Source organism: Catharus ustulatus, chromosome 3 (assembly GCF_009819885.2).
Source record: "Catharus ustulatus isolate bCatUst1 chromosome 3, bCatUst1.pri.v2, whole genome shotgun sequence".
Classification (NCBI taxonomy): domain Eukaryota; kingdom Metazoa; phylum Chordata; class Aves; order Passeriformes; family Turdidae; genus Catharus; species Catharus ustulatus.
This window is the reverse complement of record NC_046223.1, coordinates 104,020,185-104,081,375: the sequence shown is the minus strand read 5'-3', so window position 1 is coordinate 104,081,375 and position 61,191 is coordinate 104,020,185. Positions and strand designations below refer to the sequence as shown.

Genomic DNA, 61,191 nt, shown 5'->3' with positions numbered 1-61,191 from the left:
ACAAGAAACACTTCTTAATTCCTGAACATATTTATAGCAGTAATGCCATTTTTCTTTTTTTTCCTTCATATGGCTTCTTTTACTATCATTAAAGTGAAATATTTTATGCTATTTATTTATTATTTTAAAAGAAAATTAACAAGAAAAGATGATGTTAATTTCTATGCAATGTCCTGTTTAATGTTTTCCATTATCATCTTTTCTCGGTTTACAGTGACTTTTTAAACTTTTTTCTTTTTACCCCATTACATATTGTTAGGATGAGGCAGCAGTGGAGGGGAAGGAGCGGGCAGCACACGCTGTGGGTCAAGATCATGCTGCAGTCTGATGGTAACACAGCTCTGCCAGCTCATTTCCCTGGCCAGCCCTGCATGTGGTGCCATGTGATCTCAGAGCTGTCTAATTCCCTCATGATCATCACATGTCTTTCTGCTCCCTTTGATCCACCACAGTAATGAACTTTTCTGTGACTTCGCCTCTCTCAGTATTTGTGAGTACTTCTTCAGGTGCCACACTGAGGGAGCAAAACTCTGCCTCCAAACAATCATTAAGAATATTGAAATACCCTACCTGAAGTATCTCCCAAGACAACTTTCTTAAGCAGATAACCAGAAGTAATTACCTAGACTATTATGACATTGACACTAGAAGGAAAACTGCTATCTCCAGTGTTCTATACATCCAGGAATTCTTTGTAGGTTCAGACATCTGATGCTGCTGAATGCCTTTTGAAGTGCCCTGGAATATCCTGTCAGGCCTTCAAGCTGCTTTTCTAGGATAACACAGGTCTCCTGCACATCCCAAATCACATCAACCAAACCTCAATGAATGTCTGGGATTCCTTACAATATCCAGAATTGTGGACAAGTGAATTCACCAATTCAGCTTTAAATGTCTATTAATAGCACATGGTGCTCTAATTAGACTGTGGAACCTGATCAAACTCACCCCACAGAAGACACCCAGTGGCTGCTGCACCACACTCCTCACCCTTGACTGCAATTACCAGCAATGAGATTCAGCTGCCTGAGCTTCCAGTGCCACCAGAGATATCCCTGCACATCCTGCCTGTCTCCAGATTACACTGCAGAAGGGTTTGGATTTTCCATAGATCCTGTGCCAGCCCCATGCAGGTGCCTTGGATACCATATGGCATCTCAAGTATTTGTCACTAGACAACCTACATATAAGCAAGTAAAGCCTTAGCTCTCTGAAATGGGAGCTTAAACACCTAGCTTAAACCTACTGGTACCTTTATTTAGGTGTGCTCATCTCCCAGGAATCTCGGCTCTAACACCCTCTAATACAACCCAGAATGGAGCTCTTTTTAGTCATGATATTGGTATTGTCACTGTTGTGATACGTCATTCAGAGAACACCATGCATAAGACTTATTTGAAACTTCAGTTTCAAGGTGCTTCAGTTTGCACCTTGTGCCAGAGTTATGCATCGTTAAAAATTTATTTGTGATTTTGTTTCTTCAACACACATATGACTGATTGGATTTTTTTCAGTCCTTGTTTTTGGTCCTGTAAATTGGAATGAGAATGGTTGGAATTCTGGATGTTGCTTTTTTTTTTTCCAACAGCGATGCTACAAAACAGTAAGAACGTGCCTTTCTATGGTTGCTGGCAAGGTTCTGATCAGCAAATCCTGGACTCACTGTTTTCCATGGCTAACAGACACGGTTTGCCACAGGGTGAGAGAATTAACCTCCTCCACCAAGGCTCCAGGAACAACTCCTGCCTTCCTGAGCTCACATGAAGACCACCGCGAGTGACAGCACAGCCTGCCCGATGGACAGCCCTGACGGACAGCCAGGGCTCTGTGTGCGGACACGGGCCGGGCGCTGCGCAGAGGGCACACGGCAGCCGGGCTCCTCTGCCCGCGGCCCGGCTCCTGCCTCTGCCCGCGGCCCGGCTCTTGGCAGCGCCCACATCCCGGCTCCTGCCTCTGCCCGCATCCCGGCTCCTGCTTCTGCCCACATCCCGGCTCCTGCCTCTGCCCGCGGCCCGGCTCCTGCCTCTGCCCGCATCCCGGCTCCTGCCTCTGCCCACATCCCGGCTCCTGCCTCTGCCCGCGGCCCGGCTCCTGCCTCTGCCCGCATCCCGGCTCCTGCCTCTGCCCGCGGCCCGGCTCCTGCCTCTGCCCGCATCCCGGCTCCTGCCTCTGCCCGCGGCCCGGCTCCTGCCTCTGCCCGCGGCCCGGCTCCTGCCTCTGCCCGCATCCCGGCTCCTGCCTCTGCCCACATCCCGGCTCCTGCCTCTGCCCGCATCCCGGCTCCTGGCAGCGCCCAGGGAGCAGGCAGCAGCGGAGCTGATTCGCTGTGAGCAGCGGGGCCAGCGGAGTTGCTGTCCCGCGGTTTGCTGCGCTTCCCCCGTGCGAGGCAGGCCCAGGAGCGCTCCGGGCCCCGCCCGGGTGAGGCAGAGCTGGCGGAAGCGCTCCCTTTTCCGCTTCCCCTCTGCCCGGGAAGAGGCGGGCGCTGCTGCAGCCATGCAGGTCTCCAGCCTCAACGAGGTGAAGATCTACAGCCTGAGCGCCGGCAGGAGCCTCCCGGAGGTGAGAGTGGCGGGGGGAACGCGCCCGGCCCGGTCCGGTCCGGTCCCGCGGCGGGAGCTGGAGCTGGGCCCGGACCCGCGGGGCTGAGCCCGGCCCGGCCCGGCCCGGCTGAGCTGCCCCTGTCCATGTGCGCTTGTGTTGGGATCATTGCCGAGAAACAGCTCGGAGGTTTCTTACGCTAGAAGTGCAGTTTGAATGTGCGAACCTCTGACTGTAGCGGTGCTGGTCCGCAGACCCGTAAGCGGCACGACCTTGTAAGTTTTCTTGGTATGGAATGGCTAAACTTACCAGTGGAATGGAAATCGGAAGATAATAAAGAAAAAAAAATAATTAGCTGTCTAAATGTCTTATATTTCAAATGGTTGGACAAACGTTAAGTGATTCTTTGATTCCTGTATGAAAAATGAGCTCAGAACTGATGTAAACCTTTTCTTGCAGTGGCTCTCTGACAGGAAGAAAAGAGCTTTACAGAAGAAAGATGTGGGTGAGTTTTCCCCTCTCAGGGTGCTCGGCAGTACTCGACTGCTCCACACACATAGCGTGCAGGTCCAGAGAAGACTTCTCACTGACTGATGAACAGAAGTTATCATTAAGTCACAATATAAAAATTGCAGAATCAAATTACAGATAGTTATTTCAACTTCTTGTATAGCTTCACGTGAACATTGTGTAACCAGTGGTGTTTTAAATTTTAGACATTAAATATTTGAGTTGTGGATTGTAACAGAAATATGATGGATGAATTCCATGTTGTCCTTTACCTTAAAATCAGACCATAAACTCCTCTGTGATGCTGTGCTAATCTTAGAGAGCAGGACCACATCATTTTAGCCTAAACTTCTCACACAAAATAAAAAAGGCTATTTGGAATCACAGGAAGTGTTATACAAGAAACTTACCCAAGAAAAAAATGCATAGAGGTACAAGGCCTTAATTGTGTAAGTGTGCAATAAGTATTTGCTACTACATTATATAATAATTTGTTATACAGTTACTTGGAATACTAATTTATTTTGCACAGAGGTAGTCTGCTTCTCAGGGTTAGCAGACTGTGTTAATCTGCTTATAATGTGTTAGTTATAATATCTCTAAAGGATATTCCCTATACTCAATTAGCTCAACGTGCTTCCTTAGGAAACCATTACAGTTTTTTGCACTGATAGAATTGTGCTAATTCTACAATTTTTTTTCTTTACAGATATCCGTAGAAGAATTGAACTTATTCAAGACTTTGAAATGCCCACGGTTAGCACAAAGATTAAGGTATCAAGAGATGGACAGTATATTATGGCAGTTGGTGAGTTAACAAGCTGTCTCTAACAGAGGCCAAAAGTCTAGGTAATCTTGGGTGCAGAGTGACTTAGTGTTTCAGGTAGAATTGGTAAGAGTTCACTTTAAAGTGTGGAACTAAACATTATGCTAGAAGCTTACTCTTAAAATGGGCTAGAACTATCTTGGGAGTGGTGCTGTGACACATTTCTGTTTAGAATACATGCATTCTTAGAATCATAGAATTGTTTGGGTTGGAAGGCACTTTTGAAGATCATCTAATCCAACCCCCTTGCCACCAGGGTTTATAATACAAATAAAAAACTAATAAAACAAATATGTCTATAATACAGTTAAATACTAAGTTCTGAATGCCTTTTATTGAATGTATGTTAAGTAACTTCTGAATGTCATTGTTTGAGTGTTGTTTTATAGGAGGAGGATAATGCTGCATTTTGTAACTGTCAAAAAGGGATCCAAACATGAATACTTTAGTAGGTGTTAATAACATGAGGAGCCTTGATCTTTCAGATTTACTGGAAGGTGTTACTAGATGCTATATGACGTATCTGGTAGTTAGGAGAACCTGCATACGAGTAGGGTGCTTACAGAAACCAGGCTGTAAGGTTGTGTTACTAAGAGGCATGGTTTTCCAGTCACAAAGGCTTTGGGAAGATCAGAAGACTTTTAATAGAAACACAGTAAAGCCTGTATATGTAAGATACTATACTATTTTTAAAAGTGCTTTTGTGTTATCTTTTTGTTTAAGCTTTTTATTTAAACATCCAATTATTCTTTCAGGAACTTACAAGCCCAGGGTCCGATGTTTTGATACCTATCAGTTATCCCAGAAATTTGAAAGGTGCTTAGATTCTGAAGGTAAGTGTAAGCCATAGCTCTTAGTACAGGATGTCTCTCATACATGATTCAGGTTGGACTCGAGCAGAAGTTCTGCTCCCTGTGCTGAGAGGACAGAATGTACTTCAGGGGAACACAAGAACGCAGAGTAAAACCATCTAGTCTCCATCTCTGAATTTGCCCCTTTTTTTTTTTCGATTTCAAAGTTCTCTCCTTGCTTGGAAAAGTGGGTGGGAGGGATGTAAGATTTACCTTGGGTCAGAAAGTGTGGGGCTAAGAGGGTGAATGTGGCTGAAATCTGTGTTCTGTTTGGTGAATGTGGCAAAGGTACAATGGCTGGGTGGTGGCAAGATCTCCCTTCTTACCTGTTCTGTGAAGCAGTAAGGTAGGAGAATGCACTGTGGGTTACTCTGTTTTCTCTCTGGAGCCCAAGCTCAGTAGGTGAATTACAGAGCAAAGAGAATTTTCTCGGGGTGTGTTAGTTTGTTTGTTGGTTTGGTTTTCTGTTTGTTTTATGGAAACAAGGTACTTAGGGGTAGATGGTAGCATAGCCAAGGCCCTAATTACTCCTTGCTTGCTATTAATTTGGTGGGAGAACAACTGTAGTGAGGAAAATAAGGAGCTATCTCGACAATGGGAAAGGGAGAATCAGCTGGCAGAGCAGAGTGGGAGCTGCTACAGCTCTGAGCTTCTAGGGTGCTTAAATTTGAGGAATTATGGAGTTATTTTGTTTAGGGCTTTTTGAGGGGGACTGGGTAGAAGATTTTATTTCAGTGGGTTTTTTTTGTTTGAAGACTGGGATATTAGGAGACTGATGACTGAAAGCTGGGATATAGGGGTGACCAAAACAATGAGAAGATGAGCACATCCATTACAGAAGAATTGAACTGGTTGAACTTTGATGTGTGTGAAAGTGATGTGAGAAAGAAGAATTTTAATAACAGCATGGGGATGTTTCTTTGCTCTCTGCCTCAGGACTACAGGGAGTCATGTAGGGTGAAGGAGCACTGTTAGGCAGGATTTCAGAGAGGCTGGGGAGGGGAAGATATGGCAAGAGTGAAACTATCTTTAGAAGAATAGAAATCATTGTAATCATAAATGCTTGCTGCTAATTAAAGTAAATTTTTTTGAACTGGCATCTTAGGAGACTGCAGAAGTATGTTTAATTTCAAGTCTAGCATAGAGTCACTTCAGGTAACTTTAAATGAGTTATCTCATTTAAATAGAACCAATTTAGCTGGAGCAGCTACTCCCTAATGTTCCCAACTCAGCTTACAGTAGTTTCACGAATACAAGCCGCACGGATTATAAGCCGCACCCCCGGTGCCTCGACAATGTTGCTGTCTTTGTCAATAGATAAGCCGCACCCCGAATATTAGCCGCACTTTCGTTCGTCGCGAGAATCCGTGCGCAGTTTTCACAAATTGGCCAATTAGTAACAGGATCGCGGCATAGCGGGCTTTACTGGCTCGGGGCGGGGCCAGGCAGGCTCGGCCCGCTCATGGTTGCCGACGGGGCCGGGTGGCCCAGCTCAGCGCCACGGCTCGGCGGGGCTGGCCGGGTGGTGCTGCCGCTGCCGCCGCCGCCGGGCTCGCTGGCCCCCCTCTCCCGTCAGCACCGCCCCGCTGCCGCGTTCGCTCGCCCGGCTGGCAGGGCTGCCGCCGCCGGGCTCGCCGCCCGCCCCGCTGCCGCTTTCGCTCGCCCCGCGCCGCGCCTCGCGAGCGCCGCGCCCGCCCCGCGCCGCGCCCGCCCCGCGGCGCTTTCGCGGCTCGCGGTTCGCGGCTCACGGCGGCGCTTTCGCGGCTCGCGGTTCGCGGCTCGCGGCTCGCGGCTCGCGGCTCGCGGCTCGCGGTTCGCGGCTCGCGGTTCGCGGCTCGCGGCTCGCGGCTCGCGGTTCGCGGCTCGCGGTTCGCGGCTCGCGGCTCGCGGCTCGCGGTTCGCGGCTCGCGGTTCGCGGTTCGCGGCTCACGGCGGCGCTTTCGCGGCTCGCGGCTCGCGGCTCGCGGCTCGCGGCTCGCGGCTCGCGGCTCGCGGTTCGCGGCTCGCGGTTCGCGGCTCACGGCGGCGCTTTCGCGGCTCGCGGCTCGCGGCTCGCGGCTCGCGGTTCGCGGCTCGCGGTTCGCGGCTCGCGGTTCGCGGTTCGCGGCTCACGGCGGCGCTTTCGCGGCTCGCGGTTCGCGGCGAGCGGCGAGCGGCGGCGCTTTCGCGAGCGCCGCGTTCGCTCGCGCCGCCGGCAGGGCTGCCGCCGCCGCCACCACGCTCGCCGGCCGCCCCCTCCCGTCTGCACCGCCGCCGCGTTTCCTCGCCCTGGCCGGCACTGCAGGCCCCCGCACCGCCGGGCTCCCCCACGCTGCTGGCCCCGATTATGCTGGGCTTCCCCCGCTGCCAGGCAGCCCCACCCGCCGGCCTTCCTGCTTCTGCCATGCTCCCCTGCACTGCTAGCCCCAGTTCTCCCGGGCTCCCCCGCCCTGCTGGCTCAGGCTCCGCCGCCCGCCCCCGACACTGCTGGCCCCGCCTCTGCCAGGCTTTCCCACCTCTGCCGGGGCCGGCCGGGCTCCAGCTTGGCTTGGGGCTGCCGCGGGCTCTCACTTCCGTGTTGGCAGCTTTTAGAATTTTGTTAATAGATTAGCCGCCCCGGAATATTAGCCGCACTTCCGGGTTTCCACCAAAATTTTGGTCAAATTGGTGCGGCTTGTATTCGTGAAATTACTGTAATTAAAATTAGGCAAAGTTCAATATGAGGGTATTGAGCATGAGTATTAACTTTCACATTTGTGACTTTTTTGAAGTTTACAACTTCTTTTGTGGAAGTGCTGACCCCTTGGAAGGACTGACTGCATGTGCAAGTTTATGCATATATGTCCAAAGTAATGTAATTTTTTATTATCTTTGATGGATTACCAAAGCTCCATGGACCACACATGCACTGAAAACCATTTGATTAGACATTCCCACACCCATAAAATGCATGGTTGAGCATTGCTTGAGCACGTGTTGAGGGACGTGTCAAATATACAAGAACAATAAAAAGATTACAGGATACTTCATGTGTTCTTAAAGTTTTAGAAAACTGCTTATGGTTTTGCAAACCAAGTTACATAATTAGAGATCTTGTTAAAGATTAATGCCTGCATTATGCATTGACACCTATGGGGAATACTTACATGACTAAAGATTAGCGTGAGTGTAAATGTTTTCAGGATTATGCCAATGTTTGCAAGTAAGTTTGCTTGCATAGTTGACTCAAAATTCTCTTGCTCTCTCTTCTAGTGGTTACGTTTGAGATTTTATCAGATGATTACTCAAAGGTATGTTTAATAGTTTCCAGTGTATAAATTAAAAAATTGTTCAGTATGTATATTAAAATGCATTTTCATATATAGTAAAGGCAGTCAATCAACACAGCTTTTTGGAACAAAAACGTTTTTTTAGAAACAACAAACAGGAAAAACATTTTTTGTGCCTTTGCAATTTTGTTTTCTTTGTGTCTTTGTACTATAATTTACTTTACCACTTTTGACGTATTTTGTCTGTTGGAGAGAAAAACTTTGAACAGTCATCTATCCTGCAAGGAAAATAATGAGAAAAATGGAATTAGCTATTCTTTCTAGGCTAACATTTAATCACAATCCCTTGTGACAAATGATGCACGCATACATGGTTTTTGAAAGGTAGGATAGCTATGGGTAGGTTAACAACCTGATTTGTTGGTGTTTTTATAGACATGATGATTATGAGCATATGAACGAGAAGTAATGTCTTTTGTTTTAGTCTTATTTTTTGATTTTACTTATTTTTAAATTAAGGCTGTACCTGAAGGAATCACCTGAGTGTTTATTTTACGCTTTTTCTTTTCTGTGAAAAGACTTTACATTTCAGGTATAGGTTTGTTTTAATACATACTGCTATTTGATCAGAGATATGATCATCTAGCCTTGTAGCTTTTTTACATTTTCCCTGTGAGATTTCCAAGGAAGTGCATGAATTCAAGTAGCAGAAGGTAGTGGCTGATACTTCACAGTAGCTTCCCACTTGTATGTCTGGTGGAAAATGTTTCTGGCTGTACATACCAAAGAGTCATTTGGGAGACTGAGGAATATGCTGTGCTCCCAGATGTTTCTGGCTGGTTATGAACAGAAAGTTGTGTGTCTTTTCAGCTGAAATGGGTGCTATACTGGAGGCTGAAGCCCTGCTTCTTCAACTTCATACAATGTTTATATTTTCAGTTTTATTTTACTAAAACTTAAATCACCAGAAAGAAAAACAAGCTTCAAGTAGCTGTCATAGTATTGTGGACATGTTAGAAGGAGGGAATGATATTTGAGAAATTACACTTGAAATTTTTAGAATCATAGAAGTATCGATTGGGATGGGACCTTAAAATAGAATTTTAATGCTTGAACAGTTCTGTCAAAATCTGCAGGCATAGTGGTTCAACAGATTTACTGAATAAATTGGTGCAATTCTGCTCTACCTTGTCATAAAGAATTTTTAGTTCCTGTCAAACCTGCTCAGGAAAATCTGAAGTTTTTACTGTTGCTACTGCAAAGAGAGGGTTTTTTTGGTAATGTTTGTATTCTGTCCCTTGTCAATGTTGGTAGCCCTCTTGGTGCTCTCAGCATCCTTTCATAGCCAGGGAAAATAATGTGTCTCCAGATTTGTTCCTGCTATGTGGAAGGTTGGTTGCTTTGAGGCTTATTTGCGTTTTCACAGTGAGAGCACCTGTTTTCTTTCATACAGATTAATGCATAAGGCCAGTTACATTTCTGCGCTTTTCTAATTTTTAGGCTTAAAAGTCTTAGACTTGGACTTAATTTTAAATGGAGAGAGTGATATCTTTTTTCCCACAGTATTTTTGCCACACACCAGTGCCCATGCTTTTGCTACCCTCAGGTTGTAGTTTTCTGGTGGTGGCCAAAACTAATTTAGTAAGAAAAAAAGACAAACACGATTTACAGTGAGCTGTATCCACTACTAATGAAAGAGAACACAAATATATTCAAGTCCAATATTGTAGAAATTTATATAAATAGAAAATTTTTAGCGGTAAGACAATTATTGGGAGAATATTTGGATTCCTTTGGCAGCTATAAAAAAATTCCTAAAATCTCTTTGGAGGCAGAGTAGGTGAGAAGAAAATTCACTTTTGTTATTTAAAGTAAACCGCATCTTCTCTCTTCCTTGAAACAGGTTTTTGATGACTTACTGGTAGTGAACTAAGAACATGTGATACTGATATTTTTAAATTAAATATAGTTTGTTTTGTGTTCTCATAGTTTATGTAGCTTTTGTACTGCATGAAGAGGCAGACATTCGTTTTTCTGCAATGATAACAGAAAAGATTTGGTCTGAGTATTGTTTCACACAGATAAGTAAAGAGTGTTGTTTGTTTGAAGCCTCCAGGAAAAAACATAAAGGTTTAGACACACAAAGAATAAAGTGCAATATATATGAGCAACATCATTGTGTAGCATTAGCTGAGCAACTGTATCTGTAACTTTATATTAAATTTTAGTTAAAATTCTGAAATATAATGCTATACTTTGTCTTAGACAAGATAAGTAAGTCCATGAATAAAAGTTGAAACACTAGAGTTTCTGATATCAGAAAAAGCACACAAATAATGAGGGACTTAATAATAAATAAGCATGATGTGCCAGCCCGGGTCTGTATTTTCTCCATGTCTCTTAAGGGAAGAATATACAGATATATACATAAAGATGACAGATTTAAAGTAATTTATACACCTCACTTGCCCTGAGTTTCTCATCCTTATTTGCATTGCTAACAGTGTAATTCAGCAGTAGAAAATTTTAGATGTTCACTATGTACTGCGTGTACTACACAGGCTAAACTAAAGTATCGCTTTTCTAATCCAAACTAAATAGGGATGAGGCTCAGAGACAAAGATTTGACTGTGATTATCAGTCATGGCATGAGTTTGGGCCAGGCCAGCTGTTCTTCCATTCCACAGTGCCTGGCTAGGGTTTGAGGAACAGCATGAGTGCAACAAGTGATGTGGGTGATCCTGGAGTGGGAAGAATCCCTTCCTGTGGGTGTGTGCCATGTTAACCTGTTATCAGGATTGTAACAGCAGGACCTGGCCTATGTTATTTACTGAGGTAGATTGAGCTCTCTGGTAATGCCTCCCTGTAGGTTATTCCAGGACTGAGATGTTTGTCTAAGTGTCAGAAAGAAACAATGTTCTTACTCAGCTGGCAAGAAGCAGAAATGCAGAAAGATCATTTGTGTCATTTATTGGAACACTGCCATACATCAGGATGTGTAGCTCATGTGCTTAGTACATGTGAAAATACTGGTGTCTTCACAGCTTTGTACCTGGAAGAAATCACTAACTGTAGTGTCTTGAAGGAAGTAAAAATGTTAATTTTGGTGCAGTAGAACATGAGATAACTGTGCTGCTTCTGACTGCAGAGTCACTTTCAGCATGTCTCATTTACTCTTGTGAATATTCATATAATATATATTAACAAAACTCTTTGCTGTAGCTGGTGAGACTATGAAGCACTAGTTGATTCTATCACTTTAGCAGAAATTGTTTGAGTAAGTTGTTATAAGCCTGTATGAGTTTGAAATAAAAAATCACTGAAGTTTGTGATGTAAGATGGGTTGAGGAGTTCCTTGCTGTTTCTATATGTTTCAGTGCTTTCTATTTTATTTTCAGATTGTCTTCTTGCAGTGTGGCAGATTTGTGGAGTTTCATTCACAACACGGCCATTACTACAAGACAAGAATACCAAAATTTGGTAGAGATTTCTCTTACCACTACCCATCGTGTGACCTGTATTTCGTAGGAGCAAGGTATTAAGTGGAATATTTTGTTTCAGTTTTGTTAGTAGTTTTTTCCAATAATAAAATGAACATTAAAATATTAGAAAAGTTAAAAAGTGGAAGAAGTGGCAATTTCTTCCAAATTAGTAAGGGAGACAGTGAGGAGTGGAAAATATGGGAAGAATAAAATTAATTCAGTTTCCCATGCTATTTTTAAGGTGTTTTTTTCTTTGATTCTTAAACCATGTATATGACGTATTTTCAAATTGTATTAAAAACTGCAGGTCAGTGTATTGTTTTTAAAAGTATTTAGCATTTAAGTAAGGAAAATTAAATAACTTTTCCTATTCTAGTTGGTGTTTTATTGCTGTGAAGTGTTTTTCTTTCTGAAAAGACTTAGTAGAAATCAAATTAGATCCTTAGGGTTCCAAACAAAGTAAGTAGAAATTCAAGATGTAACTTAAAAATAGTAATTGGTAGGATATTGAAGTATAACAAATAAATAGTGAACGTGCACATTTTACTCTGTATTTTGAACACTGAAGTATATGTTTGTCTTATTGTAAATTGTGAATTCTGAAAATTGTATATTTGGCAAAATTAGGCTGTGAATAAGAACCTTTACAATGCCTCCAAATGTAAAGCAGTGTTTTTCAGTATTCATAAGACACAAGAGTAATTTGGGGTTTTTCTTTTGTAGTTCTGAAGTGTACAGGCTAAATCTGGAACAAGGAAGATTTCTGAACTCCCTGCAAACTGAAGCTTCGTAAGTTGTGTGTAATGCATGACCTCTGTTCTTTCCACCAGGTGGAAGCAGACTTCCAGCATGCTCACCACCAGTGCTGTCTCTGAACACTGCCCAAATGCTTTGCAGAGTTGAAAGCAAACATGCTGAGTCTGAATCTCATTTCATTTTATGTTCTGTAATATTTTTTTGTTCTAGTTTTTATATTTAATTTAATTTTCTTTTGTGGATGTTTTAAAATTGCTCAATATGGACTAAATAGGTATTATATAACTTGGTCTTACGAGCATTTCATTAAAACTTTGCCATTATTACTCAATTTAGCCATCATATAGAGATCTACCCACAGGGTATGTACTTTCCCAGACATGTCTTTGTCCTTCTGCTCTTGAAGTAGCCCAAAGAGAATTTTTATATCTCCAGCATGTGTCTGATTCTTTTGAAAACCCTACCAGAGTAGGAGCTGAGCTTTTTTCATATGGAGAGAGGCTGATGGAAAGAACAGACTAGACTAGATAGAGTGGCTTGGTGGGCAACAGCTGGTGTTCAGTGGGCAGAATAGCTTAATGGATAAAGAAGTATTTGGGAAGGCACAATAAAAAACTGAGTAACAGGAGAAAAAATAGGGGGAGATCCTGGAATGGGAGAGGTAACGGTGTAGAATAAAATTTGGATTAGAAAGATGAGACTTAAGTTGTGAGAGGGTTTTGAGGTGAGGGAGTTGGATGAGTTACGGAATTAGATGTAGAGAGCTTTGAATAGAGGAAGTTGGAAAGCACTGGGATAAGTGGTGCAGAGAGAAATATTTGTACTTTGGAAAAATTGTTGTTGAAATAAAGGGCTCTTGGGAGAGGATACTTAGGTGAGAAAAGGAGATCATTGGTCAGACAGAAGGTGTTGGAGATGTAAGCTTTACAACATAAATAATCACAATGATCTTTTTACATAATTAGAATCAGAGATTTATTTAGGTTGGAAAAGACCTCCAAGATCAAGCCCAATCATTAACCCAACACTACCAAGTCCACTGCTAAACTATGTCCCCAAATGCCTCATCTACACATCCTTTAAATACCTCCAGGGATGTGACTGAACCACTTCCCTGGGCAGCCTGTTCCAATGCTTGGCAACCCCTTCAGCTTGGAAAGTTTTCCTGGTATCCAGTCTGAACCTCCCTTGGCACACCTTGAGGCTATTTCTTCATGTCCTGTTGAGCTGTTTAAGAATATAGTGGATCAGAGTGATGTGGCAGGGCTTGGTGGTGGGTGGTGGATATGGGCAGAGGAAGGCAGGGAACCTCAGAGCCCAGGCCTCTGCTCAGGGCAGAGTCACATGAATTCAGATGAATTTTCTCAGGGGGGTCTTGAAAACTCCAAAGATGGATATTTCTCAGTCTCTGTGATTAACACATCCCAGTGCTTAATTATCCTTATAGCATCAAAATATTACCCTTACATCCAGTTGGAACCTTACCTGTTTGAAGTAATCAGCACTGTCTCTGGCTCCACATTGTTAGTAAGCTCCCCTTAAGTATAGGAAGCTGTTGGTATGTGGCCATCTGTCCTCCCTCCAACTTTTACTTTTCCAGGTTGAACAATAGTGTACATGATAACAAAAATCTTACTAGTTATTCATGTATTAAATTGTTCTGAGGTCAGTAAACTTGCTCCTTTTTCTGTTGTAGAGAGAGTAATGTCTGTGACATAAATCCTGTGCACTTCTTGTTTGCTATGGGGACAGCTGAGGTAAATGTTTGCATTCCTTTTATGAAAAGGGCAGTAGCATTTGTTTCATTTTTATATTAACTTGCAGGAGGATAAGAAGAAATCATAAATCTAATTAATTAAATTGATCTTGTTTGCTATGTTAGATATGGATGTGTTAAAAATGACTTTTCAGAGCATAGTGCAGATAAAATATCGGAGTTACTTGGTTGCTGAGTGCTTGAGATTTTGCAGACAGGAGCAAAAATAATGTTCTCTCATTTTGCAGCGTAGCCATCTGTAGAAATTAGCTGGCATGTGTACCCTATTAATCTTAAGAAAATTAGTGTTAGTGATTTTGATTTAGATTGCATTGAAAAAACTAGAAATTAAATGTGTGCAGCCTGTATGTCATTATTAGAACAACTCATGTCAGCCAAGGAAATTTTGTTAATTATTCATTAGATTAGATAATTCCACGTTTTATTTAAACATTTTCAGACTACCAGGTATCTGCTGCATAAGCTTGAACCATGTTTTTTAAATTATTTAGGGTAAAGTGGAATGCTGGGATCCTAGAACTAGAAATCGAGTTGGGCTGTTGGACTGTGCTTTAAGCAGTGTGACAGCAGACACAGAGTGAGTAAAGGCTACTTTTTCAAATTGTATTGTTCTGGATTTTTCAGAAGTTTTGGCTTTAGAAATAAATCCCACTCTGCTTTAAAATGACCTGCCTGTTCTCTTGTCATTGCTAATGTGAATAAGGGATTTTCTTAGTCATAAAGGAGTTCTCTTAGACACTGATCTAAGTAGTAGTGGCTATTTTTGTGTACAAATACACATTGTAAATGTAAACAGTGCAGCTTTTTGAAATAATATTTCTGAGGTGATACCTGTGAATTATTTTACTATTAGCTAAGAATTAACTTAGCTATTTTTTTATCATTAAAAAAAATTATTTGCAGTCTTTATTGAAAGAATGCCTAACTGTAAGCATTGTGCTTTGCAGGATAGAAGGTTTGCCATCCATTTCAGCACTGAAATTTGATGGGGCTTTGAATATGGCTGTTGGAACATCTACTGGGCAGGTAGATTTGACTTCATCTACCACAGTTCTTATGAGATCCTGCTCTTGCAATTCCCAATCCAATTCTGTCATACACTGAGTGCAGTATATATCTATTACTGCAAGTATTTATTAGACCATAAATTACTTGTATAGAGTGTAATAGTCAAACTGCAATTTAATTTTATAAAATGCTCGTGCTCTTCAGAATTTTGTAGGTAACACTTTAAATCATCATAACCTACATACTATATAACTTCAGATTTGCATTTTTCTTATGAGTTGAGTCTTATGAGTGTGTGGGGAAGTTGCTGCTTTTTGGAACTATGAGTACCATCTCAGTGCAACATACGTGCTCTTCCTTGTCTTGAGGGTGGCTAAAAAACAGAAATTATTGTCTTTCCACTGTTATTTTTAGTGGCTTATATTGATATGAAGAATCATTTGAGTTCATTTATTGTTGCCACCATATTTGTAAAGGGAAGTGTGAGGATTGTTTCCTGCCTTCATGGATTTAGAAAGCTGTAGCATCTTCAAGAACAGATAGGTGTGTGTGGGTGTGAGAATTGTATTTACTATGTTAGTGTACACATCAGACAAATGTTATTGTAGATTGTGTGTCTGATTAAATAAACTGATAATATTATTTTTCCCCAAAATTATTGTTATTCACACTTTACATATGAAAGATTTAACTTTCTCAAGTTCCATAGGAAATTTTGGAGCTAAAATACAGGTTTCTGGAAGACAGTGCCTGTATTCTCTGCTTTCCTTAACATAAAAAAATTACATTCTGTGGTGTTTCACTGAGGGAAAGTTATATTCACTGAATCTGGAAGGGAGTCTGAGAATTTAAGTCATGCAGCATCAACACAAGAATCTGAAAGTGAAATATTACTAATTATGAAGTACTTAGAGTATTGAAACAAAAAAAAGAGATTTGTTTATTTGTTTTTTAATAGAAATTTAAAAGTCTTTAGAAGGATGGTGATGTCTTAAATTCATTAATTTTTCTAAATGGAAATATGCTGATGTTAAAATACCTGGTTAGAATAAACTGGGCTCACTTAAAAGTTATTTTCAGAATTTAAAATTATTTCTTTTATGTAAATCCTGCCTTATGTATTTAAGTAAAATCTCAGGTTTAGTTAAACATTTCATGAATATCTGATGGGCATGACTTCGTCATGATCTTACAATGTTATAAATTTAATTTTCTCTTATTCTTCAAGGTCCTATTATATGATCTCCGGTCTAGTAATCCATTAATAGTCAAAGATCACCACTATGGCCTGCCTATTAAATCAATTCAATTTCAGCATCAGTTGGATTTAATTATCTCTGCAGATTCTCGAATCATAAAAATGTGGAACAGAGATACAGTAAGTAGTTGTATGTTGCTGCATTCAGATTTTTCAATTTTCACTTGATTTGGGTTGGAATTTTTTTGTTTGTTTACTTGTTGTTTTGGAGTGTTTTTTGTGCAGCTTGATTAATTAGGTTGAAATTCAGTGTAAGAAGTTGAGCTTTTAATTTCTCTTAATTTACATAGCATTTTGTCCTGTCTGGCTGAATCAGTATCTGAGAAGTTATTCAGTAGCCTGTAGTAGGTATAACGATACAGTCTTAGGGGGTTTTTAGCTGTTTGTACCTGTCTGGCCAAGAGGCTTCTTTCAGAAGGATTTAAACATAAAAAGTAGTATCTTAGCCATTGCTTTGGTTTGTATGTTTCTCACAGTGTTCTTGAATACATCCGGTTATGTATTTTCACCAGAGAAAAAATATGTTCATTCCAATTCTCTGCTCAAAGTAGGGTTAATTTCAAAGGTAGGTCAGTTAGTTAAGGACCTATTAAACTTAGGTACTGCTTATTTTCCCAGGATTCTATTTGGATACTGAAGCAGATAGTATGCATGGAGCCAAATAACAGTGTGTTTTACACTGTGTTAGGGGATTATGTTGCAATGGGCAATGTCTTTATCCCTGCCCTTTGCATCTCTAAGTGAAATTGAAATCTCTCATTTTCATAGCACTTTTTTATGACTATATGGGGCAACATATTTTGTTACTCCATGGATTCATAGTAACACTCTTGTAACTTGTTTTGGTTTGAGGGGATGTCTGTTGTCTTTGTGTTCCTTCTAACGAACATGCTCCATCTATGCTTTTCTAACTTTATAGTGAAACATAAAGAGGGTTATGGTAGAGGCTTTTTTCTAATTATTTCAGGCAGTCACTTCAGTATTGTTGTGCTGCTTCATGAACTTTCAACAGTCTCTTTTTTTCTGTGATCACAAGTAGTTTTTTGTAAGCTCCTCTGCAGTTAATTTTTATTGTTTGAAAGAGCAAATAAATTATTGGCTATTATTTAAAACATCTGCAGTGGCCTCTCTCCATTTTTCCTAGATATGTATATTTCCCTCCCTGAGAATGAAACACTGTAAGGTTTGTCAGGTGGCCTCTGGTGGGAAAAGGGAGGGTTTCTCACCGCTGGAAGGCAAAGATAGCTTTGGACTCTTTCCTATAGTATGTTCCAGCTGGCTCCACCTCTCCCAGATGCTGGTTCCTGACTATCTCTGGCTGGGAACCAAGTGCAGAGGCAGACTGCGGGTGGAGAGCATATGGCTTTGATACCAGAGTAGCCCCATGCTGAGACGTGCCTTGGGGTGGGGAGCACCCGGCTTTTGTCTGCTGAGGCCGGGGTGGAGGAGGACTCTTCTTAATCATCAGGGAGAGACCAGAGGTGGGTGGGGTAAGAGCATGTAACTGGGAGGGAAAGGAAGGGCCCAGAAAGGTAGGTGGGATTGCTGCAGGGAAAGAAAAAAAAGAGGAACAGGATCAAAATTTGTCTTGTTCCTGTCCCTCATTTAGAATTATGTAGGCATGTAGTCTCATGCTTCAGATTATGTCGTCCAGTTGTTAGAATCTTCCTTTACTGGCTGTTTTGTGTGTTGGCTTGTAAGAGCACCTGTATTTTGTCTGGCTTTTTCAGACTGTGTTCCAGTTCTTATTTTGAGAAGGTTTCCTGCTTTTACCTCTTTCTAAAGTAACCTTTATAACTTCAATTCTGATCTAAACTAGATACCACTGCATGCTCTTACTACTTTTATTTTATATCAAGACCTCTTTAGTACTGAGTTTATAAATCAAAGGTGAAGTGCTGAGCTATATTTAATTTCATGTAGACATTAATACAGTGATTGAACCAAGCTCCAGATTCAAATTCCACTTCTAATCCATTTATTTCAGCTGGTCATACTTAGCATAGTAAAGTTATTTAAACTACCACATTCAGAGTTGAATAAAGTGAGGGTTAGACTTACAATGTTCCAGGAACTTGTGGACCTCAACCCCACTTTTGCATAAAATAAAGTGAATCTGACATATATTTTCAACACAGAATTGTAAGCTGAGAAATCAGAGGTGCCACTGTACATTGCTGTCTTCAATTACCAGTAAGCTGTAGTTCCATGTAAGAGATCGAACCAGAGATAAAATACAATACTGAGTTCCTTGTGTTACATTCAGATATTAATAACATTTTATTGTTCTGCAGAATCTGTTCTATCTTTATTCCATCATGTTTCTTAGCTTCTATAGTAATGTTTAAATTTACTGAATTTAATTATATTGCTTGAAGTTCTTTATGATTTATTTTCTTCCTACAATTTCAGGGAAAGATATTTACTTCAATGGAGCCAGAACATGATATAAATGATGTCTGCCTTTATCCAAATTCAGGTATGTTAAGTATATTAATGTCTTGCTAAATTCAAAAGGAAGAGTTTGTTAACCCAAGGTGTGGTCTTTATTTCTGTTTAGGTGTTACAATTTAGGTCTACTTTGCTCCTTATGGCAGAGCTTGGAATAAAGGGTTATTTGTCAGTTAGTGTCCCTATTTCCTCTGCATCTGTGTTACATTGGAGCCTCTTTGCAGTTAGAAGCTGCTGTGCTGTTAATTGAGTGATTGACCTCTTTTATTCTTTGAAATATCTGAAGTGACTCATTTCATAAGAATAGGAATTTTGGCCTATTGTCTTGACTGAGTCCCAGATGAGTTAGAGCTTGCTTCCTAGAGGTAGGAAAAATCTCTTTATAACAACTTTACAGATTTTTTTTTTCCAAGTATTTCAAGGATTTGATCTTTCCTTGATTTAAATACAGCACTTAAATTGTGCCACCCCTTAGGTTTAATACTTTGGTTTGGAGTGTAGATTCCTAAGTGCACAAATTTGCATGTTTTTTGTAATTGTTATGTTTAGAGATGAAAACTGAGGATCACTTTTAACCAAGGTTTCCAGGGTTTCATATTTGAGTAAGAATATTTTATGAAATGGTGGCTGTATTTGATTTATACTTCTGATTTGGTTATACTTCGGATTGCAACTGGACTTAATTTTCTTGCTTATTGTGAGTTGCTTTAGTTCTTAAGTACGGTTTGACACCTACTTCCTTTTTAGAAAGCAGTACTGTAAAAGATTAAATAAGTCAGAGCCACTAGGATGGCACAGAGCAAAAGTCTTGAAATAGACAATGGCTATGTTGCAAACTGCTATTATCCTAACTTTAGAGAGAAGTGGCAGTAAAGACAGAGCGGCTCTGACTTTGTTTCATACTAGCAGCTCAAATTTAAGATTTGAGATAAGTGATTTGAGATTTCTAGCAAGTTAAATTACCTGTCTTTTCTGCCAACTTCAGTTAAGAATGTGTTGAAGTTTTTTTTCTGTTTTTTTTTTTTGGTTGGTTGGTTTTTTGTTATTTTTTTTTTTCTTTTTTGATAAGATGAGCAATTAAATATGCTTCCCTCATAAGATAGTGGGCATTTTTGACATTTTTGACCTTGTGAGCAGAGTACATGCCATGTGCCTTGGTTGAATATAGGAGTTCATGTGAGTGTATTTGAGAATTACTGCATGGTAACAGGGTGGACTCTGCACCCTGGAGATGGATAAACCCTCATCCATGATGGCTACAGAGAGGGAGATCATTGGAGTGAATTATTTTCAGCATTTCACACAGTTTCACCTGTGAGCTTATTGGTTCCATCTAAAAGAGAACTCGGCAGCAAATTAACATCTACACAGCATCAATGAGCAGCTGACCACAGGGAGTGGAACAGAAAAAAGTTATTTGTCAGTGTAGAATCACAGTGTAATTTAGGTTGGAAGGTACTCCTGGGAGTTATGTATTTCCTGCTGAAAGCATGGCCAGCTTGAAGTTAGATCCAGCTTTGAGTCTGATCAGGTTTCTCAGGTCAAGTCAGGTTTGATTATGTCAAGGATGGGCATTACTCAGCCGTGGATGCTCTGTAGCCTCTGTGGTATGTGGACATGCCTTGTGTGCTTTTGCAGAAATTATTTTCTCTGCAGGACGAATCTTGTAGCACAAAGAACTGAATGCACACATCTCCCTAATGTTGTATTGGGCATTGATTTTCACGTCTGTGATTGAGATCAAGATTGTGCTGTCCAGTTCTGTGTCACACATCTCCTGCTTAAATCAGTCCTGCTTTTCTTATTGTCTGTAGGGGACTTGTTGATTGTTTTTGTAAGAACTGTTGTGGGAAGAAAGCTGGGTTGTATTTTACAGTCTCATGGATACAGTGGGGCAAAAACTAGAGCATGTTGCATTGGAAATTGAGAGATCTAGGGTAAGAGGTGGTACCTCACATTTTTATCATAAATACTGTTGGACCAGCATTTAAGATGCCTAGAACCACCTCATGCTTATTTAAGGAATAATCATGACTGAAGATCTAAAAATAAGGAAATGCTTTCAGTAAGATGGGCTTGCAGTTGTGGAAAGTTGGAAATATAACATTTCAATATGGGTTTGGCTCTTACTGGTGCCCCAGCATTCTCAAAGCCCTGTAGATGCATGGCACTGGAAACCCAGGAGATCTTCGCCAGCTTGTGTTGTAACGCTCTGTGTGTCACTGCTGCTCAGAAAGGCAAAACCTCATTTTCACCCTTCTTGGAGAGAGGATTTCACAGGTGGACTGTTTAGAGGATGAGGAATTGATTGGACAGTCTCATCCAGAAGGTGTAGTAGTCAATCGTTCAGTGTCCAAATCGAAGTCAGTGACAGGTGATGTCCCTTAGGGCTCTGTATTGGGACAAGTTTTAAATAATACCTTCATTAATTATGAAGATAATTATTAAAATTATTAATTATAACTATTAATTATAATTATTCACTGTAGACAGTGAATCCCCCCCTTGAGTGTACCCTCAGCAGACTGGCAGATGACACCAAGTTGTAGGATGTGATGGAATCCAGGGGTAATTGGACAAGCTTGAGAACTGAGCCCATGGGAATCTCATCCAAACCAAACTGTTCTATGATTCTGTAATTCTATCAGTTATGGTAAACTCAAGATCAGTATACTGTGAACTTACTTTTTTGGTGATAGTTTTGTCATAGTTGGGCATTTTAAATTAATTATTTTACCAACCAGCTTCAGTATTAGTACCTTTCCTGGGATGCAAACCCTCATGTATCTTTGACCAAACTATATGATGACAAACTTTAATGGATCTCTTAATAGTCTTAATACTTCTTCTGATCACACATGAGCAGAATGGGGCTAGGGGAAAAAAGATTTACCACTTACCGAGTAGCCCTTAGTCAATTTAAGTTGTAGAATATGAATGAAACTTGACAATATCTTCAGTGTATGGAAATCTGTGACTCATTTGTTTCAATTGCTGTACGAAAAATTAAAGGGTAGAAATCTGCATTTTCTAAAACTGCTGCTCCCACATACTATCACTTCATACTCCCATTTTCATTCTTTTACATTCGTGATACTGTATTGCACACCATTTTCCAAAGAAGGTCTTGTTAAAACTTTTCTGAAAAAAGGATCTCCTTTATTTCCCTGCTAGAGTAAGCAAAGTAGACTCTTAAGTAGTTTGTTAGGGTGTGGTCTCTCTCCCATAAAAATGGATTAAAACTAACAAGCTGAAGCAATAAAAATGTGTGGAATAGACTTCTCCTTCAGAGTTGTTAACTTTCTTTCATTCTACTATTTCCCTTCTTGTATACACTCATATACTGTTCTGAAGTCTGGTTTTGTTCTCCTTTAATTATTGGTGGCAGACTCTCAAAGAGGAAGTTTTACTTTACTGTCATCTTTGAAGCACCTGCAAAATTTATTTCTCTCTTTATTTCTGATTCCTATTCAGTCAATGGAAAGATTTGTCTTTTGAAATAGTTTTGAGCATGCCGAGAGGGGAGCATGTAACTTGTATACTATACTGGAGTACTCTGTATGTGTTCAAGTATCTGCTATAAATTCTTGCTTTTCCCTTAAATTGTCTGCAAACCTTTCCAGGCAGTTTTCAGCCTGTTTGCTGGCTAAGCTTTCACAATATCTTGCTTTATTGGGAAAGGGAGCCCCCTGTTTTCTGACACTCTAAGTCCAGCTGCATTGTGTATTTATAATAAAAGGATTAGGTAGGAAGGATTACTCCACCCATGTTAATTGCATTCCTCTAGTTGGGTGTAAATTATATTTCTACCCTCTGGGTTTGTAGTAATTGACCCAATTATTCATAGTCTCAGTGGCATATGTTACAGTTCTTTCAGATCAGAATGTTATCTAATTTGATGGTACTTTTCTTCTTCATAATCAATCTCTTGTACTACCTGTTGCTCAGCCACATTGGAAAGGCAAAGTTGACATAAACATAAAAGTACGTGGCAAATGTTCTTATTACTTGTTTTTGTAGAAAGAAATTGAGAATGTTCTTCATTTTGAACTTATGTGAAGTCTTATGGCAGTAGGAGATTTTCCACAGATTTTAGTATTCCTACAGTATTTTTTTAATATTCAGAGTACATAAACCCCTTATTCATGGTGTTTCTCGGGTATAGTCATAGATACTTCAAATTCTATGTTTGCCCTGCTTGGTTATAGCGCTAGTATTACTCCTTTTGAAGCCACAGTGTCCTGTATCTCATTTTGGATGGAGAAGCTGCTGTTGTGTTTATTACCCAAGACAAAATATGAGTGAAGGTGTGTCTTTGCCCTAAACCAGGACAAGGTGTGAACCACGTTATGGTTTATGGCTCTGTTTATGTGTACTAACTGGACTTGTTCTGAACAGTATTAAGAGATCAGTTGTTTACATTTGTTGTGAAAGTTGGCAGCCTGCACTTGTCAGAGATTAATGTTGCTTAAAGTGGTGCTGAACAATTAAGATAGAGGACAAAAGGGAATGAATATATAGAAAATTAAGCTTTGTTAATTATGTAGATATTGCACATTTCTTTCTATGGTTTTTCATGCAAAAATTTATTACAGGTCTTGATTAATGTCCATTGCAAGCCAAGAATATGTACTTTGAGATTGTTTAAAAAACTGTACTATGTATTATCCTCTGCTGATCAGTATTTTTAAATGTGGAAATCTCTTTTTAGGAATGTTAATGACTGCCAACGAAGCCCCTAAAATGAATATCTATTATATACCAGTAAGTAATGCAAACTGTTGCTGATACTGCTCCTAAAGACACAATTGTTTGAAATTCATATCTACTTTGTCTTGAGTTGTCACAATAAAGTAAATGTAGGTTAACCATAATTTATTAATGTAACATGTTGAAATACTTAAAAACAACGGGTAGTCTGCCATTTTCTGCCAGTTTCAAAATTGGTTAGTGACTGCAAAAAATTTGGTTGAAGCTTTTTTTGATAGCTGATGAAAAATAATTCCTAAATAGGGACTATGTTTTTCAAGATAATAACTTTGCTTTGTTGTGAAATATTTCATTCGTTTTTTAATATGTGGTGTACAGTGACATAGTCATAGCAGTAAATATTCTTCTCTGTTCTGACAAAGAAATGCAATTGTGTGACTTCAGGTACGGCTCTTGACTGTAACCTCTGCTCAATGCCCTTCTCCAAATGCAGCTTTTCACAGGATAATCTTCCCACTTGAAAGGTTTAACTGTAGGTTTAACTGTATGCTTTATCTCTGTAGATTGGTTTTAGGGAGACTTAGCAGCAAGCCTTCTGGTGTCAGGGGATGGTACAGAAAATCACACCTGCATTTCACTCTTGGTTTAGTTTCTACAGTGCGTTCTCTAGAGGTTTTCTTGTCCTGATAGAAGATAAATAGTAGGGATACCTATGTAAATGTAACATGCAGAATAGCTGACCAGACTTTAAAAACACATTCACTTCTTAATTAATTTTATTCTCATTTTGGACAAACTGTAAAATTTATTAATATTGGAATATATATTTAACTATTTTTTGAATGAGCCAAAAAGTCTTTATATGTATGATCTTGATTATGTTCAGGATGGAGATTTATCAGTGGAATAAAATATATATACATGTTTTCTTTGCGTGTCTAAACACAAGAGTATACCCTTCTAAACAATTCTGTGGTCTGATATATTTACTTACTTTATTAGATTTTTTGCATTTAAAGAGTTGTGGCATTTTGTACATGAGTTATGTCAGGTTGTTCATTGGATGTGAATTGCCTGTTTCTGTAATTCAGCTTTAACCAACTCACATTTTGTTAACTGTCCTGTTCCGTGCTTTGGGTACCAAAGGGGCATAACAAATATTTTTGTATTTATGACAAAATATTAGCTATAGTTAGAAGTTGAACACTTTCTTTTCATTTACCTCATCATTTGTAAGGTGGAGAGAGTAGCTCTCCAAGCATTTTTTTCTCTATCATCTTTTTAAATTAATGGATTAGAGAATAGAAACCCACATATTTTCAAAGTCTGATGAGTTTTTAAAACTGGAATGGACTAGTTAGTCAGTTTAAACAATCCAGATGGAAAAAGCATTCCTTCTGTCACTAAAGGTAAGGCTCAACTTCTCTCTGAAAATTGTGCACTGAAATTCTTTTTTATGCAGGTGTGCATGATACATGAACCTGACAGCTGTAAGTCAGCTATTAGAGGTTCACATCCAACTTAGCCAAAAAATTATTTCATTGTCTTGATTGTCACCTGTGATGAATGTTTGTTAGAACTTGTTCAAGCTGGTATTACTTTGAGTATTCTTGCACATATTGTAAATCAAAAGGAAAAATACTTACTTTTGCTCTCACTCACAAAAATCTTACTTTCATAGAATCCTCTGTATTGAATTTGTATTTCTGAAGTCAGACAGTTTAGAAGTATAAGCACTCTGTATTAGATTTCAGATCATATCTAGAGAACTTAAATACTAACTAATACTATCTAGTATTTTTACAGCATGTGGGCTGTTCCAATGAAGATTAATATAAATCTTGCCTTAAACCATCTTCCTGTGTCACCATCCTCTGATTTTTGTTACCTGAGTATGCCTGAATTTGTTTGGATGATACCTTTTTATGGGTTTTATATTCACAGTGACACGAGTATACAAATGGACCCAAATGATGGATGTTAAAGCATAAATCCAAATATAAGTTTTATTTTTAAGGTGTTGTCGTATACAAGAAAATTTAAAATCTTTTTTGGGGGCTACTGCACAGACTAAATTTGCTTTTCAAATAAGCTAAACTTCTCCAGTTTGTGTCAATGGCTTTGAGCTTGAAGATACTTTAAATAGTGTTGTTACTTTTTTAGTTGACAATCTGTAGTTCATTTCAAAACATGTAATGCTTACTTTAGACAATAGAAAAGTTAAATAGTAGTGAGAAGTTGTTGCTATGAAATAGAGACAGAAATCTCAAACTCTGGTCTGACTTTTTTACCCTGTGCCTTTTTACAGGCAAGACTGAAGGGGCTGGCAGAGCCAGTATTGTATAATTGAAGGGTGTTTTACTGCATTTCCTAAAAATCAACTATGTAGCTCACTAAATCCGTTTTTGTTGACTGTTTTGTTTATTTTTTAATCTATCTTTTAAATGAAGAAAATATAAAATGGAGGACTTGTGTCAGCCTTCAACTGCTCCAGGGCATTTTTTATTAAGGAAAACTTAATGTTATTAATGCATTCATGTTACAGTTTTATTCCTTGATCTTCCAAGCTAGTTATTTGAGCTCAGAGTTGCACACCTGTCCTTTGGTTTCTCTGTCAGTAAATGATTAATACATGGTTTTTTTCCATCCTTGGAAGACTTACTAATTTCCTTGCACAGGCAAAGTTAAGTTTAGTTACATGGGTATTTGGAGCAAAACTTTAAAGCAATTTATTACTTGATCTCTTTTCATGGTGTTATTTTCTGTCTTTTTTCTAAGAACTAGGATTCACAGTTTTTATGAGTAACTTAATTTTCTTTTTATTTGTTTACTTTAAGGTAGACTTGAATACAACTAAAAATGTGTCCTTTGTCTTTGAAATGTTGACAGGAACTGAGTTATAAGTCTTGTTGAATTCCATAACAGAATAAATGCCTGGGAGAAATGCTATTAACTGTAAAGGACAGTTATGTAAATAGAGTCCATTCAATTGCCCGTGCCCGTCATTGGCCTCTAGCAGTAATAATTATTCTCTTGTTTTAAATGCTCATTGGAAGAGCTATAAGGAATTGCCATGGCTGTGATCAAGGAGGATACTTAAAATCCCAAATGTGTAGTGCTGTGCTCTAAAGGAGAAATCTTTCACAGCAGTGGGAGTCTTGCAGAGCAGTATGGGCATAGATGGGTGCAGTCAGACCCAGCATCCGCTGTCGCTGGTTGGAGTTGGCCAGACAGTGCAGGACTGTGCCCAGCCCAGCATACCCAGCCTCTCAGCAGGTTTTATTAGTGTGGGCACAGTGCTGTGCTAACACAGCTCATGACTGGTGAACTGGAGCTGGCTCATGTCCGGCCAGCTTGGAATGTGCTCTGGCTGAGCTCATGTCTGACTGAATTATCTGTGTACGTGTGCCCGTTCTCTCCATTGTTAATGCCAAAGCCAAATTTCCATTTCAAACCCGAAAAATTACTCTCTTTAACTTCAGGTTTATGAAAGATTATGATACACTGAGTATCATTGCCTGTAAAAGAATCAACATGCATCAGCTTTTCCTGCAGAAGTTTCGTGAGGATAGGTATGACAACTGAGACTAGGAATGTCTGAGAACACTGCATTTCATGTAAAAAAGTAAAACATCACTGCAGTTTTTTCCTTTGTGTGCAAAGCTGTAAGTAGAGGAAATACAGGTGATTTTTTTGGTTCTGTAGAAAGGACAGTCTGGTTTGTTTTTAAATAGCAAGATACCTTATATAGGTACACAGTGCAGAGTGAGTAAAAAGCAAATTGAATCTCACCATTGAAATTAAATATTTGTGTTACATAGGTAACATCTTGAGTGGCTTAGCTTAGAGACTTTGTTTTTGTTTTATTTTGTTGGACTGTAATGAGGGCAAGTGCCTCTGAATTCCTGACTGGAATTGGGCTGTTTGCCATTGGTTTAATAGCTAACTTGCAGTTTATGCAAACACTTGGAACCTGCTTCTTGCCAGCTGGCTTCCTGGTACATCACTTTGATGTGTGCCTCGGGAAGGTTGAAATGAAAGTTGTGTGTGCCTTGGGATAGTTGTTAGACTACTGACTCAGAAACATAAGTTGATTCAATAGTGCAACCAGGTCCTGGCCAAAGAAGTGAAGAGAGGCAGAAGTTCCACTGGAGCATGGTGGTCCATTGGCCTGGGATCTAAGATGAGTCAGATTCTCTTTAAGTTTAATTGAGGCTGTCATGTTCCATGCCATGCAACATTCTCTTTGCAGGTTGTACAGAAAACCCCCTACATGTCAGCTCCTGGGTGCTCTGGGTGGAGAGCAAGGGCCATAGGTGTTATTCTGAGTGTTTACTTCTGGTTACACAAACATGTCTGATCTTAGCATAGATGTTGCAAATCAGTCCTGTCTCATTTATTGGACTTGTAACTTTGGGCTACATGAACATACTGAAACTGAAACAAGCTGTATTCATTAGGCTGTTAAGAGAGCAATTAAGCGTGTAATTAATTGAGTGTAATATTCTGTGTTCTGGATATTTTTTACTTTCCTGCAGTCTTGGCAGAACACTCCCTGTTGAGGCTAGAAGCAATGTACTTTTGGTGTAGTGAAGATATTAAGCTCTTTAAGAAAAAATAAATCCTGGAGCATCTCTGGCTTCTTTTCAGGTGGTTTTGGAATATAATTTGATATCCTAGCACTCTTCTAGTTCAGGACTGTTGGAGTTATAAACTGGAAATGTTTCAAGAGCAAGTCTTTCTTGCCTACTCAATGATTCAGTTTCTCCAAGAGTATAAGGGGGTGTTCTGGTTTCTAATACAATACGTACTTTGGACATGTGACTGTCCTTATTGCTAGAAATATGAATTTTGTCGTCTTAAAATTGAGTGTTTTTTCAGCTAAACCAGCTATTGCTAGGACTTTTTGTCTTTCACACATTCTTTAACTAATTTTGTTTTCCTTTTTTTTTTTTTTAATAAACCTCTAGTCTGTTTTAATTACGGTTTATCACCATCATTTTGTTTTGAATATGCATCAAAAATGTTTATCTTTAAAAAAAGTGGTTTTCCTTGGATTTAGAAAAAAAGTAGTTTTAGAAAACCTGAGAAAAGCTAGTTTTTCCTTGGTGGTTAACCCTGAAATAACATAATCACTGATTAAGGCAACAAATCCTATTAGCTTACATGTTTTCATTTAATGCTCTGGATATTTGGTGAAACAAATCTGTAGAGAGAACTTGGACTGAAGGAAATACAAGCGAAAGCAGTTTTTTAATACCTTAGTTCATCCCCTTTGTTTCTTTCTGGATATTTGTTTGGAGTAGTTCTAGAATGTAAATTAGGGATGAACATGCTTTGATCATAGGTATCCAGATGAACTGCTTCTAAATGGCTGTGTTCTGTTCACTCACAGACAGAAAAAGCATTTATCTGAAATAGGTAGGTATTTTCTGTCAGTCTGTGACAGTGTGCTCTCACCAGTTTTATACAAGATGTTATGACCTGTCTTTACAGACTGTCATTTTTCACTTTATAAGGTGTGGAAGGTTTCCCTTGTGTTATATTCTCCTCACTTAGCTCTACAAACTTTTCAGAACAGTTTTATCACTGTGGGACTTACATTCTTATCCATTTGGGATCTGCTGAATTGTCTTGAAAATCTGCTGATTGTCTTTTTTTTTTCTTTTGGGTCTTTATATGATAGGAATACAAACCTACCTGTCCCCACCTTATACTTCCTGCCTTTGGGGCCAGTGTTCTGTATAGTCAGCTGTCATTCAAATAATTTGTGGGTGCTGTTAGAGTTACAATGAGACCTTCTGTATAGATTTTTGGCTCGTGTGGTAAAAGCTATGAATCAAATGATGCAATTCTTATTATATATTTGTTTGGCATTTTTACACTAATAGAACAGATTAGCAATAGAGTGGAAGATTTTGGTTTGTTTTAGAATGTTTTCTCATCTTCTGACTGGCAGTATTAGGTCATTCTGCATAGATGCTGCCTGAGATGTTGTCTTGAAGATCATATGATGTGTTTTTTAGAAGACAGTTGTTCATCTTGTTCGATGCAGCACTTCCCTAACATGTCTTCAGTAGAGTAGAAAGTAACCATGAAATTGGCTTGTGCTGAGAGATTTTTTCTATCCTGAAACAACTGATAATGTTGAAAAACATTTCATAGTCTGGGGAAAAAAATTGTAAAATAAAATGGTAGATGTGACGTAGAATGGAAAATTTTGGTCTTAATCTTTGTTCATTTTGAAAACTGTGAAATGACTGGAAAGAAGGGTTGTTATGAAGTAATGTATTACAGTTGAGCTTTGGGGCTGCCAAGTGTCAAAAGAAGAAAGTTTCCATTAATATAAAGACACTGGAGTGTATTTTTGGCCTTTAAACTAATTCTGAGTTTTGATCTATCAATCTTGTAAAATTGTTTTTCATCCAGAACAGTCTAATCCTTTACACAAAAAAAAATGTCTGGTGAATGATACATTACCGATCTCACAGTATTTACAAGCATAGGAAAAAAGTTGTTTATCTTCACAAGCAGAAATGTGAGCTTCCTACTTTTAACCTAAACACTTTCAAACTGAAAAATAACACAGTGGGCTTATTCCCAACAAAGGATATCCTCCATTTCCCATGTGCTGGCTGAGAGACATAGTACCACTTACCACGTATATATATATAGAAGGAAAACCCCAGTGTGTGATAATCAGGAAACAATTTCTGATCTTCCTGTAGAACTTGTTTTAGATGTTTTCTGGTGCTAATGATGTTCTAGTTTGACATCATGTCTAGATTGTGGAAGTGTATTAGCCCTGCTTAAGGCTGTTGCGGCTGTTAGTGTGCTAGGCAGCACTTCGGTATTTTTTGAAGAGCCAGCAGCACACTGACTGTAAAGTCATACATGGAGTTTATGTCAAACCCTTCATAGAGCACAGGAGAAAACTCTTAAAAGCAGAAGTTGTATGGGTTTATGCCAGGTGATTGCTCTGACCATTGATAGAAGAATCACATGCTTTTTAGTGTGGTGACTATTTATCAAGCAGTTGGTGGTAATGGACCTTCTGTTGTTGAGTTCTTATTTTAAGAAGCATGTTTTTAGTGGGGAGTGTGCTCTCCTTTCGTTAAGTCTGAAAGATATTTTTTTATTTCTTAACTAACCCTTGTTCTTTCCTTTGGGCCATCTATTCTTCACTTGATTTCTGAAAATTTAGAGGTGTTGTTGCTTAGCTTCAGTCAGTGAAGAGAGAGGCAGTCACATGATGAAAATATGTAATTGCTGAAAGGAAGTTTTGTACTATGCCACATGTAGTGAGAGCTAGAGTGTTTTAGCTTTTGGGCTCAGAAAAGACAAAGCATGTGAGAATTTTCTCCGTGCAGTAATTTCAGCTAAGTCTTTATTTCATTACATTTGAAAGTACAGGGTAACTGTATTGTCATCTCATCTTCTGTGTTGCACTCAGAATTGAAATGTGAGTTATAACTATTTTATGCAGAAATAGTAAGTATTGAAGATACAAGATTTCTATTGCAGAAGACTGTAGAAGTAAATAAAACTATCAGATATGTGAAAGTTTTTGACTATTTATTTGGAAGCTACTTTCTGCTTAAAATTATTTCCTGAGTTATATAAAACTTCTTTAGCATTATGCTTTGCAATGAAGTTGGTTTATGCTGAGCTTATCTTCATTATCTGTCTGGAGGAGCTGCAGGTAGTTGCTTTTCTTTCCCTTTATGTTGTCTGGCTGTACTTGCATAAACTGACAGAGAAATCTTCCTCCCAGTTTTGCAAAAAGCAATTAAGTTGCAATGGTAAGGAGTTATTAGAAACTCACGCATTACTAGATTTCTGGTAGTTTGTCAGGCGTGTGAGGCAGACAAAGAGCTGTATTTACCATTAGCTTTACATCTGTAATATTTCTCAAATTTCCCTAAAACATGGGTTATCCTCCAGTATGTTTTGTTTTAATGACTGTATTTATACTGCAACATTCCTTAGTATGTGGTGTGTACTGTAAGAACTCTGTTGTTCTCAACCACTTAAAAACACAAGAGGCAAGATCCTACACAGTGTGACAGTTGAGGAATTTTCCTGTCCCATCAGGAGAAATTGAGAAGGAGACATGCTTGGACTTGGCATTTCTAGCTTATTTCTGATGGTTCTTACTGGTTAGTTTAGATTGCCATCAGGGGCTATTGCATGCATACTAAAATCAATGCATGTGTTACTCTAATCGATGTTAGTAGTGGAAATTTTGTCCATTGATGGCCTATGTTCTTAGTATTGCAAGAAGTGCCATTATATTTTGAGAAACAGATTTCTGGACGTGTTGGAACAGTTAGAAGCTGTGTCGAAGTTCTTTCCTTGCTTAAAGGGAAGGCCAAGACAATTACAAAATTTCCCACTTAGTGTTGCCTTGTCTGCCTCTCCCGCAGTCACAATTGTAAATGCAAGGGAAGAACTTTGTGAGGAATTTATTCTTTCTAATGTATCATGATAGGGTGGAGTTTTTTGTTAGACTGTGAAGATGGTGTCGTTTTTGAGGGAGATTGTGCTGGTTCAGTGACACAGAGTCACTGAAGAGTAAATTGACTTTGTTAAGGTTCTAATGAGTCTAACCTATGCAAATGAATTGGTAAGAGCACTTAGTCAAATGTGGTTGGGAATGGAAGGTGTGGATGGCCAAAGTAGAATGTGGTTCCTGACTTACTGTCAGCAAGGCATTAGATCAGCTGATCATACCTGATCTGCACCTTTTTTTTTCATGGAGGAAGAAAGACAATGAACACATGTCCATAGGTAAATAAAACCTGTGAAGTCATTGCACAGCATTAAGGCAATTTACCTATTTTTTTAGGTATGAAGACAATTTACCTCTCTTTTTACAGCAGGTATGCTGTAGAAGCTGCTGTGCTAGAATAAGGACAGACTCTTGGTAACTTGAATTATCTCTGGGTGATATTTTTGGGAAGGTGCTTGAAGTAAGTAATGATTGTAGGCTTTGAAAAGCAAGTCTCCTCTTGCCTTTTGGGCTTCATTTGATTAGTTGACTTCATGTGAAAATAGTGTGTTCTTGTACTTCAAGTTTCAGTGTATCTTTCTGACTTCACTTGTCTCAGTATTTAAAACCTGTAGGGAGTCTTATGAATAACAGATCCATAGCAATACTGATGAATTATTTGTTCTATGGATGTCAGAACGTGGTAGGAACATTGGTGGGAGCATCAGACTCTACTCTTAATGCCATGGCTGGTATATCACAGATGACCTGAGAAAGTGTCCCTTTTTAGTTCTGTCTTGTGAAGAAAAGAGCTATTCTGGTAATCTCATTTACAATTTTAAGGAGTAACTTTATTTGCTTGATGTTGTTTTTTTCCAACATTATGAGCAATATTGTCTCCTTCAAAAGTTGGTGGCTTCACTAAAAGCACTTACTGTGAGAGCAGACCTGTGACTGGTTAACTGACTGTAGTAGTTGTCAGGCCAGAGAATATGAGATTATTAAAAAAAAAAAAAAAAAAAAAAAAAACCCAAACCCCACTGTAAAGCCAAACTACTTAGAATTAGGAAAAGAAGTACTTATTATCTGATAACTACCAGGGCGGAAAGATTTAGTATCTCATTCCTAGAAGATGCGTGCAAGTTCCTGCAGCAGTTTCTGTTTAACACTGGGAAGATCTTAAAAGCAATGTTTCCTTTAACATGCTCTCTCAGGAGTAAAACTTCCAAATAGTTGATTTGGCAGCTTCCATAGCATAGTGAAAGGTAGGAAGACCAACTGTTCAGCCTCTCTGATTAATGAATGTGCCAAAAATGTCTGGATGTTCTGGAGTTAGGATAGGAGAAAAAGCCAATTCATTGTATAGTTCAGTGAAATTTATGAGTGTGTGGGCTTAAAACCAACTGCAGTGCTGTTGTCAGTAGTATGCCAAAAAGGGAGAATGTGCTATTTAGTCTCTCTTGGTCATGTCTGTACTCCACTGAGCCAATTGATGTCTTTAAAAGCACCAAATCTACACCATATGATGTAGGGTGAATGAAAGCATGAACTTATGAAGAATATATATGAGATTTATTTGGAGTTTATTCCCCAAACCAATTTAATTTAGAGAATCAAAGAATTTTATTCTGTCCATTAAATAGAATTATGAGATTAAGAGGGCATAATTGGAGTTGATTGTAGAGCATTGATAGGAAGAACAAAGATTACAAAAGAATGGCAGAATTCAAAATGACAAATTGTTTGGAACATGTTGGTTGCTAGGGAAATGCTGTGTATGGAAACGTAGCAGACAGAAACATAACAAGATACTGTGATCCCAAGGCTCCTTCCTAACACCAGCTCATCTCTTAGGCTGGCTGTTGTTGAAGGCCAACAGCATAGCAACAACAACAGAGAGCTGCAGCTGTCCACATTTACAAAATAGAAATAATACATCTGGGTTTTTAGAATTACCAGTTGCAATTGATTTAATGTTAACTGTTAATAAGGTACAATGAGGTGTTTTTTCTTCTCTTGACTTCCCAATGTATCTAGATGGAAACTTTCAAAGTTATTACATATTGAGATCTGTCTAATTCTTAAAATTAGAGAACAAAACATTGAAAACAATACTCTTAAAATGAATAGCAATTAATATTTCATATAATTGCATTAATTAAATTTGGCTATACAATTAGGGAGCTAATTATGTTTAAAATGCAATTGCACATTTCAATCACTGTCCACACCCTGGGGATCATATTTTTTTTACCTCCCTCATTAGACCTTCTGTAATCTTTCTACTGTTAAATGGTGTGATTGAAACTGAGAATATCTATGCATAGATGTGCATTTGCTTTCTCCTGCAATTATATCCTGTTAAAGGTTTTAAATGCATTATATTGTGCCATTTAATTAAAACAAACAAAATCAAGATTTTATTGTTATTATTTGTCTTTGCCAAATAATTATTTTTGTCTCCTGTAGGTAAATATGTACGTGAAGTCATTGAATCAGACATATAAAATATATTTCGTTTCAAGAAATGATAGTCTCAAAAATAATCTCTCTGTTGAAATGCTTGAAGTTTTACTTTTGGGGTTTTTTTCTTAGTGGGAATGGAGGAACCACCTTGGATTGTGAAGTCAAATCCCATCATATCACAAACACTCAGATTGTATAATGTTTTCCTTGAATATTTCAGATTTCATCTGAAAATTATTTGTTAGTTGTTCCCCATCTCCACTTAAAAGGCTGTTAAGAGTCACACTCCTCTGGTGCTTAGCTCAACTCTAGTTTACAATGTCTCTGTGATGTATTTATTCTTGTGTAAGCATTACTGTTTCAGAAATTCTCCTTGCTGCCTTTCACAGTCCTTGCTACAGTTTGCATTCACATACTAAAGTTGTGCACAATGTCTCCACCAACTCATTAATAATTTTACACAATACACTGTACGTAAAGATCTGTTGAAGACCTTAAATATATGCTATTTTTGTTGTAGTCACTCTTATTCAAATAATATGGCAGTGAATTATTTAGTTAGTACATGTTTGCTGCTTAGTAATGGTCTTAGTCAAAATGTGTAGAAGGTACCACAACTTAGATTTTTGACAGAAGATTTTACTTCTAAAATACAAAAGAACAGTGATAGGATGTATTTTCATGCTTTTTTGTTACAAACTCTATCACTGTGGTGTGGCATGATGCAGCCTTTCAGAGTTACTTCTTGTGAGACTGAAATTTTTGTCCATCTGCTGTCTCATGCAGCCACAGTAAATAATGCCTCTGCTTTCCCAAGCCTCTGAAACTGTATGGTTGAATGATATCCACATACTTAAGTTAGTCTTCTAGAAGGAAATCGGAAAGTCGAAACTTTCCAAATTCTAGTGAATAGTTTTCAAATCTGATTAATACTGTCTGTGAACATTTTGCGTATTTTTGATTCCTAAAATAAACCAGTGAAGATTGGGAAGGTTGAATCTTACTATATTTTGACATCTTGTTTATTGCTGAAGAGTTTATCACTGCCTGGTTTGAAATCTTCCAGGAACTTACTGTTTAAATCCAGAAACACAGATTTTGGAACCTGTTTTTACTCCCTGAGAAGAAAAGAGCAGCTATTCAGTCACTCCTGTAGAATTGGTCTCAGAAACCTTCTAACAAATACTTAACAATACTCATCTGGATGTGCATTCATTGTAGTTTAATTTAAATCTCTTGACATCTGACTGTGGAAGCTTCTAGACATCCTGGGCTTCTTTTAAGTTGTTGAACATGTTTAATACTAGTTAGGATTAGAGCAGGGTTTTTTTACTATCAGTGCTCTGCAGAGCTGGCAGACTATTGAGTGGTGTTTAAAAGTGTACAAGTGCTGTCTGGTGTTCCAAATTCAAGATATGGAGCATCTCTTGTGGGCTGGGAATAATACGTACACTGTCCTAGGGTTCATTAATTTTAGGAGAATTACAGACCAATGACAAGATTGTATTTTCTATGAAAGTGCCCAGGCATTAGGCATGGCCTTAAGAACTTTGCTATACATGCAAGATTTGTGGTGCCACAAGACTACAAGGTCAAACACCTTGTAGAATAGAATTCAAAGAACTGTGTTTTTTGAAAAAATATTTTTCTGTGAACATTTTTCTCTCCTATCTCTTGGTCAGTTTGGTCTCAGACTTGTCTCTGCTCAGTTGCGTGCTAGACCACTCATATTTTGTGTTTTTTATGTGTAAAGTTAATATATATTATAAGAAAAGTCGGATATTTTCTGTGTGTAAGAAAAATTTGATATTAGGTGGCACAGTACTGTCAGTACTTACCTGTCACTTAAGTTGCATGCAACTACCTGCCTCATAACATTTTCTTATTTATGCTGTGAATTTCAGTGTGTTTTTCTCTGTGAGGTGTGGTAAGATTTTACCTTTCCATTCCAAATTGGCAAGTATATAATTGACCTACACAAACTCCACAACTTTGTTTTGTTGTGATGGCTTAAACAGGGACTGTAGACAATGCTGAGGTGGTGCCAGTGCTGGATGGCAGCAGCTCCAAGGGATCCCAGGGGGGTCCCACTGGTGTTGCAACGTGGCCACTGTATGGAAAGTCATGAAGTGGGGTAGACAGGCCAGTTCCACTTGTCTCACCTTTTCCCTGGAGATGCAGTGCAGACCAACCCTGTCAGTTGTTGTTTGTACCTGGGCAGAGGAATGGTGGATTCCTGGAGCCTGGCATTCTGAAGTGCTTTTTAGCATCATCCTGGAGTGGCTGTTGCTTGACAGTGGAGCATTAAATTCTGGAGTTAAAAATGCAGTAGCAGTTAAATTCTGTGAAGAAGAAGAGCAGTTTTTGATTATGTTCTTGTCATTGTGGCTGATATTGTTTGCCTTGCCTATTTTTGAATTTTTTCCTAAGCTTTAAAAAGTGTTTCTTTTTAATGCACGAAACAGAGCTCCTAAATTGTCCTAGAATAGGTAGAATAAGTGGTTTCAGTGGGGTGGGAGAAGGGGAAATAAGAGTAATAAAACATACACGGATATCTCTGTAGGGTTTTCCTTTCTGTCAGTTAACACGTGAAATTTCAATAATGCTTGGACTTTCTATTTTTTCCTGGTATTCTGCCACCTCTTTTTTCCATTATCTCATTTCCCCCACTTTGTTTTCTACGATTTGATCATCCAACTCACTCCACAGATTATTGTGAATAATCAGGTTTTTTTGATTTATGTGTTTCATGGCACAGATTATGCCCATGAAGGAGGTTTTACTCTCAGTATCAGGTATTGAGTATAGGAGAGAATGTTGTCCTTAAATTTTATTACAAGAGAAGTTTTGTTTAGTTAGTAAGTAGCTTGGGAGGATTTTTTTTTTAATAAGAAGGGCAAACTGCTTCATATGAAACAAAGTTATATAGGTAAACTTAGGATTCTTTCACACCAGTCATGTTTTAATGGTCTGGTAATGAGGCACAGATAACTGATTTCTTAAGTGGCATGAAGGCTTTTAATAGATCTAGACTGCTTCTTTTTAATATAAAAGCTTGGCATTTAAATAAGTGGGTTTGGGCGAAATAAAATTATAAAAAAAAAAATCTGGATGGAGACAAAAGCTTTTGAAATGTTGTCAAGAAGTCAAACTGAATATTATGTATGTCCTTTATTCCTGGTGCAGACATGGGGATTTTGGTTAATTAAGTGGGTAAAATGTTTCTTGTTAGTGACATCTTGGGAATTTCCTTGGAAGCTCTTGGTAATTGGAATGAAATATGCAGCATGGTAAAAAAAGTGCCCTTTTTCATTTGGCATGTAATGGTTCTCAGTTAGGGCTGAGATCTTAGGAAGATAAATAATTTTTAATACGAAGACAATAGTGGTCTAGAATAAAATAAAATTCTATGGAGTGTTACAGGCAAGAATATGTTTGATAGAATGTTATGGTCTAGAACACAATTTTATGGGGTTTTTTGTGTGTAGTCTTCAAAAGAGAATTTTTGAATTAGAAGAAAGACACTTCTTAAATGAACAGCATTATCTCATACTGTTTCACACAATCACTTAAAAATAAACTATATGTTAAATAAATAATAAATCACTTCTACATGTTTCCATATTTGAATAGGATCTTAAAATGTTGCTGTTGTATCACAAGCATTCCTATACTTGACTGGAGTTTTTAACATAAATTTTTAGCAAACAAATCAGAAACTTCATTAAAAGTCCCACTATAGGATTTAACTGGTCACTTAACGTTCTAAAACATCAGCTGATTTACACTAGAGAGAGAAATGCAGTGTTAGATTTTTCCATGCTGCTAACTCACCTACTAAAATAAGAGTGCTGGAACAGCTGAGTGTGGCTGCATGAGTCAAGATGGAAAGGAATTTCAATCAGAACAGCGGGAGGGAAAAGTAAAGGGGGCTGACTTTTAACTTGGGAAAATGGAGGAAGTCTATATGGAAAAATACATTGATAGTGCTACCTAATATTGTGCATACAAATCCTTTGCCTCATCATGTAAATATGCAAGTATTTTTACTGTTTCCTATTATCTGTTAATACAGTCTGGGTTTATTCCTGAATAAAATACATGAAATGTATCTGTGGTATTATATTTAAAATAAATAGGTCAGAGTAGGATTTAACATGATTGCATGGTGAGCCTAACGAGTTCAAGATCCAGAAGCACTTTACAAATTAATTGGTATCTAGTGCTGTTAGTTTGTAATTTCTTCTATAATGTTTGGCTCTAAGCTTTTAATAAATTACTCAGACTGGGACCACTTGAAACAGTTAAACTTGAAACCTCCAGATTGGCTGATCTCAAATGACCTAAATTAAAACAACGCTTACATAATCTATAGTGCTCTTTGTTGGTAATGCAAGCAATAGGTTTAACTGTGTTCTCTAAGTGCTGTGGGATTAATTTGCTGTTCCATTACAGCACAGTAACCAAGAGCCTAATTGTAGGCTTTTTTTGTAAGAAAATGCAATGTTACAACTTTCCATAATATTCACAGGTTTTAGGACCTGCCCCAAAATGGTGTTCCTTCTTGGACAACTTGACTGAAGAACTGGAAGAGAATCCAGAAAGCACTGTTTATGACGATTACAAATTTGTTACCAGAAAAGACCTTGAAAATTTAGGTAAAACAGTTGTATACACTTTTTGGCTGACTTCTTTGTTCAGTTTTTGCACATTTACACATCTGATTTTTGTAATTTCAGTGTGATGTATGAAGGCTGTTATAAATCCACTGATGGTAGTGTCCTCTTGTTTTCTTGGTTATTAATATTCTGGACTGATGGCTCTAAGTTCTTTGATTCCCAACCAGTTCAACACTAGACACTTGTGTTTCTCAGGTTTTTATCCCAAGAAGGTGATTGATATTTGCTGATATAGTATCTCTGGGAATCTACTGTGTGTGCTTTTGTATGCCACGTGGAAGGTATAGGAACAGAAGTTGGTTTAGTTTTCAAAATATTTTTGGGGCACTCAGAATAGAATTTAGAACTCACAGCCAAAGGCTACCTATTCGAATGTAACAATTTTCAGAAAATACAAGTCATTCTAGGGCTAATGGTTTCAAGAAATTGGATTATTGGAAATTATATAGCCGAGAAGGTAAGCAACCTTCACCTGAGGCAGTTAATCCTTTTTCTGTCTGTTATGTGGTTTAATTGCAATGTTTTGCTCCAGTTTACTTAATTGACCTCTGACTGTGAGTGTTGGGTTTGACCCAAGACAAGTCTCCTTAACTAAAATGATCTCTATCACACTGCAAGATGTGGACTATGGACTTCGAAAAAATCCTCTGGAATTCTTTGTGAACTTCTATGGAGCATGATGCATGTGGGCATTTTAAAATGCTCAGTAACGTGTATTATGACAAGAAATATGGATTTGGTTGCTCTGAAGAAGCTTACGATTTTTTGTTCTCCAAAATGATTTGTATTCCCAGTTTTACTTAGCCTTGATGCCATGATTGTGACTGTTACATTGACGTTTTGCATTGCCAGTGTTTTTTTGTCTTAAGGAAGTAAACTGGCTAACCTGGAATAGAAGTTTTTTATATGTAAAAGTTCTTTGAAATTCTCTGGAACTTTTTCCGTAGGCCTTGCTCATCTCATTGGATCATCGTTGCTCAGAGCATATATGCATGGCTTCTTCATGGACATAAGACTTTATCATAAGGTAAACAAGGCTGAATCTTGTCAATTTTTATTTTTAACAATAAAATATGTGTGCTAGGGGTTTTCTTTGTCATTTTGTGTTTGTTTTTTTTGTTGTTATAGCTGGGGTTTTATTCCATCCAGATAATGGACTGTATTAATAGTATTTTCTTTTTATTTTCTCCTGCTTGTTCAAAGGCAAAAATGATGGCCAACCCCTTTGCCTATGAAGAATATAGAAGAGAGAAAATAAGGCAGAAGATAGAAGAGACACGTGCACAGAGAGTTCAACTGAAGGTAAATTCCAGAAATAAATAGTATACTTCTGGGAAAACTGTGCATAAAGAGTAATATATTCCTAAGTGTATCTAGAGATGTAGTGACTTAGGATTTGATTCTGTTTAACATTGGACACACAAAGTAATTTATAGAACTTCTTGAATGGAAACGTAAAATTCCTATACGTGTGATTTTTTGATACCAAACTAGAGGAGCAGCTCTCATCTCATTTGCCACTTGAGTAGATAATCCATTGGTAGAACTTTGCGTTTGCTACTTGTGTCATTAAATTACTTAAACCATTGAGACATGATACTCTGGAAAGAGATACATGAAAATTGTATTGTGTTCATAACTAGTAACTTGTAGATTGGATCTGTTTACCATAAAAGGAAAAAGAGTTGCTTTTGGAGTTCTAAACCTGATGGACAAGAAGTTAAAAATAATACAAAAGTTCTTAAATCTTCTCGAAGGGCACTTGCTTTACTAGTATGTAGCAATATTTGGAACCAGTTAAGGAGTTTTTCTGCAGTAGTTGTAAGAATATAAACTATGTAGGTTGCATGTGTAAAAGGCTAATTTATTAATTGCTTTCCTCTTTTTAGAAACTCCCAAAAGTTAATAAAGAACTTGCACTCAAACTGATTGAAGAAGAAGGAGAAGAGCAACAGTTTAGTAAAAAAAGAAAACAGAAGGTGAGCTCTTGTTTTGGTGAATTCTCTAGCTGGGAGCACAGAACTAGCAATGCTTACAGGATTCTTTATTTTTTCGTTGTTGCTGTTTGGCCAAACAGATTCAAAATACTGTTGTTTCTGTTTCTTATAAATAACTTATTCTGGTAGGTGGCTTTAAGATGGATTTGACTATAGCTGCAGCACAAAAAAGACCATATAGTAGCTAGAAGCTAAAAATGATAGAATACTCACTGTGAAGATAATAGAGATTTTGTAGGACTACAGAAGCTGATTAATGCAGCCTCAATACCACAGCTGTTCAAACAAGACCTGTTGTTTGCATGTTTTTGGTATTTTGGTGGTGACATGATAGATGTTGTCTATAGAATTTAAGATCCAATTGCCTTTTTTTGTACACACAGTTAAATATATTTTATAGAATTGCTAGAACAGTTTGCTTTGATGCAACAGGAGTTCTTCTAGATGTTAAAAGTAATCTATTTCTCTGCTAAGAGAAGTTTTAATTGAAGAAATGGGTAAATGTTTAATATCTAATGGGAGGGGAGGCTTTTTATAGGTAGCACTTCATAGGTACTCATTCTCACAGGAATATAGTGTTCATGAAAGGCAGGCTTTCATGAACAGCTGCATGTGATAAATAATGAAATCTCGTGTTAAGGTTAGTAGGAAGGATGAACTGCTGCTGAAAAGGTGGCGGTGAAACTGAAATGTAGACTTAAGCAAATGGTGCAATGAAAATTAGAGTTCAGTAACTGGGGACTGATTTGTCGTGGAGTACATGGTGATTGTGTTATTAAGTGGACTAAATAGAGTGTATATAAAAATATGCATTCAGGTTATTTTTCTGAAACAGTATTAGAGTCCTATGACAAACAGTTTATTTTAGGCTTTGGGATTTAATTTTTGGCTGTGTTTGAAATTTACTCTTCTTGTTTTCTGTATCCTTAGTCCCACCCTCCTTTTCTTCAGTAACAATGAAAACCTAATGCAGTAATGGGACTAATGTGCTGGTATAAGTTGAGCAATGTTAAAAATAAGTATTTTCTAATAAAAAGCTATGTATGCAATGATTTTTAAATGACAATAACTGATCTCCTCATAAGATGAATTAGTAGCTTGAACTGTTCTGAATTCACCAGTAGCATAATTTATACTGAGTTCATTTTACTTTGACATGAATTAAACTGCCTTTTCCATTCTGAATGTGAAAGTGTGAAGAAAAAGTGTTATAATATGTCTAACATTTCCTCTGAAGTATTTACAGTAAAATAATAGTAGCATTGCGTAAAGACATGTACCCTTATAATTTGTTTTACATGTTGTAGACACATCCCCATCAGGCAGTATATTTGCCTTGGAGGTACTGCTGATTAGTCAGTAGATATCAACATGTCTCCAGACTAGCTGGCTGAATGTATGAGAAACATTTATTTGAAAATATTAGTAATTGTGTATTTAAAGTGTCTGTACTGTGCATTAAAAAAACCTCTTGCTTACAGGTAGCTTAAAAGAATCTTTGTAAAAATACAATAAGCATAAATCTTGTTTTTTATTAAACCTGGAAGGATAAAGCAACTGGCATTTCATATGCTGGTTATTAATTTTGTTTAATTAAGAAAAAGTGTTACTTATTTTGTTAACATCTGTTTCAGAATTGTCTAACATGCTCATGCTTTGCTTCTGTTCCAGAATCTGCCCAGCCTTCTCAAAGATGATCGTTTTAAGGTCATGTTTGAGAATCCAGATTTCCAGGTGGATGAGCAGAGTGAAGAATTTAGGCTACTTAACCCCCTTGTTTCTAAAATAAGTGAGAAAAGAAAGAGGAAGCTAAAGATCTTAGAAGAATTGGAAGCACAAGGACAGGTAAAATATTTTCCATTCGGATTAAGAAAACTCCATAAGCTTTTTTACCCTGTTTCAAGCTTTCAGACTTTTCACCCTAGAAACATGAAGGCAATGCAAGAATGTCTTATTAGCTACAATAATTAAGTTATAATGTTAATCAACTTTTTTTTATGTAATATTGTTTTTGCACAAATGCAGGTTTGAAAAGCATAAAATATGTAGATGATAACAACCTTGTAATGTATTTTCAGCTTCATTTACTGTTACTGCTTTTGTTTAAAAATTTTAGTTCTCTTCAGCTGTATCTGTCTAAAAGCTGTCGTGTACTCTGATTGCAGGAATGATTTGGAAAGAAAATTAGTTGATGATTTCTTATTTTATGCTACTTTTGTCTGCAGGAAGAGGAGGAAGAACCAGAAGGAAAAGCAAGCGATGCAGAAAGTTCTGAGAGTTCAGATGATGAAAAAGGCTGGGTTGAAGAGGTCAGGAAACAGCGCAAGCTTTTACGCCAAGAGGAAAAACTAAAGCGGCAGGAAAGGCTCAAGGAGGATCAGCAAACATTACTAAAACCTCAGTTTTTTGAGATTAAAGAAGGAGAGGAATTCAGAAGCTTCAAAGACTCTGCCAAAAAACAGAAATTAATGAAGTAAGACTAATGTTCCTATTTTAATAGTGGGGGTGGATGATTCTCAAGTATTTCCCTACAGTGCAGGCCTATGATGTTTTGGCTTGGAAGCATTTACTGGAAAAGCTACATTTGGTGATCCAAGGGTATAACTTAAAGTGACATAGTCGTTGAAAGCTTTGTTTTATAGATAAACAAATACACAAGTAGGACAGAGACACAACACAAACGAAATGAGTAAGATACTACTGAGTCAGATTTGGGGATCCATTACTCAGTGTGGGTGAAGTGCTGTTCTCACAGGTAACAGTGATGTCTTGTGAGACTGGTTATATTTCTCCACCAATGTCAGTATGAGGTTAACAGGCTGGATGTTTTTCATCTGACTATCTAAAAGGATTTAGAATGCTACGTGAGTCATCATTGTATTGGGAATAGAATCAAAATGGATCCACATGGTAAAAGAAAAATTGTTTTGTCTTGGTGTTTTTATGGCATCTAGAAATTTTCAAAATCTGTTCTTATAATGTCATGACTTAGTATTTCTGTTTTTCTTTTTGCAATACAAAATGTCAGGGTAGGAGGGTGTTTTTTTAAGTGCAGATTTTTTTGTCTTGATTTTTTTTTTCTTCCTTAAATTGATGATCATCTGAAATAATGGGCACATGGATAAGCATGTCAAACTAAAGAAAGAGGACTTGGCTTTGAGGTGCTCAGTGGCTGCAAATCTCATTGATTTAGTTTTTTTCAGGTTTTTTTAAGAGGTGAGTTGAGCCCTTCAGAAGATGAGATTTAATAGCATTTTATTGTTTGGAGCACAGACACTCATTAGTCTTTTCAAGACAGTAGCTTCAAAGTTCTTGCGGCACAGCTGGGACAGAGCAGGATTTTGACTAATGTTGGAAATGGTTTGTTGGGCTAGATGGATCTCAATATAAACATTTTGTTTTTATTTAGAATGAAGTTATACAAAGGAAGAAAGTGAATAATATAATGGGGCTGTTTCTTTATGTCACTAATGACTACTCTGCAATATAGTTGTTTTATGATGGGAATTTTCAGGCCATACATAGAGAAACACTTGATAAAATTCAACCTTTTAATTAGGATCATCGTATAAAATAGATTTTTAAATATTAGCAAGACAGTGTTCCTGTGGTAGTCAGATGGTCTATGATTTCCATGTTGTACCTGTAAGACCTCTTTTAAGTAGAAGTAGTGGTATTTTATAAATAGGGATTTACAGCAGTTCAGCAGAACTAATTTTCCTTAGCTATTTTTTATCAACAAGTAATTTCACACAGGCATTTTTCTTTGTTCTTTTTATTGAATATACCCAATTATTCTGAACTTTTTCCTTTATTTCCATAAACTTTCTTCTGATTATTTTTCTTTTTTTCTTTGTGCCAGAAGATGAAGCAGCTTTTGTCAGTTTTTCTTCTTTGTCAGGAGAAAATTTGCTCTGGATACTCTGACAAAGTTTTATAGTATAGGTTAATTTTTTTTTTATGTTGTGATTAGGTTTATAGTTGTATTAGCGTAACTGGGAAGGGGCCTGAAACACTGGTCAAATGACACTGTATTCTCAGTGCAAGTGAAATACTTCATTAAAAGGCTGTATAGCTGCAGCCTACTCATATACTTTTTTGGTGCAAATTCAGCTGCTAAGCTCTAAAGCAAATTCTCAAGGACACTCAATTTGAAGAATAGAGATTTCATTTTGGTTAAAACATGAAAGGCTTAAATGTGACCAACAGTGTGGAAATTCAAGTAAATAAGCCAAGACAGTTGTAAGGAAGGAAAACATTTAGAAAAAAATAATGCAGGGTGACACAGGACAAAGTAAATTCTTTCATCTGGATTTAAAGGAGAAAAATAATTTCTTCACCCCAGGAAAAGCAAAAACAAATACCACAGACCTGTCATGTAGATGAAGAATGTGTGATGATATACATCATCCAAAGACTTTGTTTTAACAGAGTGCTTGTGAAGAAAGGAGAATCTGTCTTAAGATTTGCTGCTAATGGGTCCCCTCTCTGGTAGATGCGCAGATAGGATATAATGTAAAATGTAAAAAAAAAAAAAATGAGAGGAATTTGAGGACAGAATAGGATGACCAAAGAAATGAATGTGGTAGCATCACTTCCTTTGTTTTCTGAGTTGCTGTCATTGAATTAACTTACATGGGGTTTTTTTAGCTTTGCTTAAGCAATTAGCTCTATACTCACTGATCACTTTGTGTTCATCCAAGCATTGTTCTCAGTATGGAGTTTGGTGTTCCTCAGATTCTTAGGAATAATTTTAAAATCAACAGCTGTTGCATTATCTGTTTTATATAATGCATATCTGATACGATTTTGTAGTCGTAATGATGTAGCCTGTGTTAAGTAAGCATTTTTACATATTAGAATTTTATGAAGAAAATAAATGTTTAGTACTGGCCTTATTCAATGATAAGTAGTCAGCATAAAAGTAATTAATTCAAGTAACATACTGAAAACAGAAAAGACTGTAGTGGCATGTACAATCTGGTGAAGCTGGCATGTTTGTCTTTGATTTGATATATCCAAGTTACAGAATGATGGTCTGTGACCAATATAATTAAGTACCTTAATACCTTCACTATGTATTTAATGGCTAGATGTTCTTTTATTCTCTAATCATATAATGTTCTACCTGAGGAAACAGTTTATGACTTATATAAAACTGGGTGTTTCTTTTGACATGTTCCTGACTCAGCACGGCTCCAAGCCCAACTTTTAAAGCAGTGGTGCATACTATAAATTTCTTCCTAGACTAACAGTCTACACATTTCTCTGTGCAGGAGAGCTGCAAAATTTGATTCTATAAAACACCCTGTCTCAAATCCATCTACCTTTAGTTTTCCCCTTTTGTACTCTTACACTTGCATAACAAATCTGGAAATCCTTGCTTTCTTTCCCTACAACATAGGTTTCCTACCTAGTAACTTGAAAGGAAACCATGAAAAGAAAGGATTTTTATCTGTGTGCTAAGAGTTCTTTTGATTTATGTGATGTCCCTTTAAAGAGTATGTTAGTGAAGTTAAAAGATGTCAAAATCAAAAACTATAATAGTTGCATTTTATGAAAAGTATGATAGTTAAGGTATGTGTCTTTAGAGGTGGCCAAGAAAGCCAACAAAACTGTAATTAGTATTGCTAAAGAGGTATTCCTGTTTTACAGCAGGAAAAGTCCTGAAAAACTGTCTTCTTACAATGAGGAAAAAAAAATTGCATGGGTAATTTTTTTGTTTGGTTTTTACATTAGGGTAGGGAATTTGCTTCTCACAATGCTGTGAATGTATCCCTTGAATTAATTTGTTGAGAAAGATGTAAAAAAGACCCAACCCAAAAAAACCCCCAAAAAAACAGCTGTTGTTTGTATATCGGTATGTACAATTCACTATAACTTGAGGTCTGCACATTTTCAGATATATAGAGCCATACTTATGTTTTTTCAGTAAGATTACAACCCCACAGCATGTTGCTAGTATCTACTAATTTTAATTTTTCCCCTGACTGAAGCAGTGTCTAGGCAGTCATGCTAAATAATTGCTGGGTAGTAGCCATATTTCCCCAGTTCACTTTCAAAGGGGAGAAAAATGGGACTTCACTTGAATGTAGAAATCCCACCACAATGTTGGTGACTGATCTGCTGCCACAGTTAGCTCTAAGGCTTAGCTTGTCTTTCCGATTCACACAGATGGAACAAGTTTTTACATGTACTCAATGAAAAATATACTACAGAAAAAATACAATCAAAGTACCTAGTCATGAGAAATAAAGTAGTTCTTGACACTGATTTTTCATTGTTAATCTGAAAAGTCTTTGTTACATAAAATGGCTCATTAACCAAAATTCAGTGGACTTCAGAGACTTCATGCATAGGACACAGCCATGAATTCTTCATACACAATAAATGCCATTGACTTTGGTGGCTGATATTTTTTTATATATATCATCTTTATTTTTATGATGATTTATTTTCCACTTTTAAAATTGTACAGAAAATGTCTCTTGGCCCTCTTCAGAGAGAGAGCTAATGAGGTATTAATAGCATCTCAAATTGCAGAAATTATTTTTTTACAGTTAGGAGAATGTTTTCTAAGGACACGCAGAGTGAGTTTGATCGTACAAGCCATGTCATATTCTCAGATGGTGCTACTTAACTCCTAGGACCTACATTGTAGGAGAAGGGTGAGCCATGTTAGGATTCACAGGTGCCTTTAGGGAGGCTGGCTGAAGCCAGCACTGTCCCTACTTCCCTCTGAGCTGGAGGCTGTGTGGGAACAAGGCATTTTTCCACTCCTCAGCTGTTGCAGTTTGCAGCCCACCTTAACTGAATTCAGCAACCATCATATGAAATACCAACTCACAACCTGGAGCAGCTGAGGCAAGTCCATGTGTCTTGCTTTTGCAGGGCAGTAACTCCCAGTGAAGGAACTGAAAACAGTGTCAGTTTTGACCACAGCACCTACCCCTTCTCCACAGAAATTGGAGTTTGGTGCCTGAGGGACAGACTCTACACCAGTTTGCTTACAGAAGCTCAGTGATAAGCACTGTGCTTGAAGGCATATGCTTCCTGTCTGGACCCAGGGTCTGTCTTTATCACATTCTCTTGTTTATATTGTTCTTTTATTCAGAAAACTACTTAGACTGTTGTGGGCACAATGTCCAAGCAGATATTTGTGTTTGGATTAAGTAGTGAAGTGATTAGTTCAGAGATTAATTCATTCTGGTGTGTAGTCAAGCTTACTTCCTGCCCTCAAAAGTGTTTCCAATTCAGAAGTTATATGATTTCAAGGAAATGGAATATATCTAGCCTTACTTTTTTATTTGTGGAGTTAAGTATCATCAACATTTTTGGACATTTCATAGAAAACTATAGCACTAGAAGGGTGTGGTTTCTTTCTCAATTAGAATCATGTTACTTTTTCAGAAGCAAAAACAATTAATTTTACAGAAATTTTAAAAGTGTTTCTACTGAAAGCAGTATCTGGAGGAAATGCTTTGAATTTATCTTTCTGTTTCCTTAATGTTTATTTTTTTAGCTATGATATTTCAGGTTTTCAGAGAAATTGAGATTAGTTTTGACTGCCTTCTCAACTTTTATTATAGTGAAAAGATGGCAAAAATAGGGACTAATGTTAGTTTTTCTCTGCAGGAAAACTCTTGAAGATCGTTTAAAGCTTGAAGAAAAACTTGGCACACTCAATGTGTCTGATACCACAGTAGGCAGCAAACAGGCAACATTCAAATTAAAGAAGGTGAGCTATATATATATATAATTTTTAAGATAATGCACAAGTAACTTTAGTTTTTGCATGAAAGAACAGGAACTTAAAACCGTCAAGCAAATGTCCCTCTTCATTTCTTTATAAGCTGCCAACTCCTCAGGTTCTTGCCAAGAGAATGAAAGCCTCCGGTAGTACTCTGTGTTTATCCTGTATAACTCAGGCAACACTCATAAAGTCTTATGTTCTGGTGGAAAACAATGCCTTGCATCTTTTAATAGTTATTTGCAGAGGTACCACCAGAAGCTTGTGGCCGTGCCTGACTTCAGTGCCAGCGCTGATCAGATCTCAGTCAGCAGATCCACATGCAATTCAGAGTGCTTCAGTTTAGGCTTTCTCTTGGTTTAGTGTATTGAGTGACCTCAGCATGATAGAAGCAGAGCTCCAAACCACCTTTGTTATTGACCTTATGTAACACAGGTCACAGGAAAGAGCTCTGGTCCTATACTGGCTGTCACATTCCATATGGAGTGTGTAGTTGACTGCTACCTATTTACCTTTCCCAAGGGTTTTGATTTTCCATTCTAAAGAATTTTGTAGATTGCATGCAGGTGATTGCTTTATAGTGTGGGGACAGTTAAATAAATGCCTATGTGCATCTGCTACTGCTGCAGTACACTTAGGGATTTTTTTTACTAGAAAATTGCTTTAGAACTAAAGAGAGGATTCAATTTAAAACCAGATGACCCATATGAATTGATACTTGACCTGACAAAATTTATTTTGGTTAAAATTGGTTTTCCTTGGGTAAATATCTTTGCTATAACACATTTCTCCTTACCACTGGTCAAATAGTGTTCTCACTGGTAAAACACTGTAATAAAAATGGCTAAGTAGTTATATAATTGTCACATTGGATATGCCTGAGGGGGAAAAAAAACCCCAGATTTGTTGACTGTTTCTACCTTACTTACTTTACTGATTATTATCTGTTTGCAGATGTCTTTTGTAATCTGTTTTTTTATTCCTATATTCCTGGAATTTAAAATGTGGTGACTGTGGATTAAGTTGCAAATTCCTCTGCAGTGCCATGTAGGGTAACCTTTCTGGTGATTTTGCCAACTCTGTAACTGATGGTATCTTGTAGCTTATTAAATGGGCTTTGCAGGGATTCAGAGCACAGTCTTCTTTACAGTAGCTTTAACTTAAGTGCAAAACCACAAGGTTTCTTGCAGTTGGTGGTGCACACTAAACTGTCACCTTTTACTGACAAAGACTTGGGAGCAAGTAGACCTTGCAGGAAGAAGACAGACAGAGCAGTGGTTTAGAATGCCAATTTTACTTGATTCCATCAGATAAAATACAGATTTGAGGGTTTTCTTTAATTATGGTGCTTCTAACATTTATGGATATTTTCTCCTATCAAGAGAGCAACAAAGTAAGAGTTACAAGTCTTCTCTCAAATAAACAGACCCTGTGATATCTTCTGAAGTCCCAAGAAATGAAGCAGGGAGAACTAGGAGGAAGTCACACTATGCAGTCTTGGCACTCCTTTTCAGAGGATGAAGATTTTGAGTTGACAAGCCAAAAAAGGGATTTTAGTGTAACTTGAAGCATCAGCTTCCGCTCTGTGATGCCCTTTCCTCAAAGGGCAGGTGTCTTTAGGAGTTGATGGAAAGATTTAGTAGGGGAGTGAATTGTCCTTCCATAGGGTCGGTGTCACTTCAACTCCTAAGTCAGTGGACCTGAGGCTAGACTTGGCTCCTGCAGGTTTGGTGTGTTGGCAGCCTCCTGATCCCCAGCTACCACTGACAGATCCAGAGATGAAACTGCTTGTAATAGATATTTCACGGTTTAGTTTTCAGAGAATTTGAAATTGGTTCCTGCAATGTGTCAGTTTATTTTTCAATTTCAATGTGCTTTATCATAGCAAACAGAGCTAACAAAATAGCAGGAGTTTTAAATACCAAAGCACTTACACTACTAGGACAGTATGAAAGACATTTAAAAACCCCAAACCTTGACATTTCTAATGCAAATCCAGGTCATTCAATTTCAGTACACTATGAGTAACTGTCAATATGAACTTAAGTAAGATTCATTAAGATTCTTTCAGAAGAGGTCTTGAGACAGAGAGAAGCTACCTGTATTTTCAAATAGTGGGTTTCTTGTTGCTCTACTTGCTGTGAAAATGGGAATCCATAAATTTCATCAAAGTCTAAAGACCAGCAGGTTTTTCTGCCTTAATACCAGTATGGGCCAATTGCTACATTTGGTAAATGGGTTTGTATCTCACCTCCTGTCAAAATGCTGTCCGTGCAAGCAAACCTCTAACTCAGCTTAAATGGTGTGTGAATGGGAGACTGGGGGAGCTGAGCTGACATGAATGCTGTTGGTTACAGAATGGGATGCAGTGGGGATGCAGCTGCATTCACAGTGGTAATTCTGTCACACTGTTGGTGCAGTTTTCCTGGGCTGCTTGAAATTGCTCAAGTTGCTGGGCTACTTTTTGCCATAGACAGTTGCCTGAGCTTGGCTAGTTCAAGTCTGCTAATTCCATTTTATGCTTAGTTTAAAGACAAGCTTTAGTCTTCCAAAGAAAATAGTAGTTTGTGGCTCTAAGAACCATTTCATCTACACGGTACATCAAAACATCTTCCAGCATGTTTTTGATTAAGAGAAGCCTTAATAGAGCATGTGCCATAGGAGCAGAGATTTGGAATTACTTTCACATAGGAAGTCTTTTTAGAATAGCATACAGCATATCAAACACTTTCAAGAGCTCCTAAGAACACATTTTAGGAAATGTGTATGTTCAGCAAATTAAACTAATTGTTCTGTCTTGTAAAAATTAAATTGTGCAGTATTAAGCCTGACAGATTTCAAGAAGCATTAGGACAGTACTCATGGGTACATAGTGTGAGTCTGGCCAAGGAGGCTCCTGTAGGGCCAGGGGTTGGATTCAGTGATACCTGTGGGTCCCTTCCAACTCAGTTTTTTCTATTCTGTGATTCTGTGATTAAACTTGAAAACACTAGTTAATGAAAGTAGCCAAAAATTGGGATCAGTGTTCTTAAAGGTATTTGCACATAAATTCTGGAGTGTATTTTTAAGCATTGTTTTTTTATCTGAAATACATTATTCACTGTTTTTTAATATCTTTATGTTAAACATTAGCTCTGAAAGACTTGGAAAGATAATGCCTAAGGATATCTAGAATTAACGGTAACAATCTGACACAACATAGCATGGGGCAACTAATGGTAGCATTTTCAGATTTGCTTAATGGAATTCTAATTTGATATATTGATACTGGGACAATGAAGTGATGTGTAAATTTACAGGAACCTGAGTCTATTTTTGTTTTAATATTCCAGTCAGAACAGCAAAGGAAACAGCAGGAAGCTGAGAAATTACATCGTCAAGAGAGGAAAACTCTTCGGCGCTCTGCCAGTCATCTCAAGAGCAGACGTGGAAGAGGACGACTATTTCATTGATTTCTGTTATTTTTTTAAGAGACTTTTTACCTCATTTTTCATTTGAAAAAGGGTTTTTTTCAAATTGGGACATAGTACCAATGGATTTGTATTTTGATTCATTGGTGAACACAAATCCAGAACTTCCTTAGCCTTGTGTTAATTAATGAAAAGTTTGTGAAAGTTGAAGTACTGACCAAAGGACACTATGAATATGGTCCATTGTGAACTGTATTTGTTCAGAAATCACCAGCAACTGGTTATTGTGTAACCCTGGATGTTTTCTGTATAAGAATTTATGTATACAACGAGGCTGCCTGTCTTTTATTTAACTTAAGAGCTGCGAGTTTCAGTTTCTGAAATCTTTGTGACTGCTTAGATAAAAGATCAAGGGTAAGTTATTTTGTCTAAAAGCTTATCTTTACAAGGGCACAACAAATTTTTCTGATTCTTGAAGGATGACACATAATTCTGGTTTTCGGAAACTGAATTGGGCTTTATATTCTTGGGTTATCTTTAGTAGCAAATGGTACAAATGGTTGTTAGGAGGTCAACTGAGAATGCCTGATTTGGGTTCCTCTGAGACATTCTGTAAGGAAACCTCTCTTGCCACACTGGTGTACAAAGGGGAAACTCAGAAGGGCTAACTTAATTTTAACTTGGATTTTGTAAATACAAAACCTGATCCTGATGTTTCTTTTTTGGAAAGCCAGCCATTGTTCAACACAGATCAAGTGTTATATGTTCATATAACAAGCACTCTAAGGCCATGCCAGCAGTCTCCCATACTTCAAATACGGACTTCAGTTAACCAAGTTAAAAAACCCTTTGAACGTAAGAAGGTCACTATTTAGCAAATAAATTAATTTTTACCTTTGATCCTAAAGGAATCTTTTTATTGGTTTTTACAAGCCTTTATAAATCGCCTTTTTCCTAGATAAAAACTGAATTTTTTAAGTGACTTTTTAGGTTCTTAATTGTTTTGCTTTATAAACCAGGGAGGTATTAATCTGGTCAAGTCTCTTAGACTGTATTTATAGACTCTTTGCAATTACTTTATTAAAAGCCTTGGTTTCTCATAGCCTGATTTTTTTTGTTTGTTTTGTTGTTGGATGCTAGAAAAATAAGCCACATAGGTAATTTTTTTGCTTTATTTCCTTCTGGTTTTAATTATATTGCTGCCTTTAGTTTAAAAAGGCCCTTTCACCTGATATTTTTATCCTTAAAAACTTTCATTGTAGTCTCTGCCCTTGCATTCAACTAAAGAATGAGTCTCTCAATAGTTTTTTATCTCTTGCTGTCAAATTTCTGCATTTTCCATAAGCTTCTCGTGCTTTGTGTTTAGCACAGAACTATTCAGTTTTCCACTGTCAGTCTCACCCATGCTGCATCATTATTACTTCTCCTTAGGCACTGAGGAAGTGTGAGTGCAGTTGTGGTTGCTTTGGGTTATGTCCCACTCTTTGGAGTGTTGTCCTTGACATTCAAGACTTTGAAATCCAAAAGCAAGTTAAAATTTGTACTGGTGCAACATCTTCCCCCTGGAACATTATGTTATCTCCAAGAAACTGTCTGTGTGTGATTCTGGTATGCTCACATCATACATGGGGCTGTAGGAGTGTGGAAAGGTTAACAGTGGAAACTGGCCTGGTATTGTGGTTGTTACAGGGAGAGTTGAGGACTGAGTGGACAGCTGGCATTATAAGAGCAGGAATTTGGCAAAGTTTGCTCCTTCTCATGGTGGTCCTAGATCCCATTATATTTGGTCTAGAGCTGCACTTATGGTTGAAGGCAGCTGTATTTCAGCAATGATTTTTGTGGGCTGTCAAGAGCAGTAAAAACTAAACGTGGTTGATCTATCTGCAGGGTAGTAATGCATTGAGTTTGAAATGGTTGACTTTCAGCTTAAAATGAGTGTATTTCTTATGTTTTTTGATTCTTTTGACTGGCTGGTTTAAGTCAGTGTTTTGCTTTTCATGCACTTACATTCATAATGTAAGTATTGGGATAGTATTGATCATGTGGTCAGGTTGAAGTCTATATGATTAAAGAAGTATCTTTGTACTGTCAGAAGGTACGCAAACTGCCCTTAGCATGCCATTTATTTCACCTCAAAGAAAGTTGGGATACACTTCAAAACACCCCGTTGTCCTGCTGGCAGTGCTCTTCCTGATGCACTCCAGGACACCACTGGCCTTCTTGGCCACAAGGGCACTGCCAGCTCGTGGACAGCTTGTTGTCCACCAGCACCCCCAGGTCTTTCTCTGCAGAGCTATATCCCAGCAGGTCAGCCCCAGCCTGTGCAGGTGCCTGGGGTTATTCCTTCCCACATGCAGACCCTCCATTTGTCTTGTTAAATTTGAAACTGTTCTCCCTGCCCCTCTCTCCAACCTGTTTGGGTCCTTCTGAAGGGCTGCACGGCCCTCTGGGGTGCTGGCCACTCCTCACAGCTTTGTGTCATCAGGGAACTTGCTGAGGAGGCTTCTGCCCCTTCACCCAGGTCATTGATGAATAAGTCAAACAATATTGACCCTTGGGGGACACCACAGTGACAGACTGCAGCTAGACCCTGTGCCACTGATTGTGACCCTCTGGGATCTGCCATTCAGCCAGTTCTCAATCCACCTCACTGTCGACATAGGGACCTGACATGAAGTGTGTTGAGATTGTTGGGATTGATTAAGCAGATTAACAGCAGGTTAAAGCTGTTTCTGAACAGCTGTCTGGGGAAGATTGCAAGTAGGAACTAGCGTATTAATACAACTGCAAATGAATTAACTTCATCATGCTACCAAAGCAGGCATTTTTTAAGTGTCAGCCTGGGTTTCATTAATGTTTTTTCAGTCAGCAATCACTTCATTTTCCATACTGCAGGAATCAGTATTTATCAGTATTTATTTACCCAGAACTGCATTTCCTAGAAGCTGAGCAGCTACTGGGATCCTTTGTGACATTTAAGATTCATACTCTTAAGGTAAGTGTGATCAGATGCTGTAGCCTCGTGGAAACCCTGATTGTTTCATATGTGTGAGAACTTAGTGGTGAGAATCAGTTTAAAAAACTCACTATAAATAAATGTACAGATAGTGGTTAAATGTGAGTGAAATGCTGGTGAGATAAAGGAATGACCTAGGTCTGATGTGTCATCTGTTACTTCAGTACTTTTTTACTCCACAGGTAATATGATTTATATCAGTTAGACTATTAGTCATTCAACAAACATTGAACCAAAACTAATTATCTAATGTTCTTTCCAAAAATTCTATTACCAAGCCAAGAATCATTCTGTGTTTTTGTGGCTGGTATAATTGTTTGAAATTAAGAGCATCTACCAATTTAAACAGAACAGTGAAAAAATTTACTGTACCCCACACTGCTGGTATTTAATATCTAACCAAAAACCCATGATTTTAAAACATTACCCTGCATACGTAGCAAGTGTGTGTAAAATGTATATGCACATTTTTACACTCATGGGATTTATGTGAAGAGCTTAAAGCGGGTTTGAGATGTCAAGCTTCAAGGAGGTTTTGTGAGAAAGGATGGAACAGTTTTCAGATTACTCCATCTTGTTTTTCAGCAGCCTTTTATATTTGTATTCTTCATGTTTCCAGGTTTGAAAATATGGAATATAATTTAATTCCAGGAAGAAAGAACCATATTTCAGATGCAGGAATACAGTGAAGCAGTGCAGTTTCTTACCTGGGTTGTGCAATGTCCACGAAGAGACTTGTGATGTTGGAATGAACATCTGCAGGTATAGATGTCTCTACCTTCAGGTGTAGTGGAGCCTTCCCTGAGGAAGAGGAATGATATAATGAACTTCAGAGGACCTCTCCATCCTGATTACTCTATGAATGTTGTAGGGCATAAAGAAGAAACATCTATCATTAATTGACTGGAGTAATTTCCCCCCTTTGTCTCATCCTTCCACTGAATCACTCACTAGTTTTATCTTTTTATCTCTTTTTTACAGATTAAGTACTTCTTTTGGCATGTGTCCATAGCTAATATATTTTGTCTGATCTTGAGAAGTATGGGGATTTTAAACTGAAGGAAAGCTCATAAATCTATTAATGAATTTTACCTCTTGATCATTATCTCTGTATTTCAAAGCCCATTTTACTCAACAACTGACTCTTTGTGTTGAACATGAACTAGTCCTGTCACCAAAATGAGCAGTTTATTGTAAAATCTACAGAGAATAATCAGATTTAGCACCACTTATAGTTTATGCAACTGGAAGAAAAGGAATTCCTGAATTTTAAAGGATCTCTAGGTCATAGAATCATACATTCATTTGGGGTGGAAGACACCTTAAAGATGATCTAGTTCTTGCCATGGGCAGAGAACCTTCCACTAGACCAGGTTGCTCAGAGCTCCATCCAGCCTGTCCCTGAACACTGTCAGTGATGGGCACTCCACATATGCTCTGGGCAACCTGTGCTGGTGCCTCATCACCCTCACAGTAAGGAATTTCTTCCTATATCTAACCTAAACCCTTTCAGCTGAAGGCCATTCTCCCTTGTCCTGTCTCCACACTCACTACATGCCCATGTGCAAAGTCTCTCTGCAGCTCTCTTGAAGGCCCCCTTTAGCTATTGAAAAGTGCTCTGAAGTCACCCCAACTCTTCTCTCTCCAGGCTGAACAACCCCAATTCTCAGCCTGTCTTCACAAGAGATGTTCCAGCTCTGTGATCAAATTAGTGGCTCTTCTCTGTTTTTCAATTTGACGCAGATCTTTCATCCACATGGCCCTAGTTGCAAATTTCTGTTAAGTGACAGGTTACTTTGTGTTTGTACTGTAAGTGACATTTCCATCCAAAATACTTGTGAGTATCCCCTGGTACAGACTGGTTTGCACTCATGTATCAGCAGACCTAAAAAAGGTGGCTTTTTGTATGAGTGAATTAAAATCACGATGACCAAGCCATCAATATTAGTGTAAATTCAGAAATGTGTTTGCCTGTTGCTGTTTTCCAGGATCTCCATCTTCTGGTCTTTGCTTAGTGTTTTAGATTATGGAGCATATTGAAAAAGAGAAGATTCACCCTGAGCATGTTCAGAAAGGAGCAATTTTGATCTTACTCTTTGAAAAGGATTGGGTGCTGCACTTCCTTTGACAGCTATATTTAATAAGAGTTGAAGGACAATAATGTTGCCATAAGTTGAAATGCTCTCATTCAGTGGGGTTATGCTGAGATTTGGGTCAGCTTACCTATGCAGGCAAGGCCTTGTTCCCAGTTAATTCTTCATTGAGTGGGGACAAAAGCAAAAAATCCATTTCCTCATTAAAGAGAAAACTAGGCAGTTAAAATGGGAAATACCAGCCCAGCCCTAATCAGAATTTATACTCCCAATTCCTGGAACCACCCTTCCCTTCCCTACAGCAGTTTCTGACAAAGCTGCTCTCTCTCTTATTATCTTGTTTGAACATCTGGCTCTTTATTCTGGAGTGCCTCTCTCTACACTCCACTTTTTTCTGTTAATATCAGGATCTCTGGTACAAATTTGTACAGATAGAACACAGATTTGAGAATGAGCACTAAAATGGTAATAGTAAGACTGGCTGTGTATGGGCACATCTTGAGCAGGAAGAATTTGTGTGAGTCTGGAGATCCAGTGAGCTGTGGCACCAGAGAGGATTCAAAGAGCTGGTGCACACTCCTGTGTGTTACTGGCAGTATGCAGCACAGTGTTGCTTTTGCCCCAAAATCCACTTCTGCTCTGTGTGTATCTGTACTGCTAGCTCTCCTTCAGTAGGTCTAGGTGTTTTGACTGGGATTGGTGTGTTTCATATTTTTTTAAAGAATTTTACCCACAGCATTGTATAATTGCAATGTAGAGTTGTATACCTGCAGTTACAATATGTACAATTACACAAAATATGTAGCATTCAAAAGCATCCAAATTATATATTTTCTGATTTCAATCACAGATATTATGTCCTTTCCATTTACCAGCTTTTCTTCTGTAAATGCATTTCTTCTGTTGCTTAACCTTTATAGTATTGCCATAATATGGAGCGCATACAGCGTGGGTCATAAAAGACCACATGCCTACCTGTGAGGATTTAATCATCTTATGCAAGTGACAGTATTGTGAAAAGTAATTATCTTGTATGCTGGGGTTCTGCTGATATTCTTGTAAACTGAATCAAAGGGGAAGTTTCATCATAGGTACTTTTTCTCTTTTCCCAGATGTAAACTGTAGATTGCCCAATGGGACTATGACACTGTTGCTCTGAAAATGAGGCAATATTTTAAACAGATCTCCACAGCAAAGAAGTATCTTCTATCAGAGATATTTTAGACAGGTTTCAACAAATCACTTTTGCACAATGTCATGGTAACTGCATTGCTGCAATTTAAGTATCACTAGAAGAAGAGTGTGTAGATGATCATTCTCCAGTTCTTAGGATGGGGCCTGACACTGTTCAGTTTACAAGTACAGACACAACCAGGAGCATTGTGTAACATCTCACATGTGCCTGTAGTTGGGGACTGGTGTCACTCATCTGCAACTTAACCAGTAAGGACAGACATTAGAATGATTGGTAACTTTAGAGGCAGTTATTCCAGCAGAATTCAAAGGTGACAATCCTTTATTCCTGTAATCGGTCTCCAAAACCATGGAAGGTTCCAGTTAAAAACCGGAAGATGATGGAAATTTCTCCAGGGCAGAGGTGAGGCACAAGGCTATGTCAGGTGTTCAAGACATGCTTACCCCCTGGAGTGGTGGGAAAGAAAGCTTCTTCAGCGATGGCATTTGGGATAGATGTGAGGGCAGGGCTGCCAGGATATGCTGACTATGCAAAGAGAGCAAATCAAGGAGGATTTACTCCCAAGCAGAGAGAACACTGCGCCTCAGGGCACTACAGGATGAAATGACCAAACAGTCAAGGCAGGTGGCTCCTTCCCTCCAGAGGTTCTCTTTCCCTTCTTAAGTGATATGTACATGGTGTCTACTGAAATGATTTCTAGAAAGTAATGCTCAAAAGTGGATGTCTGCCTTGGCCTCTAGTGATGTTCACATGCTTCTTCTTAATCACAGAGAAGTAACTGACCTCTAGTGTCAGTTATGACACTTTTCCCTTGCCTTTGAAGATCTGGGGAATCAGAACTCTTCCCTTCAAAGAGGCCGCTTCCCATGAAACTGAAGGAATTTCTCATAGAAAGAAATAACTTAGAAAAAGTACTGTTTAATAAGACAGTCAATAAAGCAGCTGAAAAGAGAGAGGAGGTGTGAAAAATCTTTTGAGATTTGACCAGATGTTTCTCTTAAAACATTTTACAATTTAAAAAATTATCAATGTAAATGTCAGATTTACAAGAGCTGAAACCAATCTGCTCTGATTTGGGGTTTTCAGTGAGAACTTTCAGTGTTTAATTTTACTGCCATTTTCCCCTAGAAGGTGCAGTCCTATCCAGACATGGTGTGGTTTCTTGCACTTCTTGTCTTCTAAAAACTGGATTCCTCCAGCCAGCATGGCAAGGCTGGTACGGCTGTTTAGGTAGAAATAGTAATGTAAACTCTTTCAAATATTTCTTCTGATTCTGCTGCCCCCCATTCCCTGCAACATCTGGAATTATTGGGGGTTAGATATTTGGGTACTCTCTGATCACAAAGGCTAAAGTGCTGGGCTGTCTGAACCCTTTTTACCTTCCCTTCCTCCTATTTAAGCATGTTTTTGACCCCTCTTGTTATATTTTCTCCTCCCTGTCCAGCTGAGGAGGGCAGTAATAGAGGAGCTTTGGGGCACCTGGTGTCCGGCCAACATCAACCTGCCACTGACAGACAACCTCTTCATTTTTCAGTTTGTCTTAGGCTGATAAGTTTTAACAGCAAAACAACACAAAAATGCTGTTTTTCCCTAGTATAGTTGGAAGTTGGTGACAACTTAAAGATAGGAGGTATATGGAAGTGATTTCTTAATCACAGAAAGCCTGGAAGCTTCTGAATTTGGGACCCCCCTGCTTCTGGCTTACTTCATGTATCACTTTTTCTAGCTCATCATACTGAGTAATGCGGTTTAGGGCATCTATACAACTCACTTCAAGATACAAAACAGAAGGACTAGATGGGCTTAAGGAGCTGTTATTGTGTAAGGTACTTGCACAGCCAACCAACTTCTACTTTATGAGCTTGTGTTACTCCCACAGGTCAAATTTTCTGCTTCTTGGCTAGGACAAGAATTGGGACTGGCCTGTGAGCTTGCTCAGAGTTCAGGTGTGCTCGAATCTCCAAACGCAGCTCACAAATCCCCAGGACAAGGCTGTCCTAAGGTTTTGGCAGTATCCATGCCTCCAGCCTTCCCTCTACTGTGCATTCTCGAGCAATCTTCCTGCTCTTTCTTGAAAGACTTCTGTATGTCAGTGCATTTTAAAGCTGGTCTATCTTCAGTATTTCAGCAAGGTACCACAGGCTCCCAGTGGATCCTAGCCAGTGTTCTTCACCACCAAGCTGGAAAGTGATAGAATCATAACTTTCCATGGGAGATTTAACTTTATTCCATAAATATTGCGGGTCTATAAAAGTAAAGTTGGCCACTGGGCTCGGAGAAAGGAGTATTAAGCCCTAAGGCAGAAGGACATAAATACACAAGGGACAGTAACTATTCTGGGACACTTGAGTCAGTTTCTAAATCAGATGATGTGAATGCCTCAAAGCAAGAAATTTGAAAGCTATCCAATTTTCTTTGAACACTGTTTTGCATGGGGATTTCAACCATTGAAAGAGGGAAATTCTATTATGTCAATGGGATCTCATGTGTTTTAACTGGAGAAGCAGCGATAACATGTGAGCAAGCTGTGGTGCCATGCTTCAAATCCCTCAACAACAGACCTGTATCTCGGGTGAGCTAAACTAGCATGTGATCATTAAGACAGACTTTTCTCTCAAGTTCTTACTTGGCCTCTACCCAGAGGCAGATCTGAATGACTGGTATGTAATTTTTATTAGC

The 61,191-nt window shown here is 38.2% G+C and overlaps 1 protein-coding gene across 1 annotated transcript; it reads left to right on the top strand.

Annotated features, from left to right (window-relative positions):
* The first annotated feature begins 2,465 nt into the window (after nt 1–2,465).
* On the top strand, nt 2,466–53,316 carry NOL10 (nucleolar protein 10). Its single transcript, XM_033055936.1, has 21 exons — nt 2,466–2,559; nt 2,998–3,043; nt 3,758–3,856; nt 4,630–4,707; nt 7,957–7,994; nt 11,372–11,508; nt 12,179–12,244; nt 13,908–13,968; nt 14,480–14,565; nt 14,936–15,014; nt 16,225–16,374; nt 18,667–18,733; nt 23,417–23,469; nt 38,904–39,030; nt 39,999–40,078; nt 40,255–40,353; nt 40,941–41,030; nt 42,720–42,893; nt 43,274–43,521; nt 48,684–48,786; nt 52,131–53,316. The coding sequence occupies exons 1-21, from the start codon at nt 2,494–2,496 to the stop codon at nt 52,248–52,250; spliced, it is 2,067 nt and encodes a 688-aa protein (XP_032911827.1). The 5' UTR covers nt 2,466–2,493; the 3' UTR covers nt 52,251–53,316.
* The last annotated feature ends 7,875 nt before the right edge of the window (nt 53,317–61,191 follow it).

Excerpts from the sequence above, each read along its gene's own strand:
- NOL10 (XM_033055936.1), top strand. The coding sequence starts at position 2,494 with ATGCAGGTCTCCAGCCTCAACGAGGTGAAGATCTACAGCCTGAGCGCC. Across the intron at positions 13,969-14,479 it reads TTGCTATGGGGACAGCTGAG|GGTAAAGTGGAATGCTGGGA; the intron begins GTAAATGTTTGC and ends TAAATTATTTAG. Across the intron at positions 40,079-40,254 it reads ACATAAGACTTTATCATAAG|GCAAAAATGATGGCCAACCC; the intron begins GTAAACAAGGCT and ends GCTTGTTCAAAG.